The sequence below is a fragment of the Lactuca virosa genome, chromosome 3 (genome assembly GCF_052849685.1).
Source record: "Lactuca virosa cultivar CGN04683 chromosome 3, Lactuca_virosa_CGN04683_v6, whole genome shotgun sequence".
In the NCBI taxonomy this organism is placed as follows: Eukaryota; Viridiplantae; Streptophyta; class Magnoliopsida; order Asterales; family Asteraceae; genus Lactuca; species Lactuca virosa.
In genome coordinates, this window is record NC_136428.1 from 252,153,526 (window position 1) to 252,225,614 (window position 72,089).

The 72,089-nt window shown below is 37.3% G+C and overlaps 2 protein-coding genes and 1 long non-coding RNA gene across 12 annotated transcripts; 2 read left to right on the forward strand and 1 right to left on the reverse strand.

The window, feature by feature from the left end:
- The first annotated feature begins 25,490 nt into the window (after positions 1-25,490).
- LOC145167120 (FAD/NAD(P)-binding oxidoreductase family protein) lies at positions 25,491-34,851 on the forward strand. Of its 3 annotated transcripts, XR_013740917.1 has the most exons (18): positions 25,491-25,727; positions 25,896-26,021; positions 26,107-26,166; positions 26,286-26,399; positions 26,494-26,581; positions 26,682-26,827; positions 26,915-27,016; positions 27,110-27,181; positions 27,269-27,368; positions 27,453-27,535; positions 27,623-27,700; positions 27,773-27,871; positions 28,004-28,054; positions 28,137-28,193; positions 28,370-28,411; positions 28,672-28,796; positions 34,519-34,577; positions 34,691-34,851. XR_013740917.1 is itself a non-coding variant. In XM_079086215.1 (17 exons), the coding sequence occupies exons 1-16, from the start codon at positions 25,587-25,589 to the stop codon at positions 28,765-28,767; spliced, it is 1,455 nt and encodes a 484-aa protein (XP_078942341.1). In that variant the 5' UTR covers positions 25,491-25,586; the 3' UTR covers positions 28,768-28,796; positions 34,519-34,586. The 3 variants fall into 3 exon arrangements, 2 of the variants coding, with proteins under 2 accessions (XP_078942341.1, XP_078942340.1); XM_079086215.1 differs by lacking the exon at positions 34,691-34,851 and having other exon boundaries at positions 34,519-34,586; XM_079086214.1 differs by lacking the exons at positions 34,519-34,577; positions 34,691-34,851 and having other exon boundaries at positions 28,672-29,323.
- On the reverse strand, positions 32,532-35,649 carry LOC145167121 (uncharacterized). Of its 8 annotated transcripts, none has more exons than XR_013740920.1 (8): positions 35,510-35,644; positions 35,276-35,354; positions 35,115-35,194; positions 34,845-34,960; positions 34,289-34,333; positions 33,904-33,993; positions 33,638-33,751; positions 32,532-32,784 (listed from the first exon to the last, which is right to left on the reverse strand). It is a non-coding gene; the product is annotated as an uncharacterized LOC145167121 (long non-coding RNA). The 8 variants fall into 8 exon arrangements; XR_013740918.1 differs by having other exon boundaries at positions 32,532-33,514; XR_013740925.1 differs by adding an exon at positions 33,449-33,514 and having other exon boundaries at positions 34,845-35,194.
- Positions 35,650-40,909: 5,260 nt separating this feature from the next.
- LOC145164528 (uncharacterized) lies at positions 40,910-41,626 on the forward strand. The gene is made up of 2 exons (XM_079083240.1): positions 40,910-41,058; positions 41,173-41,626. The coding sequence occupies exons 1-2, from the start codon at positions 40,910-40,912 to the stop codon at positions 41,624-41,626; spliced, it is 603 nt and encodes a 200-aa protein (XP_078939366.1).
- The last annotated feature ends 30,463 nt before the right edge of the window (positions 41,627-72,089 follow it).

Here is a 72,089-nt window from a genome sequence, read left to right on the forward strand (position 1 = left end):
GAATAACTTCTCAAGTAAACTATAATAGGTATAGTTTAGAAACCAACTATAACTTTCATGAAGGAGAACTTAGTTATATCTATATTCTAAAAACTTGTACTTTTAGTAGAAAAGAAAGGTATATAGAAATCAAAACACGAGATACATCCTCATGACGCGGATTTCACCGTGGTCGAGTGGTAACCAGAGTCTCCTGGAGGGAGAGCGGGCATTGTGTGTATAGATATATACGGGACAGACCATCCCACATCCTGACTGCTAGCTACAGTCCCGGCCGACCAAGCCAAGGGGTGACAAATGTCATATTCATTTCGACGCCAGCAGGTCGTCGTGTTTACATCCGTCAATCAGTATGGTTACGAGTATCTTTACGATTACCTTATAATTCATGGCTTTAAGGTAATAAGTGTCATCACGGTACCTTCTAGATATAAAACCCCCATGACATATTTTCCTAGTTATACACTAGGCCACATTTTAAAAACCTTTACACTAACCTACCTAGGATTAAAAGGTCTCTTTAGACTCTCCGAGGCGTATTGTTCATTTAATACCGCCTGGAGTCTGTATTTCATTAATTTAGACTCTCTGAGGCGTATTATTCATTTAATACCGCCTGGAGTCTGCATTTCATTCATTTAGACTCTCCGAGGCGTATTGTTCATTCGATACCACCTGGAGTCTATACTTCATTCATTTAGACTTTTCGAGACGTATTGTTCATTCGATACCACCTGGAGTCTATACTTCATTCATTTAGACTTTTCGAGGCGTATTGTTCATTCGATACCACCTGGAGTCTATACTTCATTCATTTAGACTTTTCGAGGCGTATTGTTCATTCGATACCACCTAGAGTCTATGTTTATTTACTTTATAGCCAGCAGTGTCACTGCTGAGGTAAAATATTATTTTTCCTTATTACATTAAAATGTGGCATTCCCACATACTCATTAAGGTAAAAACTATATTTTGATAATGACAGTAACATTAAGGGAAAAATACTCTTTAAACACAAAACTGGAGGGTCTTGGTAGAAGACTACTTTTAATAGAAAATATAGGATTTTCTGGAAGGAATTCAAATACTTTGTAAACTCTTATCACCATCATCTAATGAGATTATTTTGAGGAAAAACATGTATTTATAACAATGTCATTAAAATACTTATGAACTCACCAACATTAAAATGCTGATACTCTCTTTCAAAATAACTTGTATTCTCAGGTCGTCAGTAGACAGGTACACTTCGGTAGCTTTTGTGAAGACAGCCTAGTACCAAGCTGCATCTTATGTTATTTTCCATATCTACTTTTGATGTTGTTGCTAAATGTAACCTATGTAAAATTATTACTATTAATGCAATGGTTGTTGTACTTTGATTACTATACTGCATATGTTGTGATACTTGACATGACGTCCTCCACCCCAGAACGTTTCCGCCGTTCCGGTTTTGGGGTGTGACAAAAAGCCACATCAGGATGTGTACAAGTCATAGCATACATAATCGAGCCAACAACGGAAGCATATGGTATTCGACTCATCTCAGCTATCTCAGCCTCTGTACTTGTACTCTGAGTCTTACTCAGTTTGGCATTGTGCTGGATCGGTAAATCCCCTTTCTTGGAATTCTGCATGTTGAACCTTTTCAACACCTTGTCCAAGTAGGTACTCTGACTAATTCCAATTAGTCTCTTACTCCTTTCTCTTAATATCCTTATCCCTAGGATATAGGCAGCTTCTCCAAGGTCCTTCATGGAGAAACACTTCCCAAGCCAGGACTTAACTCCTGCAAAGTTGGGATGTCATTTCCTATGAGTAGTATGTCATCCACATACAATACCAAAAAGCTAACTATACTCCCAGTAGCCCTAACATATACACAGGACTCATCCTCGCTCCTCGAAAAGCAAAACTCTTTGACTTTCTCATCGAAACAAAGATTCCATCTACGAGATGCTTGTTTCAATCCATAAATGGATTTCACAAGCTTACACACTCTATTAGGGTACTTCGTATCGACAAAACCCTCAGGCTGAGCCATGTAAACATCCTCAACCAACTTTTCATTAAGGAAAGCGGTTTTGACATCCATTTTCCATATTTCATAATCATGAAATGCAGCTATGGCCAGCAAAACCCTAATAGATTTAATCTTTGCTACTGGTGAGAAGGTCTCATCATAGTCAACTCATGTAGTTTGAGTAAAGCCCTTCGCAACCAGTCGCACCTTATAAGTGTGTACCTTTCCATCCATGCCAGTCTTCTTCTTGAAGATCCACTTGCATCCAACTGTCTTACAACCCGGTACATTGTCAACCAAGTTCCAAACTTGATTGTCATACATGGACTGTATCCCACTGTCCATAGCCTCCTTCCATTTAGTAGACTCGGGGCCTGTCATGGCTTCCCTGTAGTTATTAGGTTAATCCAAATCTATCAGTGTACTATCACTGATAAATGTATCACCTTTAGTAGTGATGTGAGAACCATAATAAAAATCAGGTGTGTTCCTAACTCTAGTGGAACGCCTTGGAGGTATAGACTCATCTATCGACTCAACAGGAGTTTCCTCCTCAGGTTGGTCGCTAGTGTTTGAGGTTCCTTCACCACCTGACTCTTGAAGCTCTTCAAGGTCAGTTTTCCTCCCACTGTTTCCTTGGCTTATAAATTCTCTCTCACGAAAGACTCCTCTCCTTGCTACAAAGACCACATTTTCACTAGGCCTGTAGAAGAGGTAACCAAAGGATCTTTGTGGGTAGACGATGAAAATACACCTTTCACTTCGGTGTTCAAGCTTGTCCAGAGATTCACGCCTCACGAAAGCCTTACAACCCCAAATCTTTATGTGGTCTAGATTGGGAACTTTCCTAGTCCACATCTCGTGAGGTGTTTTGGAAACCTTCTTAGTAAGGACTAGATTAAGGATATGGGCGGCAGTTGTCACACCCCGCTAAAGCAGTAACACGAGGCGTGGCAGCATAAAGGGTTTCATAGCAAAAGTTAAAATATAACACCAACCATAGTATTAAAAATCATTACAAAGTTACAATGGGTTTGAACAACTTTTAAAAGAATTACAATGTAAATTGAAATACAACACATGCGAATGCTCCTAAAAGTGATTTGTCCCTAAGTGCCACTTACTCGATGATTCCTGAAAAAGCATGTAAAAAGAGCGTCAACTATAAAAATAGTTGGTGAGTACTCACAGATAAAAAATAATATTTGTTTCATGAATCAAAATCAAAATTTTGATAAAAGTTTCCATAAATAAAAGTATATTGCTAAAATGAGCAATCAAGTTCGTTGCTACAAGGAGCAAACAATTTCATTGCTAAAACATGTATATAAGTTTCTAGTAATAAAAGTTCGTTGTTATAATGAGAAACAAGTTTATTGCTATAATGAGAAACAAAGTTCATTGCTATAATTAATAAACAAGTTTATTGCCATAATAAATAACAAGATTGTATGTACATGAGAAAACAATGAGTTCACAACCAAGCCTATGACTGATTCCCTATCAAGATCTATTCTTATCGTTCCATAGATTAATATGGTATCATGCACTCAAGCAATCGGGCGAGTGAGGAGTTGTCAATTCCTAATAGCGCTATCCATAATGACCATTGGCTCAAAGAGTTAATGGTTGGATTAAAGTGTAACGGAAGGGACTTAAGACCATAAGGCCTCATGTTTCAAGTTGCATAGACACACATAGCAATATATAGCAATCAAGTTTGATACAAATCAATTTAAATACAACAAACAATAAATAGTTTTTAGACATGCTTTTCCACCCCAAAATGTATATGGAGCCAAAATAGACCGAGCGTTCGGTTCATTTCGGTTCCCGAAAAATCCGGAACCGAAATAGACCGAGCGTTCGCTCTATTTCGCTTGTCTAATTTTTAGAGAGAGGTTTGAGGGTTCGGTACCGACTCTGCTTCCATCATTCCCAAACCTTGTAAAATTTTATTGAAGCTTGCTTCTGGTAAGGCTTTAGTGAATATGTCAGCCAGTTGATCAGAGGACCGAACGAAATGTACTTCCACGTTCCCATCTTCTACATGGTCCTTGATGAAATGGTATCTCAGTGCAATATGCTTTGTCTTTGAGTGTTGCACTGGATTGTGACATATTCTTATCGCACTTTCTGAGTCACAATAGAGAGGTATTTTCTTCATACTTAGCCCGTAGTCTCTTAGTTGGCTTTGTATCCATATCACTTGAGAGGTACATGATGCTGCAGCAATGTACTCAGCTTCGGCTGTTGAAAGAGACACACAGGTTTGCTTCTTGGACTGCCAGCTAACAAGTTTACCATCAAGGAATTGGCATCCACCAGTTGTGCTCTTTCGGTCCAGACCACATCCTCCAAGATCGGCATCAGAAAAGGCTTGAACAAAAAATCCAGATCTAGCAGGGTACCAAAGCCCGAGAGAAGAGGTTCGCTTCAGATAACGGAAAATATTTTTCACAACCACCATGTGAGGTTCTCTTGGATTTGCTTGAAACCTGGCACAATAGCAAACAGAAAACATAATGTCTGGCCTACTAGCCGTTAGATACATAAGAGACCCTATCATTTGACGATAGAGTGTTACGTCAACAGCCGGTTTTTCCAAAGATGGTGTTAACTTTGTGCCAAACGCCATAGGAACCTTCACTTTCGAATCTCCCGTGATACAGAAATTTTCCAGCAAGTTCTTCGTGTAGGCCTCCTGGTTGATAAAAATACCTTCTGGTCCTGTCTTATATTCAAACCAAGGAAAAAATTAATCGGACCCATTGCGCTCATTTCAAATTTAGTCTCCATCAACTTCCTGAATTCAGCCGTTAAGCTAGGATTCGTGGAGCCGAAGATGATGTCATCGACATAAATCTGAACTATCATTAGATGTTTGCCTTCTTTCTTTCGGAAGAAGGTTGGGTCAACCGAACCTTGCTTGAATTTCGACATTTTAAGAAAGCGAGTTAAAGTTTCATACCAGGCCCTCGGTGCTTGCTTCAGACCATATACAGCTTTATCTAACACATAGCAGTGATCAGGGTATTTCTCGTTCACGAACCCAGGTGGTTGCTCAACATACACCGTTTCTTCTATTTCTCCATTCAAGAAAGCACATTTCACATCCATTTGGAAAACCTCGAAGTTTTTATGAGCAGCATATGCCAGAAAGATTCTAACTGATTCCAACCTTGCTACAGGAGCAAAGGTCTCCTCATAATCTATCCCTTCTTCTTGGCAATATCCTTTCACCACCAACCGAGCCTTATTGCGTATAACGTTCCCTTCTTTGTCCAACTTATTCCTGAAGACCCATTTTAAGCCGACCACCGAAGCATCCTTTGGAGTGGGAATCAACCTCCAAACTCGATTACGTTCAAACTCATGGAGTTCATCTTGCATAGCTTGTACCCAATCAGCATGATCAAGTGCAACATTAACCGTCTTCGGTTCGACTTTGGAGACAAACAAATTAAACATACAGAATTCAACATTAGAGAATAATGCAGTTTGTTTCGCTTTCAATTGAGAACATGTTAGAACTCGATCAGATGATTCACCAATTATTTGTGCTTTGGGATGATCCTTTGTCCATTTCGTTAGAGGAGGGTAATTTTGTCACACCCCAAAACCGGAACGGCGGAATCGTTCGGGGGTGGAGGACGTCATGTACAGTATCACAACAATGAATAGTAGTAAACAAGCAACAACATCATCCATTGCATTAATAATATAATTTCATACAAGTGTGTTATGTCAAGTTATATAAACACCAAAAATAATATACATCAAAATAAAGATGAGTCTTGAACAAGCTCCATCTTCTCAAAAACCTGGCTTTGGTACCTGTCTACTGGTGACCTGAGAATACAAGTTATTTTGAAAGATTTTATCAGCTTTAAAGCTGGTGAGATCATAAGTATATTAGTGTCTGTGTTTGTATGAAAGCTTTTGTAAGATGTTTTGTAAAATGTACTGTGTATGTTTGTAAAATTTTTGCATTTGTTTGAACTCTCCTAGAAAACCCTATGTTTCCTACTAAAAGTAGCCTTCTACCAAGGCGTCTAATATCTGAGTGTGTGTCTCTTGTAAGAGTGTGTATTTTCCCCAAATTCGACTATCATTAACCAAAAATATAGTTTCTACATTCCCGTGCATCGTGTGAATGTTCACGAAGTGAATGTAATGGGAATAATATTATAGTACTGTAGTGTTGTATTAAGTAACTACTGTTGTACTAACTACCTTAAGCCAATTGTATATTTTAAGGTAACATGTGATCGGCATGTATCTTGCTACCGACTCAATAGTAAAACGACAATGTAAGATGCCGTAAAGATGACGTTTGGCACCCGTAGACTTGCAAGTCCCACTGTAGCGAGCAGCAAGGTGTAGGATAGTCAATCCAGTATAGATCTATACACAAACTCATACGCTCCCCAATTAAGGAGATTCTGATACAAAAACAGTCATGGCAGGTAGTGTCATGCCCTGTTTAATGGCTCACATAAATGAATTAATGTATATGTTAGGTATTTGTGTGCTAGCTGTATTGTGTGTTCTTTCTATGTCTAGCCTGTATGTTTGTTTCTCGTCATAGTGTATATTGTTTGTTTCTCATCACTCTGTATTATGTTTGTTTCTCATCACTCTGTTTTATGTTTGTTTCTCATCATAGTATGTATTGACTCATGTATGAACTGACTCATTGTATGTTTCATTGTTCTAGTAATAGTATCTTCCTAAACTACCCCTATGGTAGCTTACTATCAATGTATGAACATGTTTGTATACCCTTGCTACCCAAGGGCATGGAACTGAATGAAAGAAATAACCTTTTATATCTATATACATATACATAATATATAACTAGGATTCAAACGACCTTCGGTCAACTAACCTTGATACCCTAAGTCCACAACCAAACAAGGAACAGGAAGTAAGGTAGGCTAGCAGTCCTAAGTCCTTTCAATCCTACTTATATAACTATATCTATATAGATACACAGAATATAAGTTTAAAAGAGTTTAAGTAAAAGTATTTGATAAGTAAAAGAGTTTGTAAGACAGTTTGAGGTAAAACAGTTTGATAAACAGTTTGAAAAGTAAGAAAACCATTTGTTTGGTAGTTATTAATCACATGTGATTGATATAATAACTATAGTTGTTCAACTTGTATCCCCCCCCCCCCCCCATAAAAGCATTTAAAAACATTTAAAAGGTTAATTAAGGGGTATGAACTCACCTATAGTATGTAACTCGAATGAAAGATCGATATGAGATTGTTGGGGGTCAATTGGAGTCTTGAGCACAAACGAATCCTATTTAACATACAATTACACATATATGAATACATTCCGTGAATATAACCACTAAAAGTGTTAGGGACACGCCGTAGGGACATAAAAACACTTAGAATTAAGTGTTACAACCATATATGATTGTATATAAGGGTTATATGGCTACACAAGGGAGTGTATGGTCAAAATACACACTATATGTGTGTGAGGGTGTGCGGCCAGGGTGTGTGTGCGGCCAGTACACATGGTGTTCTTGGTGTTCTTGGTGTTCTTGGTGTTCTTGGTTAAAGATGTTACCTTTTATGAAGATCCACATAAAGGTTTGGATGATACTTGAGAGGATTTCGGGTCCTAGCTTTGAAGAAGTGGGAGAAGTGTTCAAAATGACTAAGTGTTGTATATATAGGGAGAGTGTGCGGTTTGGGATGGGAGTGCGGTTGGGTGTGTGCGGTTGGCTGGCCGCACACTTGAGTGTGCGGCCGCACACACCTAGTTTGGTGTGTTTGGCCCGTTTTTGCGATGCTACACACATTCTAACCCATCCTACGACACGTATCCTAATTATACTAAGCCTTAAGCACTCATATATACCCAAAACTTCATTATAAAATAGCAAAACGAGGCTAACTTTGATAAAAATGAAGAATGTAAGCTAGAAATTTCGGGTTGTCACATCATCCCCCCGTTAGAAGGAATTTCGTCCCGAAATTAGAATTTAAGCAAACAAGTAGTTACAAATAACTAAGTAAAAAGACGAGGGTATTTCAGTTTCATCTGATCCTCACGCTCCCAAGTGAATTCAAGTCCTCGCTTGGCGTTCCAGCGAACCTTCACTATCGGGATGCGGCTTTGTTTCGTTTGCTTGACCTCTCGGTCCATGATCTCTACTGGTTCTTCCATGAAGTTAAGGCTCTCGTTGATCTCGATCTCGTCGAGTGGGATTACAAGAGTCTCTTCGGACAGACACTTTTTCAAGTTCGAGACGTGGAAAGTAGAATGTACGTTACTGAGTTCGTTCGGTAAGTTAAGTTTGTAAGCTACAGGGCCGATTCTGGCAAGAATCTCGAAAGGCCCAATGTACCTTGGATTTAGCTTTCCACGCTTTCTGAAGCGTATTAAGCCCTTCCAGGGTGAGACCTTTAATAGAACACGGTCGCCCACCTGGAATTCCAACGGTTTTCTGCGTTTACAGCGTAGCTTTTCTGTCGGTCTCTGGAGGCTTTCAATCGTTCACGGATCTGAACGATCTTCTCCGTCGTTTCCCGAATGATCTCCGGACATGTGAGAGTGCTTTCAGGAACTCGTCCTTTAGCTAACTGGGTATCACCCACCTCAGCCCAGCACAGAGGGGATCTGCACTTTCGGCCATAGAGGGCCTCGAATGGAGCAGCCTTTATGCTTGTGTGATAAATGTTGTTGTAGGAAAATTCTACAAGGGGTAAATGAGTATCCCATGCCTTCCCAAAGTCGATCACACAGTCTCGCAGCATATCTTCCAAGGTTTGGATAGTCCTCTCACTTTGTCCGTCTGTCTGCGGATGGTAGGCTGTACTCATGTCTAGCCTAGTTCCTAAGGAACTCTGTAGCGACTGCCAGAACCTAGAAGTGAACCTACTATCTCTGTCCGAGATAATGGATATGGGAACACCGTGCAGTCGTACAATCTCCCTAATGTAAGTTCTTGTAAGCTTATCCATCTTGTCTGTTTCCTTGATAGGCAGGAAGTGTGCGGACTTGGTCAATCTGTCAACGATGACCCATATGGTATCAAGTACACCCGTTGTCTTGGGCAACTTGGTAATGAAATCCATAGTGATCCGCTCCCACTTCCATGCTGGTATCTCCGGCTGTTGTAGAAGACCGGAGGGTTTCTGGTATTCGACCTTGGCCTTTGCGCAAGTAAGGCATTTACTTACGAAGGTAGCAATCTCTGCTTTCATGTTAGGCCCCCAGTATAACTTTTTAAGATCCAGATACATCTTATCTGAACCTGGGTGGACTGAATAACGAGTGTTGTGTGCTTCGTTCATGACCAAGTCTCTGAAACCACCGAGTTTTGGGGTTTAGATCCGGTTCATGAGATAATAAGCTCCACCACCCTTAACCTCTAAGTTCTTATCCATCCCTCTCAGGGATTCACCCGCCACATTTTCAGGTTTCAAAGCGTCGAGCTGAGCCGCCTTAATTTGTGTGGACAAGTGTGAATGGATTGTCATAGTCAATGATTTGACATTACAACAAGAATATTCTTTCCGAATTAGGGCGTCATCTACTACATTGGCTTTACCCGGATGATAACGAATTTCGCATTCGTAATCACTGAGTAGCTCTACCCACCGTCGTTGTCTCATATTGAGCTCCTTCTATGTGTTGTAGGCTCTTGTGGTCTGTAAAGATTGTGCTCTTTGTACCATACAGGTAGTGTCTCCAGATCTTCAGAGCAAATACAACTGCTCCTAGTTCAAGATCGTGGGTAGTGTAGTTGACCTCATGTGTCTTCAGCTGTCTCGAGGCATAGGCGATGACCTTTCCTCGCTGCATTAGAACACATCCGAGTCCTTGATTCGATGCATCGCAATAGACAACGAAGTCTTCTATCCCTTCGGGAAGGGATAGTATTGGTGCAGTGCACAAGGCTCGTTTGAGCGTTTGGAATGCTCTCTCCTGCTTCTCTTCCCAGTCAAAGGCCACGCCCTTCTGGGTCAGTGTTGTCAGAGGCTTCACAATGCGGGAGAAGTTCTGAATGAACCTGCGATAGTAGCCAGCGAGGCCTAGAAATTGACGAATTTTTGTAGGCGTCTTCGGTGCTGACCAGTTCTCAATGGCTTTAATTTTTGAAGGGTCCACGTGTATTCCCTCCTTGCTAACCACGTGCCCTAAGAATTCGACTCGTCGGATCCAAGATTCGCATTTCGAGAACTTCGCATAAAGCTTCTCCGCGCGCAGGGTTTTTAAGACTTGTCGCAGATGTTGATTATGCTCCTCCTTACTTCGTGAGTAGATTAATATGTCATCGATGAAGACGATGACGAACTGATCCAAGTAAGGACGACACACCCTATTCATTAAGTCCGTGAATACAGCGGGCGCGTTTGTTAATCCGAACGGCATCACTACGAATTCGTAGTGCCCATAACGAGTTCGGAAGGCTGTCTTCGGAACATCCTCCCCTAGCACTCGTAGTTGGTGATATCCGGATCTTAAGTTGATTTTTGAAAAGAAATTCGCCCCTTGAAGTTGATCGAATAAATCGTCTATCCGAGGCAAAGGATAACGATTTTTGACGGTCAGTTTGTTGAGCTCCCTGTAGTCGATGCACATACGAAACGATCCGTCTTTCTTCTTGACGAACAAGACTGGAGCTCCCCAGGGTGAGAAGCTTGGTCTTATAAAGCCCTTGCTGAGCAGTTCGTTAAGTTGACAAGATAGTTCTTGCATCTCTGCAGGTGCTAGACGATAAGGCGATTTGGCTACGGGGGTAGCCCCTGGAACTAAGTCGATTCTGAACTCGACTTGTCGTTGCGGAGGTAATCCTGGTAGTTCTTCTGGAAAGATATCGAGAAAGTCGCGTACTATCAGAATGTTCTGAATAGGTTTCGTTTCTTGGCTCACATCGACCACATGCGCAAGGAATGTGCGACATTCCTTTCGCAAGAATTTCTGAGCTTGAATGCTCGAGATGATACGAAGGTTCGTGCCGGGTTTGTCGCCATATACTACTAGGGTTTCGCCAGACGAAAGATTAAGGCGTACAGCCTTTTCATAACACATGATGTCGGCACGATGAAGACTCAACCAATCCATACCGATGATGACGTCGAAACTTTTGATTGAGACCGGCATGAGATCGATCGAAAATGAATGGCTATCTAAAGTTAAGGTACACCCTATGAATATACAGCTAGTGCTCTCTGTCTTCCCATTAGCCATTTCTACTGTGAATGGTTTTGTGAGTGCTCATGATTTTTGCTTAAGTAAATGAGCAAATTTTTGGTTCACGAAGCTCCTCTCCGCTCCACTATCTAACAGAATGCATGCATAAGATTTATCGAGGAGAAACGTACCAGTGACCACCGTGGGGTCGGCAACCGCCTCCTCATGGCCTATAGCCAGAACTCTTCCTACTCCACCGGTATTCCCTGCCTTGGGGCAGTTTCTCTTGTAGTGGCCCACTTCGCCATAGTTGTAGCAAGTTTGGCCCACTCCAGTGCCGGGGACTTGGGTGATTGGCTTCGCCGGAGCCTTGCAGAAACGGGCAGTGTGCCCCTTCCTGTTGCAGTTCATACACTGCATCTCCCGGCAGGCACCGACATGATGGAAGTTGCATTTGTTACACAGGGGCAAACTTCCAGCATACTACTTGATTGGAACAGCAGCGGCAGGTGCTATTGCAGCATGAATTGCCACGACCTGCTGCTTTTTAGCAGCCTTCTTCTTCTTCTTGTCATCCCAGAATTTCCGCTTGGACTCAGTGGTTCTGGCGGGTTCTGAGATGGCTAGGGTGGTTGTTGCGGCCGGAGTACGGACCCCGTGGTCAATTAGCTGCTGTGCCAATCGCTTGGCACTATCAAATGTAGTGGGCGTGATGACAATACATTTCCCTGGTATGGTGGCATCAGCCCCCATATATATCTCTCGATCTTCTTTCCCTCCATATGGATCATGTTAGGACAGAGGGCCACCAGTTCACAGAACCTGGCGGTATACGAGATGATGTCGGAGCCCTTCATGGTCAGGCTCCATAGTTCCTCCTCCAGCTTTTGGATCTCGCCCCTCGGGCAGTACTCCTCAATCATGAGGTCTTTCATGGTATCCCAGCCCATAGCATTAGCCCTCACTAGAGATAGTGACTTGACATGGCTGTTCCACCATGTTAGGGCTTTTGATTCGAAGGTACAAGCGGCAAACTTCACCTTACTTCCCTCCGGGCACGAGCAGATTTCAAAGACTGACTCTGTCTTCTCGAACCATTGCGAGAGGACTGTGACAACCCGAAATTTCTAGCTTACATTCTTCATTTTTATCAAAGTTAGCCTCGTTTTGCTATTTTATAATGAAGTTTTGGGTCTATCTGAGTGCTTAAGGCTTAGTATAATCAGAATACGTGTCGTAGGATGGGTTAGCATGTGTGTAGCATCGCAAAAACGGGCCAAACACACCAAACTAGGTGTGTGCGGCCGCACACCCAAGTGTGCGGCCCAGCCAGCCGCACACACCCAACCGCACACCCATCCAGCCGCACACTCTCTCCTATATATACTACACTTGGTCATTTTGATCATTTACTCACACCTCTTCAAAGCTAGGACCCAAAATCCTCTCAAGTATCATCCAAATCTCCTTGTGGATCTTCATAAAAGGTAACATCTTCAACCAAGAACACCAAGAACACCAAGTGTGCTGGCCGCACACACCCCTGGCTGCACACACTGGCTGCACACACACCCTGGCCGCACACGCCTCCTGACCGCACACACTGGCCGCACACACACACCCTGGCCGTACACCCTGGCCGCACACACACATATAGTGTGTATTTGGGCCATACACTCCCTTGTGTAGCCATATAACCCTTATATACAATCATATATGGATGTAACACTTAATTCTAAGTGTTTTTATGTCCCTAAGGCGTGTCCCTAACACTTTTAGTTGTTATATTCGTGGGATGTATTCATATATGTGTAATTATATGTTAAATAGGAATCGTTTGTGCTCAAGACTCCATTTGACCACCAACAATCTTATATCGATCTTTCATTCGAATTACACACTACAAGTGAGTTCATACCCCCTTAATTAACCTTTTAAATGTTTTTTTTACTGCTTTTATGGGGGGGAATACAAGTTGAATTCAAACAAGTTATAGTATCAATCTCATGCGATTTATAACTTGCAACCAAAAAGGATTTTCTACATTGTTAACTGTTTTTGCCAACGAAACTGCTTTGAACTTTCATCAAACTCATTTTCATGTTAAATTGTATAAAACTATTTTCAAACTGCTTTTATTTCCAAATCATATCTACACTAATATAGTTATATAAGTAAGACTTGAAGGATCTAGGACTAATAGCTCACCTTACTTCCTGTTCTTGTTTGATTGTGGGCTTAGGGTATTATGTTATTAGTCCGAATATCGTTAAAATCTTAGTTATATATCATATATATTTGTGTTAGATATAAAAATCTTCATTTCAGTTCAGTACCCTTGTGTAACAAGGGTATGCAACCAACATTACTAATTAACTATAATAGGTATAGTTAAGGATTACTACCCATTACTACTATTGCCATGACAACGATCAGAGTCAGTTCAGTTGTGAGTCAATACATGCTATATACTATACAAAGAGAATACTACTTACTATACAAGAGAACACTCTATACATTATACCAGAAAGTACATTGTACAACATACAAGAGGAAATACTAAAATAGAATGTGACATACTATATATCGATACGACACTTCGTTGTACTATCACCGTGTAACCAGAATCTCCTGGAGGGAGAGCGGGCATTATGTGTATAGATCTATACGGGACAGACACTCCCACACCCTGACTGCTAGCTACAGTCCGAGCCGACTAGGCCCAGGGGTGACAAAATGTCACCATACTACGTGTGACCTGGAGGGTCATCAGTTATTCGATCGTCAATTAGCATGGTTACATACGAGTTCACATTCCGACCTTTAATTAATACATTAAGAATTAAGGGCAAAACAGACTCCCCGAGGTGTATTGTACATTTAATACTACCTGGAGTCTGCATTTTCATTTCATTGGCCGGCAGCGATGCTGCTGGGGTAAAACATTATTTTCCCTATTTCCTTACATAAACGGAGCCAAAAACTATATTCCATACCGATAGTTTCACTGGGAAAACCTTTACATTTTCAAAAGAGCAAACATGCAAACCACCGGGTCTTGGTAGAAGACTACTTTTACTGGAAAATATAGGATTTTCTAGGGAATATACTATCTTCAAAACTTCGAAATCGATTATTACATTATATTGTTGTAAACATCTTATACAAGCAATGACACTAAAATACTTATGAGCTCACCAGCTTTATGCTGATACTCGCTTTCAAAATAACTTGTATTCTCAGGTCATCAGTAGACAGGTACCGGAGCCAGGTTTTGAGAAGATGGAGTTGTTCAATACTTGTCTTCAATTTTTGATGTATATTGTTTTGGTGTCTTTATAAACTTGACAGAACACACTTGTATTACAATTATAATATTAATGCAATGGGTGTTGTTGCTTGTCTTTACTATTATGCATTGTTATGATACTGTACATGACGTCCTCCACCCCAGAACGTATTCCGCTGTTCTCGGTTTTGGGGTGTGACAAGGACGAGTACTCCGCCAGTCCCTTTGAAGGACTTGCCGTTGGTGAAGTCCTTGTAGGAGCACTCTCTCGAGCGCACAGGAGCTTCAACCTGAACAGACTGAACAGGGGTTCCTCCTCCTGTGGAACCCGAAGAATGATATTGAGCCATGGCTGTAGCCACAGCTGCAGCTACAGCAGCATTTAAGGATGCTGTGTCGATTTGAGGAGCAGGTGGAGTTGGTGCGGGAGGCTCGCGTCTTGTTGATTTACGTGGAGGCATCTTTGAACTATAAGTTTTAGAAAGATGAAACATTGATAAGAATTTGATAGGACTGATGAGAATGACTCATGGACTAACTCTCCATAGCCCAACAACACAAATGAATAGCACGATTGAATGATGATCTAGAACTAGTAGATGATAGCATTTGTATAAAAATTTCCAAGAGATTAGATATCTGTCAAAGATACTGGAATTACAGATGTAACCAATTCGGGAAAAATGACCTAGAAGTAGGTCTTACATCAACCAAGATGGAAACTTTTGACAGAACTACGACCTAATCAAGACCTAGCAGGTCTAAGATTTACAAAGATAGGAAAATTAGCCTAGAGTTTTTACACAACTAGATTATATCCAAAAAGAGAAGTCGATAAAACTCTATCGGCGACGAGAACTGCTAGAGTGAGTTCTTGACTCCAACAGAAGACGTTCTATGTCCCTTATACGCCTATCTGATCTTGCTTGCTGAGCTTGAAGTTCCCTGACTTCGGCTCGGGTTTCAGCAAGTTCCCTTTGAAGCATTGCATTGCTGACCTGAGCCCTTTCATGAGCGGACTCCAGCTGGCGAATGCGGACAGTGTTAACGCCAGAGTTGGCATCAACTTCCACTACTCGGTCGATAGCTGCTCGACCTTGCTCGGTGTTCCGAGCAATCCTACGAACCATAATGGGTAGGACCCTATCAGCTGAACCTCCCTCAGTGAGGTTGTAGAAGCTTCTGTCTCCATTGTAGGGCATAGGCTGCCCCTGTTCTTGACTCCATCTATTCAAGTTTGTGGCCCACAGAGGTGTGGGTCCTTGAAATGTTGGACGAGGGTTTGGTTTATGAACAGTTGGGGGTTGGTTATTGACTTCTGGCTCTGAGTCAGAACCATCAGAAAAGCCTTCAGCTTCATGATCATCCAAAGGAATTGGGTGATCATCTTCTGGTTCCTCTTCTAGCCATCCTGCATTGTCGTGGTTGGGGTAGTACGGGTCTCCGGGAAGATGGAAACCAACCATTTAATCTACACGAGAAAAGGGATAAGGAAATAATTAATAAACTATCTAACTAGATAATTATAAGATGATCTTTATCAGTTACTCCAACACTTTTTTAGAGCATACCAGTTATATGTATTCCAAAACATGATAGACCTTCGAATGGGTGATCCTAACTCTAAGCCCACAACCAAACAAGGAACAGGAAGTAAAGCAAAGATCACAGATTCTAAGTCTATGACATCCTAGTTACATATAACCTTGGCGTATCCCCTAACAGCTATTGACATACTAATAAAGACCTTTAGTTCTCAGATAAGTAATTATAGTAACACAAAATACTCCTATAGTATTTTAAGTTTAAATGTTCTGTTCTATTGTTCTTGTTGTAGAAGTGTTGGTAAGTTTTTAGACTTATTGCAACCTCACAGCCATACTTAGGCACATGCTAATCATTCCTCGGATAATGTAGTTGATCAGGCTACATCTTCCCAGGGTTGACCATATGTCTCTAAGTCTACTTGTGTTGTCCAACAATCGTAATACTTTTGTTCTGTCCTAGTGACACTGATTTTAGTATGAATGCAGGTATGTATACTTGGTTAAATATTTTATTATTTAAAAGTATAAACTCTTTATCAGAGTATTTTAATCCCACTTGTGTTTATAGTTCGTATATCTTTTATGGGTTGATACACTCGATTCACTATAAACAATGCTCTGATACCAATCTGTCACACCCCAAAACCGGAACGGCGGAATCGTTCGGAGGTGGAGGACGTCATGTACAGTATCACAACAATGAATAGTAGTAAACAAGAAACAACATCATCCATTGAATTAATAATATAATTTCATACAAGTGTGTTATGTCAAGTTATATAGACACCAAAAATAATATACATCAAAATAAAGATGAGTCTTGAACAAGCTCCATCTTCTCAAAAACCTGGCTCTGGTACCTGTCTACTGGCGACCTGAGAATACAAGTTATTTTGAAAGAGTTTATCAGCTTTAAAGCTGGTGAGATCATAAGTATATTAGTGTCTGTGTTTGTATGAAAGCTTTTGTAAGATGTTTTGTAAAATGTACTGTGTATGTTTGTAAAAGTTTTGCATTTGTTTGAACTCTCCTAGAAAACCCTATGTTTCCTACTAAAAGTAGCCTTCTACCAAGGCGTCTAGTATCTGAGTGTGTGTCTCTTGTAAGAGTGTGTATTTTCCCCAAATTCGACTATCATTAACCAAAAATATAGTTTCTACATTACCGTGCATTGTGTGAATGTTCACGAAGTGAATGTAATGGGAATAATATTATAGTACTGTAGTGTTGTATTAAGTAACTACTGCTGTACTAACTACCTTAAGCCACTTGTATATTTTAAGGTAACATGTGATCGGCCTGTATCTTGCTACCGACTCAATAGTAAAACGACAATGTAAGATGCCGTAAAGATGACGTTTGGCACCCGTAGACTTGCAAGTCCCACTGTAGCGAGCAGCAAGGTGTAGGATAGTCAATCCAGAATAGATCTATACACAAACTCATATGCTCCCCAATTAAGGAGATTCTGATACAAAAACAGTCATGGAAGGTAGTGCCATGCCCTGTTTAATGGCTCACATAAATGAATTAATGTATATGTTATGTATTTGTGTGCTAGCTGTATTGTGTGTTCTTTCTCTGTCTAGCCTGTATGTTTGTTTCTCGTCATAATGTCTATTGTTTGTTTCTCATCACTCTGTATTATGTTTGTTTCTCATCACTCTGTTTTATGTTTGTTTCTCATCATAGTATGTATTGACTCATGTATGAACTGACTCATTGTATGTTTTATTGTTCTAGTAATAGTATCTTCCTAAACTACCCCTATGGTAGCTTACTATCAATGTATGAACATGTTTGTATACCTTTGCTACCCAAGGGCATGGAACTGAATGAAAGAAATAACCTTTTATATCTATATACATATACATAATATATAACTAGGATTCAAACGACCTTCGGACAACTAACCTTGATACCCTAAGTCCACAACCAAACAAGGAACAGGAAGTAAGGTAGGCTAGCAGTCCTAAGTCCTTTCAATCCTACTTATATAACTATATCTATATAGATACATAGAATATAAGTTTAAAAGAGTTTAAGTAAAAGTATTTGATAAGTAAAAGAGTTTGTAAGACAGTTTGAGGTAAAACAGTTTGACAAACAGTTTGAAAAGTAAGAAAACCATTTGTTTGGTAGTTATTAATCACATGTGATTGATATAATAACTATAGTTGTTCAACTTGTATCCCCCCCCCCCATAAAAGCATTTAAAAACATTTAAAAGGTTAATTAAGGGGTATGAACTCACCTGTAGTGTGTAACTCGAATGAAAGATCGATATGAGATTGTTGGGGTTCAATTGGAGTCTTGAGCACAAACGAATCCTATTTAACATATAATTACACATATATGAATACATCCCACGAATATAACCACTAAAAGTGTTAGGGACACGCCTTAGGGACATAAAAACACTTAGAATTAAGTGTTACAACCATATATGATTGTATATAAGGGTTATATGGCTACACAAGGGAGTGTATGGTCAAAATACACACTATATGTGTGTGTGTGCGGCCAGGGTGTGTGGCCAGGGTGTGTGTGCGGCCAGTACACATGGTGTTCTTGGTGTTCTTGGTGTTCTTGGTTAAAGATGCTACCTTTTATGAAGATCCACAAGAAGGTTTGGATGATACTTGAGAGGATTTCGGGTCCTAGCTTTGAAGAAGTGGGAGAAGTGTTCAAAATGACTACGTGTTGTATATATAGGGAGAGTGTGCGGTTTGGGATGGGAGTGCGGTTGGGTGTGTGCGGCTGACTGGCCGCACACTTGAGTGTGCGGCCGCACACACCTAGTTTGGTGTGTTTGGCCCGTTTTTGCGATGCTACACACATTCTAACCCATCCTACGACACGTATCCTGATTATACTAAGCCTTAAGCACTCATATAGACCCAAAACTTCATTATAAAATAGCAAAACGAGGCTAACTTTGATAAAAATGAAGAATGTAAGCTAGAAATTTCGGGTTGTCACAAATTTGGGCCATAGGCTGGATCCAACTCTGCATTTACCTCTTCTTCAAGTTCTGATTGATCACCTTCGTCATTTGTATTCTCATTCTCCCCCTCAAATGGCGAAGCGTATCCCTTGTCAGGTTCAGAGTTTTCCTCCTCTGTTGGAGTTGGATTCTCCCCCTCGATTGGACTATCATTGGTTGGGGAGGTAGTTGGATTCTCCCCCTCGACTGGACTTTTATGAGTTAGAGCTGTAGTCGGATGTTCCCCCTCGAGAGACAGATCGGTTGTCTTAGGTGCAGATGAACCCTCCCCCTTGAACGTTGAGCTGTTGTTTTGAGGGTCAATTGAGGGTTGACCACCAGTCGGTTTAAGAGGTTCATTTTCCATTTCTTTTGCAGCTTCATCAATGATCTTTTTCAGATTGTCGATTTTGTTGTCTGCTGCTTTCGCCTCTGAGTGTGCAGCCTTCTTTGGTTCATCAAATAGCCTTATGTACTCTTCAAAAAGGTTGGAAATTGGAACCGAGACTTGTCCTGATTCAGGAAATATTTCCCCCAAGGCACTTTCGCTTCTTTGAACTTTCTTCATGTAGTTGTCATCAAAGGTTACGTAGTATGTTTCTTCAATATGTTTGGAGCGTTTGTTCAAAACTCTGTATGCCTTTGAAGTGAGTGAATAACCAAGAAAAATTCCCTCATCGGCTTTGACGTCAAACTTGTTTCGGTTCTCTTTGGAATTGAAAATGAAGCACCTTAAACCGAATACGTGGAAGAATTTAACGTTGGGCTTTCGATTGTTCAGAATCTCATACGGAGTGATGGAGAATCGTTTGTTAAGTAAGGATCGGTTCTGAGTATAGCACGCGGTTGCAACTGCATCAACCCAGAAGTATAGCGGAAGAGAAGCGAAGCTTAGCATGGTTCGGGCTACCTCACATAAAGAACGGTTTCGTCTTTCAACAATCCCATTCTGTTGTGGTGTATAGTGGGCCGAGAAGTTGTGAGAGATCCCCTTTTCAGCCAGAAAATCCTCAAAATCTTTATTCTTGAATTCAAGCCCATTGTCACTTCTGATATTCCTCACCAGCTTTCGCAGCTGCACTTCCACTTGCTTGATGAACGTCTTCAACTTGGGAGTTGTGTCTGATTTCTGTTTAAGAAAGAAAACCCAGGTGAAGCGTGAAAAATCATCTACTATGACAAGAATGAACTTACTACCACCGAAGCTTTCGATAGTCGAAGGTCCACATAAGTCAATATGCAGAAGTTCAAGAGCTTCAACAATCTTTGTATTGATACGTGTAGGATGGCTCTTTCTGCTTTGTTTTCCCATCTCACACGCTGCACATAGGTGTTCCTTATCAAACTTGAGAAGAGGAAGGCCTCGAACATGATCACCAAGCACCAACTTATTAATGTCTTTGAAGTTCAGGTGCGATAGGTGTCGATGCCACAACCAGCTTTCATTAGTGTTCGCCTTTGACAGCAGGCATATTGCTGGTTTTCCTCGAATTGGGTTGAGATTTAAAGGATACATCTCTCCCTTGCGTTCAGACTTCAATAAAACTCTTTTGGATTTCTTCTCAATTATTTATGATCCCTCATCATCGAATGAAACCTTCAAACCAGTTCCCACAACCAATTATGATACACTGATGAGGTTATGCTGCAACCCTTCCACATAAGCTACTTTTCGAATCGAGAAGTCTTCGTTGGTTATCATTCCATATCCTTTGATTATGCCATAAGAGTTATTTCCATACTTCACACATCCACCATCCTTAAGGGACCGAAACTCCCTCAGCTCTTCCCTCCTTCCTGTCATGTGACGCGAGCAGCCACTGTCTATGTACCATTCGTCATCGAACTTCTCGTCACTTATAACCTGCAAATTCAAGCAGATTTAGGAACCCAAAGTCTCTTGGGCCCTGGTGAGTCTTTTACAGAAAAAGGAATAGCAGTAGAAATATCAACCAAATAAGTTCTTTTTATTAGAGTGGTTTGGTCTTTTCTTTTGATGGTATACACCTTGATTTTGTTTTTATCTTATTTAAATTGTGGTGTATTAGATGGTGTGTTGTTAGATGGTTTTGGAATATTCTTGTGAATCCTAGGGTTAGCTGACTTTTTCTTATTATTGATATCAGAATCTGAATCAAGCTTTCCCTTTCCTTTGATGTCCTTCGCTGAATTCGGTTTTCTTTAGGAGTAGGAAGGACCGAAACTTGACTTTCGGTTGTTAGCCTTGGCGTTGTGACCGAAACTTGATGTTCGGTTCTGAGCTTTGGAATAGTAGGAGCTTGGACTGAAATTTTCTTTTCCTTTTGGCTTGTCCTTTTCTTTGACAATTGACTCTTTCTTGGAAGGAACGTAGTTAGGGTTTTGAGATTGCCAATACCGTTTTTGCTCGTTCAGATTTTTCATGTATCTCTGATTTCTTTGGCGTTTCTGTTCAGCTAAGTCCTTTTGAGATTTATAATATTGAAGCTTGATTTTGGCTTCTCCTTTTGAGTTTCGGTTGTCTTAGTAGGAACATTCGGTGTTTTCTTTGGTTCTTCAGGTATCTCTTTTGTTCCACTTGTGCTTGGTTTGTCAAAACTTGAGGGTTTGTTGATGGGTTCAGCAACATATCTACCTTTTACCCTCCATGAGGTTTGCTCCGATAAGCCGACGGTTTCGTCTGCGTTATCAATAGGGGCTGACTAGAAATAATCGTCGCACCCTTCAACATTGTCTGTGTCGACCAAGATTTTCAATTCAGCTGTTTGTTTTGCAGTGACCCCTGTAACAGCATATACCTGATTTGGCACAGTTTAAACCTTTTGATAAACCATTGCTTTCTCTTTGAGTTTATGTGGCTTGTCCTTTGACAGGCGAGCGTATTCAACCAAATTTTCAGATATGAGGGGTTTCTCATTCTCGGTTTCGCTCTTCATAAATTCAGAGCAATCAACCACATCTTCTACCGAGATTTCGCTCATCTCACTTTCCTCATCAAATTCAGACGTGTTTTCTATGTTCATTTTATGTTCTGAAATTAATTTGGTGTTAGACGAGTCAAATGATTGAATGGTCTCGGACTTAATTTTTAACCTATCATTTTCATCTAAAAGATTTTTGAGCATACACTTATGTTCCTTAGAGTCAATGAAGGTCTCTATGTTGTCTAGTCCGATTTTATAAGAGATGGATGTCTCTTCTGAGGACATTATGGATTCACATTCAGCGATGACCTCATCCTCCTTAAATTCAAGGAAGGGTAAGATCATCTTATGAATCTTTTTCCCTATTTCACAACTTAAGTGCAACTGAGCAATATTTGTATATAAACGTTTAGCAATTAAGCAAAAAACATTCCTTTGTTTCAAAAACTTTAAATTATCTCGTTGCAAATAAATAATTTCATCCCTAGCCCTATTTAACTCCGTCTCCTTCAACTCAATCCACATCCTTCTCTCCTCACTCTTTGAAGACACCCTGCTGAGTTGGTCAGTTAGGTTAGAGTTCGCTAAGCGAGTTTGCATGAGACTACCACTTAAGTTAGAAAATTTAAATTTTAATTCATTTAATTCTTCTTCATAATTTGTTACTGAACTTTAAGTGATTCAAGGATGGATTGTACCTTTTTGATTAGCCGATCACAGTCGTTGATCTTCTCACTCACGGGCTTGGCTGCAAAGCACTTGTCCTCAGTCAGGTTCGGCTCCTTACACTCACTTTCGGTTGGTCTGTCAGCTGTAACCATCAAACATTTTCCAGCCGAACCTGTATCCCTCGCCACATAAGCTCTTCCATGTGTGGGCTTTCTCACTTCTTCATCCTCATAATCGGTTGACCAGACTTCAACGCCACCGAACTCATCTTCATCCACATTTTCCTGCACAATCAAGGCATTCATTGAGCTGTTAGTTGCCTTCTTTTTCTTGATTTCTTCCAACTTTCGCATGTAATATGCCTCATCATCTTCACCATCTCTTTTCTCAGCCATCTTCCTCAGCATGCAATCTTTGGCAAAGTGGTTCTTTCCATGACAGTAATTGCAGTCGAATCCAGAGTCTCCTGCAAGCTTGCTTTCCTTCTTGTCGTCATCCTTTTGAGAAGTATTCTTCGTTTCTTTTTTTCACCTTCTCAGAATTGTAACTTCCTTGCCAGTTTCGGTTCTTATTGACATGGAACTTCTTTCGTGCAAACTTCTTTGGATTGGTGACCATCATAGCATATTCTTCGCTTGTAAGGTCACACTCAGACATATCTGACTCCTCCTCTTCTTCTGCAACACTTTTTCCTTTTGAGACAAGGGCCAACGATCCCACACCCGAAACTACCTTCGCCTCCTTGGTTACCACACTCTCATGGGATTTAAGTATGCCCACAAGTTTCGCTAGTGAGTAAGATTTAAATTGTTCGTGAGCTTTCACTGTTGAAACCACTGCCATCCATTCTGGTCTCAAACCATTCATGAAGGTTACTTTTTGCTCGATCAATTTTCTCTCTATACCATGCTTGATCATCTTGCTTAGGAGATGATTGAAGCGATCGAAGGTTTGTATCAGTTTCTCTTCAGGTTTCTGTTCGAAAACTCCAAATTCTGAGAGCAGCAAGGTTTGAATAGAGTGTTCTAGATCTTCATCGGTTGAGTAAAGTTCCTTCAACCTATCCCAGATTTCTTTAGTCGTCGTGCATGAACCAACTAACCGAAAAGTGTCAGATTGCAGTGCGAATATGATCATTCTCATGGCTTTCACATTACATATCAGCTTGTCTTTTTCATCCTGTGGCATCTTATCTACGTCCGCCACAAGCTTATTATATTCTTTTTGAGTCTTCACTGTCGTGTTCGTTCTAGAGTGAACAAACGGCCCAAGTGTGATTGCTTCCCATATGAGATAACCATTATCTTCAAATCCAACCACGTAATCTTCAAAGTGATGCGCCCATACTTCATAGTCTTGAGTGTAAAGAATGGGAACCCTTGTAGTGGATCCAATGTTGTTAGAGATGTTGATGAGATTAGTTTGAGAATCTTCGTGAGACATGGTGAGACTTTCCTTAGAACCGCTAGAATCAGACCTGTAAACTTGAGATTAGGGTTTTATCAAACACAAGAGTTACCGTCGACAGGAAGAAGACGGCTTCTTTATATTCGATAAAAGCGGAAACCCTAAAGAATTCTTAACACAGAAGGAATGTGTATTGATCACACAGTCTCCTGCTCTGATACCAATTGTTAGAACAAAGTTCTAGTAGGATCGATAGATTCTAAGCAGAAAAACAATTAAAGACGTAATGAAGAACACAAGAATGGTTTAACTGATGTCGAATGATTAAATTTTAACACCTTAGAAGAGCTCGATTAAGAACTTCGACTGTAGAGGTGTTTAGGGTTACAAAGAAATAATAACAATAATCACGACGGTATCTAAGGCATACATGCATGCACTATTTATAGCTTAACCCTACATAATAATCACGGATGGACAGCCCCATTCTGGATATACAATACTAAGCCCATGACGCAACATAACATACCCAACAATACTCATATGTACGCCCAACGTACTCGGCTGCCACCTTTCTCAATTAGGGGACTTATCCTGCCAAAACTTCAAACTGTCATAACTTCCTCGTTATATGTCCGTTTCCGATGATCCTCATATCCATGAAAAGGTGACGAGAAGCCCTACGCTTCTAGCAACTCGTCGCAGCCCCAAGGGTTCCTCATGCCCGGGTTGCAGCCCACAAACCCTAAATCACGGAAAATCCGGAACAGGATGTTACAGAACGAAACATGTTGAGATGGACTGTTTTTTTGTTCATGAAATAGTAGAGTCGTTGGAGATTGAACCTCTTCCCATTTCTTCCAATATGTAGATTGATGATCTCCTCACTAAAGGCTTAAGGGTTGAACAACTTCGTTTTTTTCTTGACAAGTTGGGCACTCGTAATCCTCATGCTCCAGCTCAAGGGGGAGTATTGGATTTAAAAGATCCTCTTATCGGTTCTAGATATAGATTGATACTATCATTTTTTATGTTCACTTATTTCTAGCTTTGATTTGTTATCCCTTGTATAAAAGGCTTTGCCTCTTTGGAATTCAGTAGATGAAATATTACGTACCATGAAATTTATCACAAAATTCGCCGGATTCAACTGTAATTTCTATTTTTATTATACTTTAGGAGGTACAACTTTATACATTAAACAACTTTCTGCAAATAGTTATTTTTGATTTTGAATATATTTGGACTCTTAAAATACAAATTATTGGTTTCCATATTGATTTAAACAAATACCCACGAGTATTTTAATTGTATAATTGTATTTGGTGCACAAGGCACGAGATTATGCCTAGTGATTTTATAGAGTTCGAAGAAAATTATTGCATCAACAACTCTTGGATATAGTTCAAAAAGGGCTATTTCGTTATTATTATATAGTTTAGGGTGTAATTACTATCTATTATGAAAAGTACAAGGGGACTTTATATCCTCCCGTTTAAAGAACATACTAAAATCCGTCGCTATTTGGGGAACGAGGGCGCCGGTGTACGAGCACGGCAATACACTCCGCAACTTATCTAAGAACACCGAAGAAACACCATGAACACCGTCATCTCTCGGTTCATCATTCACAGTCTACTACCTCAAAATGCTCCGAGCTTCACCAGGCTTCACGTCCACTTCATATCATCTCCTCCTCGTCGGAGATTCGGCACAGTTGCTGTTTCCCATTCTCCCGACGTAATTCCCCCCTTCTGCTGTTTAACATTCCCTATTTTCTTAAAATAAATAAAAATCAAACAAACTGTTACCAATTCGCATTGTTATTTCAGAGCAAAATCATTACCTCGATTCGTATCGTTTTTTAGTGAACTGATACCCAATTTCTGTGTATGATTGATGTAATAGGTTAGCGACGAGAGGATGGTGGTGGTTGGTGGTGGAGCTGCTGGAATATATGGAGCAATTAGGGCTAAGACTTTGGCTCCCAATCTTAACGTTATCGTGATTGAAAAAGCAAAGCCCTTGGCAAAGGTTTGTGCAATTGATTTCGTTACAATTTTCTGAACTTTCTTCTGGTTTTAGCATATAAACCGATGAACTTTTTCTCTTGTATAAGGTCAAAATATCAGGAGGTGGTCGTTGCAATGTCACAAATGGCCATTGTCCCGATAATAAGGTGAGTTTGATATACCCAAGTATTGCATATTTGATCCATTATCACCATGTCTGTGTGATTTCTGATCTCCTATCAAGTATATACATCATTCAAGTGATTGAAATTTAACATTTTTCTAGATTTTGGCAGAAAAATACCCAAGAGGTAGTAAAGAATTCAGAGGTTCATTCTTCAATGTTCATGGTCCAGGTGACACCATGTCCTGGTTTTCTGATCATGGTGTCAAATTAAAGGTAGGCATTGAAGCTTCTTAAGTTTAATGATATTATTATTAATCATTCATACAATGCATAGTTTCCAGACTAAATTTACAATCTTGTCCTTTAGATTGAGGAAGATGGAAGGGTCTTCCCTGTGACTGACAATTCATCTACAATAGTTGATTGCCTTTTAAATGAAGCAAGACAAAGAGGAGGTATAACTTTTTTGTTCTTATAACTATAATATTTCTATACTTTATGTTTATTTGTTGGTATTCATATATTAACATTTTCACATTTTGTCTGTTAAATTAGTTACACTGCAGACAGGAAAATCTGTCACATCAGCTTCTATTTCTCAAAGTGGAAAATTTACACTCAAAATTGAGAAACGTACAATTGATTATGTGGATTTTGTTGAAGCTGATTACTTATTAATAGCTAGTGGCAGCAGTCAACAGGTTTTTTTGTTAACACTTTTTGACATATTTATTATATCAAAATATGATGATTAAATTTTTTTCTAAGTCATGATTGTTTTGTTACAGGGTTATAATCTTGCTAATCAACTTGGACATTCTGTAATTAAACCAGTGCCAAGTTTATTTACATTCAAGATTGATGATATCCAGTTGACAGAGTTATCTGGGGTATAAATTATAGTTTATTATGATTATATTAAAAAAGTAAATACCATTTTTTTTATTTAAAGAGAGTGAGACTTTTAAACTTTTTTTTTTCAGATTACATTTCCAAAAGTGAAGGCAAGTTTAAAGCTTGAATCTTTGAAGAAGAACATTCCACAGCTTACCCAAGTAAGTTTTTCTCATGAATTTTATAAAAAACTTATAAATTTATAATACACAAATAAATAAAAATACATTGCTATTTCTTGCATTTAGGTTGGGCCAATGTTAGTCACACATTGGGGACTTAGTGGGCCCGTAATTCTTCGTTTATCTGCTTGGGGGGCTCGTGATCTCTTTGATTCCAATTATAAAGGCAAGTAACCAAATAACCAATTTCTTTATTCTTTATTTATTTATTTATTTTAATTCTATAACTTTACTTACTTTTCAATTTCAGGAACACTTCTTGTTGACTTTTCTCCCGATCTTTCAAACGAAGATATAAAGGCGTTACTATCTCAACACAAAAAACAATTTCCGGTATTTTTTATTCATAAATCTTTAAACTAAATTCAACATTTTTTTTAAAATTTGGTTTTATATTTTATGTTGGTATACATTTTGCAGAAACAAAAAGTAGGTGGTTCATATCCTCAAGAATTTGGGATCATGAAACGATTTTGGAAATATTTGTTGAATCGTGAGGTTTGTATGATTATTTTAATTCAAAAAATGCGAATTATATTACGAGAAATTCTTATAAATTTTTGTGTGTAGGGTATTGATGAAGATATATTATGGGCTTCCATTTCAAATAACTCATTGATGTCGATTGCTACTTTATTAAAGCAATGCTCTTTTATAGTGAAAGGAAAGGTACCATATAAGTCAAAATTGGTCAATTTTGTTTTTGTTTTTTTTGTTTTTTTTTTTTTTCAATTCAACAAGTTAATATTTTTGTCATAGTATTTGTTTTTGTAATCCTATTAAGTATTTGAATTAATTTAGGGCCAATTCAAGGATGAATTTGTTACAGCTGGAGGTGTTCCATTATCTGAGGTGCCTCTCTCTCTCTCACACACACACACACACACAAACACAGAGTCACAAGTTGTAACACAAATTGGTGATCTTAATGAAGATTTCACTGAAAACAATGGAGAGCAGGATTCAATCGCGTCTGTTCTTTGCTGGAGAGGTAATTAATGTTACTTCATGGATTTTTTTTTTTGGATCATCAATGTTCTTGAATTGTTCATTTTCCCAATTTTATATAAGAATTAGATATTCAAGTTTTAGATGAGAATAGATTTCATGTTCTAAAAATCTGTGATATTTATCTATTATGCAAATTCATTTAAGTCTCATGTGTAGGTGCTGAATGCTGATGGGATCACTGGAGGTTTTAATTTTCAGGTAAAACCTACAACTAGAAAACAAGCTTTCTAGTTTTATTTATTAATTACAAGGATGAGGGCATTTACGTCTTTTACATCGACAAGAGAATCGAGTGTGACTGTGCGGGTCCCACCTTTTTTGACATTAGTCTCTGTCCTGGTCCCGGTCTAATGCATGTCAAACACAGTCTGTCATGTCGTGTCATATCATGTCCTGTGTAATAAACAAATGTGCCTGAACTCTTTTTCACCGCAAATTCATTTTTTTTTTGGCTACAGAATGCTTGGTCAGGTGGGTATATAGCAGGAACAACCATAGGCCAGCTGGCGACCAGTGCCACATCAGCACCTACTTTGAAGCAACAAGCGGCATGAGGGTGTAAAACAATCCACATTTTTGACCTGTAAGTTGTATTGTTCTTAGCTTAGCTTTAAAACAGTTGCTAGATAACAGATAACAGATAACAGATATCAGATAACGTACCTTGGATGAAAATACCACAAAATTACTAAAAACTCCCTCGTGTGTACATGAAAGGAATATACAAGAAGTCGTGTGGCATGAAAATGGCACTTGTTTCTGTCACTTTAATTTCAACCACCCGAATTTATAATATCCAGTTCCAAGTGCCATCTTTCCTGCGACACGACCCCTTTATCTCCTATTTTTCTTCTTCTATTTTTATAACAAAACACACACACACACACAAATCATTCTCTCTCTCTCTCTCTCTCTCATTGTGGAGATCTATGGAAGAAGAGAGAGAGAGAGAGAGAGAGAGAGGTATATGTAGGGAGGTGATGAGAGTTGGCTTCTAATTTGTTTTGAATAATGATGAGCATATATGGTTGACTTTTGACTCGACTCTCCTTTTGTTTTCTTCTTGCATGCATTGACAGTTTTGTGTTAATTTATTTATTTATTTTGTTAGATCATCTTTCTCTTTCTTGATGTGAAATGTGGTATAAAAGGGTCAGTGAAGTTTTAAATCAAAATAAATTTGAGTAAATTAATTTGTTTCTTCAAATCATCGTCCTTTTTTTTTATGTGAAATGTGGTATAAAAGGGTCCCACTTGCATTAAACCATATAGTTGGTAACAAAATAAATCCGGTTAGGCCTATCGTGTCTTGGTCCTCAATGTTATGTTCAGTACCTAACAATATAAATTTGAGTAAATTACAAATTTGGTCCCTATTTTTTACGCAAAATTGCAAGTTCAGTCTTGATTTTGAAATTGTCTCGCTGTTGTCCTTAAGTTTGTACTTCATTGCGGAGGTGCTTGTGCTGTACTCAAAATTGCAAGTTTAGTCCAAGTTTTGAAGTCATTTCATATGTGGGACAATGTGAAAATTCGGATCGAAATTGTCATTTTTGTAAAACATAGGGACTAAATCTCTAAGTTAATGTGGTACGACTTTATGTGTTTTTATTTTTTATTTAAAATTAATTTTTTTTTTATAAATATTTGTTATAATTAGTTAATTTTATTACTGACGATGGTTATTAACGATTATATATTAAATACTTTGGCCTCCAAAAATAGTAGTAAGTGGTTTTTGTCTTGTTGTATATTTAATCTTAAATCGTTGTTTTCATAGTATTCTAATGAATTTCCTAATGATATTAGCTATTAGGTAATGGCAGTTAAATGATACATGTGTTTAGCACGTGATGTTCATTATCGTTGTTTTTCATTTTCTTAATATGATTACCTTTTATTTTATTTAATATGTTATAACAAATAAGGAGGACACACCCATGACCCAACCCACCCACCTTACACCACTCATTCCCTATTCCCCTTTGAAGAAGTGGTTAAAAAGTCTTGGAATGGTGTTCTTGATGGCGATGTGTGAGATAAAATGATTGTGTTTAAGAATAAAATTCAACTTTCTAAGCATAGCCTTAAAGTTTGGCATTCATATATGATTGTGTTCAACATTCTTTGACGCCACATGATTTCCATTCGTTAATAATCTTAACGTTAGATACACTTGCGGTCTTGCTAACTTGGTGTTTGGGTCTAAATGGCGTGAGTAGATTAACCATGGCGTCTATGTTACTGAATGGAAGTCATTCAGAAGAATTTCTTCTTAAAAGGAATGACCCTCTTTCTTATTTATTATTTGCATATTCCTTTGCAACATGCCTATGATAATGGGTCCGAAGCTCATGTAGGGTCAAATGGTTTGGTTATCACTCATTTTTTTAAGTTGATGATGTCATATTATTGTATGAATGGCCGGAAATAAATGTAAACAATATCACTCGCATCCTTCGTGTTTTCTATTTAGCATCATGTTTGAAAATAGATTTACATAAATAAATACTATATTTATACTAATGACATCAGTCGCAGTCATGTCAAACACAATACAAGATTTTTTGTTCTGTATAACAAACATACAAATGTGCATGTACAGTTTTTTTTTGCCGCATATTCATTTATTTCCTACTTTGAAGCAACAAGCCATGTGGCATCGAAGTATCCATTTTTTGTTATCTTTAAGTTGTATCGTTCTTTGTTCATCTATAAAGTAAATGCTAGAAAAAAATAACTGATAACAAAAAACTCAACATACCACATATGGAAGTGCCCCAACCCCCCCCCCCCCCCCCCTCCGGTGTGCATTGTGTACATGAAAGGAGTAAGAAAGAGGTCGTGTTGCATGAAAATGGCACTTATTGTTGTCACAAATTTCAACCATCTAAAATTGTGCATGCAGTTCCAAGTGCCATCTTTCCTGCGACACGAACCCTTTAACTCCTATTTTTCTTCTTGCATTTATATAAACATTCACACACGAACCATTCTCTCTCTCTCTCTCTCTCTCTCTCTCTCTCATTATGGAGATCTATGGAAGGAGGGAGAGAGTGGGGAGGTATATATAGGAAGGTGATGAGATTTGGCTTCTAATTTGTTTTAAATAATGAAGAGCATATATGGTTGACTTTTGACTCGGTTCTCCTTTAGTTTTCTTCTTGCATACATAGACATCTGACCATATTGTGATGAAAACGTGAAGCGAAATGATTGGCATCAACTTGTGTTAATATTTTTGTTGTTTCTTCAAATCCTCTTTATTTTATTGATGTGAGATGTCTCCCTAGAATCAAAGATTCGCAAGGAACATACGAAAGGGTCCATGTAGTCGAGCTAGTGGCCTTTTAATCAAAGCACCACTTGCAATAAACGATATAATTCATTTCCGGCTTAGTTTTAACTATAATCTATGGATATGGATAATAATTGGGTGGGTATAATGTTATTGGTATTTCTTTTTTCTATTGATATCCATATAAGTTTGTGCTTTGCTTAACTTGCAAATTTAACTTAAAAGTTTCGATTTTAGTCGATCCGTATGCTTTCAAATTCTTCAACCTCAATCTAACTTTAAGTGTTTGTTGTTCTTTCAAATTCTTCAACCTCAATCTAACTTTAAGTGTTTGTTGTTAGAACTGTTATGCATCAACAATGTATAGTTTAATGAAAAAATGTATAATTTAATGAAAAAGTTGAATGAACTTGAATGTATAGTTGACATTCAATGGATTAAACTTATTTGTAGTGAAAAATGCTACATTGACGTTCAATAGATATAGAGTTAAATGATTATTGAACTTTCAGTTAATTTATCATGTTGTGCATATCCGTTAAAAGTATGAGATTTTAGTGTTTTTTATGCATCTTCTTCGTCTTAATATGTGTACAAGAAATGCTCAAAGAAACTCTAAATCGTTACACATGATGCTTTATAAATTGAAATCCTTACCATTTTGGATCAGGATCTAAGCGATTGAAACTATTTGGATTTATATTACTAATATTAAAACGGCTAAAATGACGTAAAAGTGGAACAAGTTCGCAGGGCTAGTTTTGTAATTTTACTTGCTCGTAAAAGGTAAATTGAGAAAAAAAAGAACAAAGAAGAAAAATAAAAACATATTGGGTCATTATTGGGCTTTAATACTCAATCGTCATGGCAAGTTAATGGCCTAATCTAGAAGTATGTCGTATCACTTATGTCATAAATGATAAACCTGATATAATTTAATAGAAAACTAGAGGGGAATCATGCGCGCCGTTGACGCTGTGTTTTGTTTTTTTTTTCCTTATTTCAAGCTGTACCAAATGGTAGAACATAACGGTCGATTCTTTTCATATTAAAAAAAAAAAGAATATTTAATTGTGATAAAAAAGAAAAATGGAAATATGGAATCTCCATGAATAGGATCAAACCTTATTCCATGGTATTTACATTGCTATTTAGTGTATTTTACTCTAGAAAAGAACCAAAAAAGTAAAAATGTTTTGAGATGATTTACCATTTGTTGCAAGCCACGACCAAAAGAAACAATATCTACAGAACCTTCCGTGCTAGGTGTAGTCTGTGGAAAAACGATGCATAATCAAAATATTAGAACCGACCATCAAGATAAACTAAAAGTAATAAAAATCTTATTCTTTATTGGTGGAAGGATCCCATTCGACGGAATTGGAATCTGAGATTCCATTCCATGGTTGAATTGTTTGAAAAAAGTCAAAAATTATCATGTAGTAGAACATGTCTAGCATAAGCAATGAGTAAACGTCTTAAAAGAATTTCTTCCATTATCAGCCAACGCAGGATGGCCTGGAAATGTTGGAGGCAAATCCTGCTTATGAAATAGTACATATGAATTAGGAATTAGGGGTGGCAATAAAAATAATGTTTATTATAATCTAAGAAGTCAAGTTAATTTATAGTGACAACATCGACACATCCCAAATCTATCCAACAAATCCCTTTCACGGATCACACACAGCACAACATACCAAGCACACATTAATTATTTTAACATGATAAAACGTAACATGCTAATATGGTTAATTTGGAAAATTAACAATGAAACCTGATATATAACGTGTCAAAACGGATAATATGGAAAAATATCTTTTTATTTTGTGGTTTGATGGGAAAAAAATATACTTTTAGCTGTCAAACCACAAGATTTCCCAAAATATAATGGTATTTTCTGTAATTTAGCCTAAAATTAATAAAAAAAAAAATACATGGTCATTTGAAACACCTCCAACTCTAGATAAACCAAGAAGAACATGAGATTTGATCTTTTTGACCTGAAAAATACCATAAATTTGTCATCCCCATTTCTAAAGTATATAAATTTTTTAAAAGTGTTTCGTTTCCATATAATTAGTTAAATAAACACAATTATTCCAAAAATTGATATATTACTATACCACTTCAAGAAGATCAGATCCCTCATGGAGTCCTAAACTTTGAAGCTGTCCAATATCTTTAGCAAATGGTGCAACTGTTGAGTCAATACAACCTCTGTCCTTTGTGATCAAACCCTGCATCAAAACAAATTTAAAACTCGATATCCATAATAGCAACGTACTTACGTTTCTCCTTCTTATGTTCTATTCAAATTATTAATCGACTGAAAACAATAGAAAACAAATAAGATGGCAAGTTGGAGGAGGCCATTTGCATAAAATCATACTTCTTTGTCAAATAGGAAAAAAATAAATTTTTGCTTCTGCGCCTGCCATCATTGTAACCGCCTGATAGACCACTTTATGAACACCAAGCCCTGCACTCAAAAGCATACAGCAAGTAGGTTAACATGAATCATAATTTCTGCAAATTACCAACTAATAAAATGAGAGAATGTATGAAAAAAAAGGCAATTTGAATAAAAAAAATAAAATGAAACCATACATTCCACACTACATGAAAAGTAGAATGTTTCAACAAAAACATCAAAAAAAGAAACTATGTTCCAACATGAAGTAAAATTTTTTATTATAAAAATATATTTAAAAACGCAGAAAACATAAACAGAAAACATTTTTTATAAAAAAAGGTGACAACTTTCCTATACATACCCCGTGTTTTTCTTTTCTGTCTATCTTCATAAGATCCGTCAGGTTCTGTAACATGTACAACAGAGTTAACATAAGGTACAACTCGCCAACAATTAAAATATTGTAGAAAAGTAATTTAACCAACAATAGCTCATTTAAATTGGTAAAAAATAATTATAATATATATATATATTAGTTTTTATAACCTGATCATTGATATTTGGTATGTGATTTGTTATTTTTTTAACCAGCCTTGAAAGTGGTCCTTCAACTCTCACACAGTCTTAAAGTACACTGAGCTGGCACCAAGGTGAAATTTCCATGTTTTGTATTATTAAAAAATAAAACTTTTCTTGTAAGTTGGTTTCATACAAATATTAAAAGTTGTTTTTTGCAACTTAAACACGACTCCATCATTTTCAGAAGATATTGTTGGTCGCGTTGAGACAGGAGTAGAAAATGAGGAAGACGTAAAGCCATTGGAGGAGAGGTCCTTTTGGGTTAAATATGTGGGTAATCTTTTTTTTTTTAGCATATGAAGTCCGTGCAAGCGATGATAGAGTAGAAGTAATCTTACCAGTTCTTTGAAGCATTTCATCAAGCAATTGATGTGCGTCATCAAATAAGCCAAATATCAACAACAAAAGTAATCCAACCCCTCTTTCAATGAGTACCTTTTTAATCCACCAAAATCTGAAAATAGAAATACATTTAAGATGATATTCAATTTTACTAAGAAAAACATTTCTTGTTATCAATTGATAACATCATAACAAACAACTGGATTCACTGTCATTATAAATGAAAGAAGACATGATTTTAGAAAGAAAGGGTAGAATTGAAAAACTTATTCTTCCACAACATCCCCTCGCACTTGAACTACTTCAACCAACTCCTTAGGTGGTGTAATCTTTGTAAGAAGAACTTCTGTAAACACAAATTAGATCGTTAAAATGAAACAAAGACATAAAAATGGGTTTTTTTTTGTTGTCAGAATATGGCGATTACCTGTTTATACTCTCTGAATATTTCATCTTTGTTTTCCCATAATCTTTCCCTTTTAGGTCTGGTACTGCAGGTTATTAACCTATTTAAATTGTTACTTCTACTTTCACTGCCTTTATTGTGAGTACAGAATGTTGATGATTAGAAGCAAGGAACAAATTTCTTCAATCGATCATACTATACCTTCAATAAATGAAAAAGAAGAGTTTAGAATAGAAAAAAGACGGATGAATTTACCTTGTATCAGTCGAATGATGGTGAAAGCGGTGGAGGCACATGGGTGTTGTCTTCATGGTTCCTCTTGCAGAAGAAGGGAAGCGAGAACCCCCTGGTTCGCTTTATGTTGCCCACTCTGGATTTCCTTCAACCAAAAACCCTCTTTACCTCTTTTCAACGGACCAGGTGGGCAATATTTGTCCAAATCAAGCGTGTGACACCGACGTTTGCTGTCTGCGTCGTTGGTAGGGTTGCTTCTCGGCGTGGAGACGATGGTTCGATTCTGCCGAGAATAACCAAGGTTGAGAGAAGAGTAACCAAGATTGAGAGAAGAGTGAGAAAGTAATTGGATGAGATAGGCGGTGGCAAATAAATAAACTGCAAAAAATAGTATTCGTCCAAAGGGCGGCAAACGATAAGAAGCGAAGATAAGGACGACAAAACATATGAAGTTGGTGCTGCAGAAAGGAAAGCAAAACCTCAATGTCAAAATAACGAAAACTTAAACTTCCGTCAGTCCGTGGCCATGAAAGAGAAAAAAAGTTATTGTTTCTCAACTTTTTAACGATTAATAGTATATACAATTGTCAAAATATTATGTATATTCCTTTCTTATTAGTTATTAACCATAAAATCAATAATTTTTTTAAATGTAAAAAACAAAAGAAACACAATTATTTCCAGAAAACATAAAAAAAAACCCAGTAGTTGTAATATTACAACAAAATGATATTACGTTGTTAGAAATACAATAAAATTATAATAAAATATTATTATTTTCTGTTCAAAAAATTCATCACATAATAGTTAAGGAGCTATTACTTTTTTCTTAGATTGTGTTTGGTGTGTTATGAACTTATGGTTAGCTAATAAAATAGTTTATTTTTCGAGTTTTTTTAAGTTGTTATGGCAAATCAAAAAGTAGCTAGTTTTTTTTTTCCGAATATATCCTTAATTAAGGGTTATTTCCATAAAAAACCTTATATAACCCAATTTTTATCCATTACTTCTTATTTCAGACCCCAACCCCAAAAGGTCACCAAAAGATAAACTAAGTTTTTTTTTTTTTTTTCAAAATTAACCTAATTTTAACCTATTCCTTATTATTTCATTAATGTAGTCGGTTACCATATGTCCCTAAGCTAAAGGTATTTTCCTATTGAACCGGTTTTGACTATTTTTACATGAAGTTCACAGAGATTACACTTAGAACCATGTACTTCGTAGAGACCCATATTATATAGCCTTGTGAATATTCACCAGATTCCTCATTCGTACGGCTGAACATCACTGCGTATGTTGCATTCTCATTCATCTGCCTGAAACTAATCTTTGTTGGGATTAACACTAACATAAACTTCTTTTGGTGCAACAACTTTAGCAACACATGATGTATATGGTTCTCTAACATTTGTTACTGTCCTTGTAAATGTTTGAGATGATCCAAGTCTAACATGAAATGAAGGATAATTTAACTGGCCTTCTGGTATGCTAGATTTTGTTGAACATTTAATCGGCCCATGTCACTAAATGAAACATGATCTGGTAGAATTCTGCCATCTAATACTCGAATGATTGTAATTTTCCCAAAGTTTGAATCCTTCCAAAAACCAAACTCCTGATGCAATCTCAAGAATGTTGGTGTATGAGTCGTCTGAAGCTTTAAAATTCTTTCTTGGACAAAATTGCAAATATGGTCCTGTGGTTTGTTAATTTCTATGGGTAAGGTCCAAAAAAAAGTTTATTACCAAAAAAAGTCCCTATTTGATGGTTTTATTGCGGTTTTGGTCCCAACCTCGTTAAGTTTAACAGCATGGCTGTTAACTTTTGGCAAATGATGGATTTACCACTGGAACCATTTCTGCAGTTTTATATTTTTACCAAACTACAAGACCAATTATGCAATTTTTCTTTTTCATTTTATTGAATTATTATATATTAATTATTTTAATTACTTTTTTCTTTTTAGCTTTTTTCTTATTGTATTATTTTTTTATTGGATTATTATATATTAATAAATATTATTTTTAATATATTATATTTATGTATTAATAAATGTTATTTTTTTAATTATTTTTTTTGAATTTCTTCTTTATTGCATTAATTCTTTTTTATTGAATTATTATATATTAATAAATATTATTTTTAACATATAATATTTATCTATTAATAAGTGTTACTTTTTTAGATAATTAAATTCATTTAATTATTTTTTTTTTAAATTTTTTTATTTCGTTAATTCTTTTGATTGGATTATTATATACTAATAAATATTATTTTTAATATATTATATTTATATATTAATAAATATTAATTTTTATCATTATTTTTTTTTAATTGACTTTTTTTAATTTCTTCTTTATTGTATTAATTCTTTTTTATTGGATTATTATATATTAACAAATATTATTTTTAGTATATAATATTTATCTATTAGTAAGTGTTACTTTATTGGATTATTAATTTCATTTAATTATTATTTTTTAATTTTTTTATTGCATTAGTTCTTTTTATTGGATTATTAATTTAAATTTATTATTTTTATTTATAATAAATAATATTTATTTAATTGTTTTTATTTTATTTTAATTTCTTTCTTTATTGTTTTAAATAAAAATACCAAACACTCCGGGTCAGCTCCTTCATTCGTTGCATTTTTCCACCTTGCGTCGTCGTATCATCTCGCTGGAAATCATCGATCATCGACTACAGTCACCTATTCTCGATGAAAACTACACCCTTTGACTACCCACACAATGTGAAATAAACCCCAGAAAGCATACTTCCTCCAGCCGACCATTCATTACAGATATCACCATCGAATGTGCCAATGTTAGATCGAGGGTTTTCAAACCACCTTAGCCACTACAGGTGGTGAAAAAGTTGTAGAACTCGTTATTGGGTACTCGTTCGGCCGACCGCCGAGTAGCGAATACTCAGATTTGGTAATTCATGTAGAAATATTTTTAGCGAAATTATATATGTCAAAATCATAAGTTTATTGAAATAAATAACAAATTTAGATATATATGAATACACAAAAACTAAAATACGCACGATGATTTCACTTCGTGAATAATTACTGAACTTATATATTTATATATATAGTAATAGGGTTGGAGACGGCCCGATAGTGGTTTGTTGTGACTGAGTGATGGTGGTGGTGTTGTCCAAAATATGTTATCCTCCAAATATTTAAAATAAATTAGAGAATGTGGGGTGGTTATGATTTTTTGGTATTTTTATTTGAAACAATAAAGAAAGAAATTAAAAAATATTAAAACAATTAAAAAATATTATTTATTATAAATAAAAATAATAAATTTAAATTAATAATCCAATAAAAAGAACTAATGCAATAAAAAAATTAAAAAAAAAATAATTAAATAAAATTAATAACCCAATAAAGTAACACTTACTAACAGATAAATATTATATGCTAAAAATAATATTCGTTACTATATAATAATCCAATAAAAAAGAATTAATGCAATAAAGAAGAAATTAAAAAAAAATCAATTAAAAAAATTAATATTAAAAAATGTAATATTTATTAATATATAAATATAATATATTAAAAATAATATTTATTAATATATAATAATCCAATCAAAACAATTAATGAAATAAAAAAATTAATTAAATGAATTTAATAATCCAATAAAGTAACACTTATTAATAGATAAATATAATATTATATGTTAAAAATAATATTTATTAATATATAATAATCCAACAAAAAAGAATTAATGCAATAAAGAAGAAATTCAAAAAAAAATTAATTAAAAAAAAAGTAATATTTATTAATATATAAATATAATATATTAAAAATAATATTTATTAATATATAATAATCCAATAAAAAAATAATACAATAAAAAAAAAAGATTCAATTATTAATAATTCAATAAAATGAAAAATAAAAATTACATAATTGGTCCTTGTAGTTTGGTAAAAAGATAAAACAGCAGAAATAGTCCCAGGGGTAAATCCATCATTTGCCAAAGTTAACAGCCATGCTATTAAACTTAACGAAGTAGGGACCAAAAAACCACAACAAAACCATCAATTAGGGACATTTTTTGCTAATAAACTTTTTTTTGGACCTTACCCACAGAAATTGACAAACCACAGGGACCATTTTTGCAATTTTGTCTTCTTTCTTTAGGAGTTGATACAAACCCATCTTTTTTTCTCATCGCTTATATATATATATATATATATATATATATATATATATATATATATATATATATATATATATATATATATATATATATATATATATATATATATCAACGAGTCTTGCTGCAAAACCACTGACAACATTTTGATATGAGTAAAGTAATGGTTCTTCTTTCTCTAAGGATGCGAGACGAAAATGAAGAAATGATCGATGATATATGCTTTGTTGATCTTCATCACTCAGTGTGGATAGAGAAGCTTCAGGTTTCTTTACATGGACAATGTAAGTTTTCAAGACACTAACACTTGTCTTTTCAGAGTCGCTGCCTTGAGCAATAGCATTATCGCAAGAGATAATGTAAAGAGTAAGATCGAAATTAGGAGTGGGTTGATTGACATTTCTAACATGTATTTACAAATCATGGAGAAGACAAAAGGAGGTTTAGACTTTGCTATGGTTTTGATAGAACTTGGTTTAGATGTACGTAGACCCAAAAAGAGTTTGAACAATGAGTATTAATGCGCCTAAAAGGGTATACTATTGCCACATGAAAAATTGCAAAAATGGTCCCTTTGATATGCATTTTTTTGGGATTTTAGTCCAAACAATGACTTTTTTGGCTTCGTGGTCATTTTGGACTTTTGTATGTGAAAATGGTCTCTCCGAAAATTGAAATGACTAAATTGCCCTCTTGATATATTTTTTTTATGTTTTTTTCTATTTAATTTAATGTTTTATTAATAATAAAATTGGGCCCACACCCCTCTCTCTCTCACACTCTCTCTCTATCTCTCTCTCTCTCTCTATTAGAGTACCCGGTATGGGCCTCAACGAGAAGAGACGAGGCTGAGGTGGCAAGGCGCAACGTCGTCTTAACGGGGGGAACACCGCCCCCCCCCCCAACTCGTTGCAGCTCGTCGCGGTGGATTTCGTGGCCGTTACCACCGGGTGAAACGAGAAAAAATTTGACCGTTGGCGTATTAAACCTTTGACTTAATTAAAAAAAATTAAAATTATTTATTCTTTTCCTATATAAATACCTATTATCTAAACAATTTTTTACACATACCTTCTCTTTTTCTCTCTATATAACCTCAATTATCTTCAAAAAAATTATGGATCCTTTCGACTCGTCCGATGATTCCGATGACGATATATTCTTCAGGATGATGTATCATTATTACACTAACGACCTGCTACAACCAGACCCAGCCCCGCTGCTAATGAGACGTGCGATGTTAAACAGAAATCGCGAGGAAGGACACGAGCATCTATACCGCGATTACTTTGCGGATAATTGTGTATACGGGGCGAAGGACTTCAAAAGAAGATTTCGTTTGAGTAGGGATGTGTTTTTACGAATCGTCAACGCCTTGGAAAGCTGGTATCGCTTCTTTACTATACTTTTATACAAAATAAATAAAAATGTACTACATGTTTCTTTTTAAATTTACAACATATGCAATATATTTTTAAATTGTAGTTAATTTATGTTTAGGTATGAATTTTTTCAATTAAGATATGATGCTAGAGGTAGACGAGGGTTTACAACGTTGCAGAAATGTGTTGCGGCCATTCGTTTGATGGCTATGAGGGAGTCACCCGACACCATGGACGACTATATGAGAATGTCCGAAAGAATCGCAAGGGAGAGTTTGTATACATTGTCAAGGGGTGTTGTTGAAACATTTGGAGACGTGTATTTGCGGAAACCTTCATTGCATGATTTGCAAGAATTGTATGCGGCGCATGAAGAACGCCATGGGTTTGCCGGAATGATCGGAAGCATTGATTGCACACACCGGAAATGGAAAAATTGTCTGGTAGCATGGAAAGGGCAATATGCAAGTGGTCATCACGGATCACCTTCGTTGGTTTTAGAGGTTGTTGCTTCTCAAGATTTATGGATTTGGCATGCATTTTTGGGGTTGCGGGTTCCAACAACGACGTGAACGTTCTTGATCACTCGCCAATATTAGACGATCTTTTGAATGGAAAGGCCCCGGATGCTCCTTTCACGGTGAATGGAAACGAATACAAATATGGGTATTACCTTACAGATGGAATATATCCTCAGTATTCCACATTCGTGAAGGCATTCCGCCACCCGGTTGAAGAATGAGACATATTTTTTAAAAGAAGACAAGAAGGAGCACGTAAGGATGTGGAACGTGCTTTTGGAGTGCTGAAGGCGAAGTGGCATATAGTCGAACATGCAACACGACCATTGGATTTAGAAACTCTACGATATATCATGTATGCATGTATCATAATACATAACATGGTAGTAGAAGATAAAGGGCGAAATATTGCACACTATATCTCAACGGACCCCAGACACGTTCAGTTTCAACCAGGAACAACAGAGTATTTGCATCGCGTTGTTGACATTCAGGACGCAAATAAACACAGACAACTTCGAGAAGACTTGGCGGATTATATCTTCTATGGTAACAATAACGATAACGAATAGCGTCGTATTTTTTTTTATTTTTTGAATTTGGATGTTATTATTATTTTTTTTGAATTTGGATGTTATGTGTAATTTAATTTCTATGTTAATTTTAATCTTTAAAAATTATTATATGTTATTTATAATTTTTAAACATTATGTTTTATTTATTATGTTATATTTAAAAAATATTTGTCTAAATTAAAAAAAAAGAAATTCGAAAAAAAATAAAAAATAAATTATAAAATGGAAAAAAGTTGGTGTTATAACAAGATACAACATGGTGACCATTTCCCCACTTGGTGTTATAACACCATTGATGATGTGACATGTGATGTGGCACGAAAATGGTGTTACATCTAGTTGCCCACACCTAATGGTCTTAGAAACCTGCAACTAAAATCGATGAAGCTTCTTTCTTGTGCATCTGATTTCCCATTTAACACTCTAACACAAATATAATTTGATCAATTAAGTTTTCCTCAGTAACTGAATTTCCCAATCAGATCTTAAAGCAAGCTTTGTTCTTTGTCATCTTCATTATCCATGTATCTCAACATAACAACCAACAAATTCATGGCTTATAATCAAGAGTTCTTGATAAACCATAACTCTTAATCTGTCATTGCTTTCCAACCTAACTGGGCTTCAAACAGTGACAATTGATTACAAACCATATGTTCCTGATTTAGGTTACACGAATTCATGGGTTATATATCCAAATACATAATTTTATTCCTCATAAGCCATTGATGGATAATGTTGGAGAACTTGTTCGACATTCTGAAATAACCGTCCATGAAGATGGACTCATGTCATTGACTGGAACTAAGAAAGAGATGAAGGACATACGTTCGATTCTTGTTGAGTTTTACTTGTCAAAGAACTCGAATAACTGGAGAAGAACGATGCTCTTGAAACTCCAACCCTTTCCAACACAAGGAGGAAGGCTTTGGCAACTTCATCTTGTCGGAATGTTAACAATCAACTGAATGATATCCACTGTCTTCTTCTTGAAGTCAAACCCTTATACCTAAATTACACAAACAAAATCTCTTCCCCCTTTGATTCCTCATAGAATCTCTCTTTGTGTTCTAATCAAGAGTTCTTAATAAACTCTTAACTCTTAATCGCACATCCCAGAATAAGATTAAGATAAGAAAACCTGATAATTTCTCGTGTTGTTAGAGTTATTGACAAACACTCTTCTTAAATCTACACCGACGAAGAAGAAACCCTGTAAATTGAGATTAAATCTCTTACGTGTTTATTTTAATCCAGAAAACTTCATTTTCCCACACCGCCAAAGGTCTTGTTAAACCCCTCCGTCGCCCCTTTCCGGTAGAAACCACGACTCTACCTAATCTGTTCACATAGTGAAGAAATCTTCAAAAAATTGTTACAGAACCTTGATCCAAGAATGATTGCAAGTATGTTTTCCAAAGCAAAATAGGAAGGATGGATAAAGAAGATGAATTGGGTGATTTGTATTGTCTGTTAAACCCCTCCGTCGCCCCTTTCCGGTAGAAACCACGACTCTACCTAATCTGTTCACATAGTGAAGAAATCTTCAAAAAATTGTTACAGAACCTTGATCCAAGAATGATTGCAAGTATGTTTTCCAATGCAAAATAGGAAGGATGGATAAAGAAGATGAATTGGGTGATTTGTATTGTCTGCGTCTAGGAGAGAGAGAGAGAGAGAGAGAGAGAGAGAGAGAGAGGTATGTGGGCCCTTATTTTTATTTTTTATATATAAATACTTTTAGGAAAAAAAGAAAAATAGAAAATAATTATAATAAGGGAAATTTAGTCTTTTCAGTTTACCGAAGGACCAAAATCACAAGCAAACTACCTCAAAAAGAGCACCAATCCAAAAAAGTCATGATTTGGAATAAAATCCCACAAAAATGCAAACCATAGGGACCATTTTTGCAATTTTGTCTTGCCACATGTTAAGACATGTATAACCTAATACTACAAGAATCTTGAACGACATAACATATTATGGTTTTAGTTTATTTGAAAAACATTTTCTATAACATTTTCCATCTGGTCATTATCATTTCAATATCTCATTACAAAAATTCATAGTACTTTTTTGATCGTTATAGCCAAATCCGGTCCACACAAAATCTACTTTTTTTTAAGAAAAATTAAATTGCTTCCTACTTTTTATGCCTACAAATATTCCTAACCACTAACATTATTACAAGTGTCACCATTCTATATTTTTTTAACAATCTCATTAAGAGTATATTAGGAATATATCAAATCAAATTAAATTTAATAGTGAAATGATGACACGTGTCATAATGTTAGTGGGTAGGAATATTTGTAGGCATAAAAAGTAGGAGGCAATTTAATTTCTCTTTTTTTAAACCTTTTTAAAAAAGAAAAACAAATCCGATGTATGTATACCTTTAACATTGGGATATATGGTAAATAGAGAACTTCATCCTCCCAATAGGAAAATACTTTTATCATTGAGACATATCGTAACCGACTCCATTAATGAAATAAAAAGGAATAGGTTATAGTAGGTTTATTGGAAAAAAAATGTTTTAGGTCTAAACCGGAAATAAAAAATATAGGGTATTTTATGAATAGGGACCATTTTTGCAATTTTGTCTTGCCACATGTTAAGACATGTATAACCTAATACTACAAGAATCTTGAACGACATAACATATTATGGTTTTAGTTTGTTTGAAAAACATTTTCTACAACATTTTCCATCTGGTCATTATCATTTCAATATCTCATTACAAAAATTCCTAGTACTTTTTTGATCGTCATAGCCAAATCCGGTCCACATAAAATCTACTTTTTTTTAAGAAAAATTAAATTGCTTCCTACTTTTTATGTCTACAAATATTTCTAACCACTAACATTATTACAAGTGTCACCATTCTATATTTTTTTTAACAATCTCATTAAGAGTATATTAGGAATATATCAAATCAAATTAAATTTAATAGTGAAATGATAACACGTGTCATAATGTTAGTGGGTAGGAATATTTGTAGGCATAAAAAATAGGAGGCAATTTAATTTCTCTTTTTTTAAACCTTTTTAAAAAAGAAAAACAAAACCGATGTATGTATACCTTTAACATTGGGATATATGGTAAATAGAGAACTTCATCCTCCCAATAGGAAAATACTTTTATCATTGAGACATATCGTAACCGACTCCATTAATGAAATAAAAATGAATAGGTTATAGTAGGTTTATTGGAAAAAAAATGTTTTAGGTCTAAACCGAAAATAAAAAATATAGGGTATTTTATGAATAGGGACCATTTTTGCAATTTTGTCTTGCCACATGTTAAGACATGTATAACCTAATACTACAAGAATCTTGAACGACATAACATATTATGGTTTTAGTTTGTTTGAAAAACATTTTCTACAACATTTTCCATCTGGTCATTATCATTTCAATATCTCATTACAAAAATTCATAGTACTTTTTTGATCGTCATAGCCAAATCCGGTCCACATAAAATCTACTTTTTTTTAAGAAAAATTAAATTGCTTCCTACTTTTTATGTCTACAAATATTTCTAACCACTAACATTATTACAAGTGTCACCATTCTATATTTTTTTTAACAATCTCATTAAGAGTATATTAGGAATATATCAAATCAAATTAAATTTAATAGTGAAATGATGACACGTGTCATAATGTCAGTGGGTAGGAATATTTGTAGGCATAAAAAGTAGGATGCAATTTAATTTCTTTTTTTTAAACCTTTTTAAAAAAGAAAAACAAAACCGATGTATGTATACCTTTAACATTGGGATATATGGTAAATAGAGAACTTCATCCTCCCAATAGGAAAATACTTTTATCATTGAGACATATCATAACCGACTCCATTAATGAAATAAAAAGGAATAGGTTATAGCAGGTTTATTGGAAAAAAATGTTTTAGGTCTAAACCGGAAATAAAAAATATAGGGTATTTTATGAAAAAAAACTCAGTTTACATGTTGGTGAGTTGGGTCTGAAATAACAAGTAATTGGGTATGAAATAACAAGTAATGGATAAAAGTTAGGCAGACTGTGTAGTTGGATACTACGGGAGGTTTGGGCCAACACTAAGTGAACTGATTCCTACAACGGTACCCGAGCGATGAAACCCAATCACACTTGAGAGTGGCCGGCAGACGTGAGATCACACAACTTTCGTGATAAGAGTGTACACTTAAAAGAAGAGCTCCACGCGAGCCCATCCATTTGCTTTCTCCCTACTACAGATGTTCTTCATTGTATGCATGTTCCATTGGGGCTGCGACTGACCATCCCTCCTTACTCACCTAAAGGAGTTGTCCTAGCTGTGGTTTATGGTTCCATTGTCATCGGATGAAAAAGTCATGAGATAATAGCAAGATTAATTCTGACCATGTTGACTAACGGTGATCAGGTTCTGTGATTCTATCCATTCTTTTTATTTTCTTAGGATACTTCATCTCGAGTTCATTTTAGTCTTGTCTTACTTGAGGACAAGTAAGGTTTAAGCTTGGGGTGATTTGATAGTTTCATTTTATTTACTTCTTTTTATAGTTTATTTTAGCACATTGCATCTCATTTTAGTTAATCTTCATGCATATTTTCTCTTTTTATTATTTTTCTCCTTTACCGGGTGCTTTCCAGTCTTTTGAGCTTATTTGCAGGATTTATCGAAGACTATGTGTCATTGGAGGTATGGAAGGAGTGCGGGACTTTTGGAGGCTTACGGTTTGCTTGTGGACTTGAAGTGGTGTGATTGGGCATGTTGTCAACATAATCAAAGGAGCAAGTTGGGCTTAATTTTAGATGAAGAATGATGATGATGTGAAGAGAATTTTGAGCTATAGAAGATCAAGGAAGCAATGACCCATCTTGGGAGAGTCAAGAAGACACAATTGGGCTATCAAGAACCTTTACATGTGGGCTGGACCAAGAAATAAAGGAGCAAAAACTAGAAGGCCAATCAAATGGGCCAAATGGCCCAGAATCCACGCGGTCCGCGTGGATTTACAAATGGTCCGCGTGGATCGCACTGTGGAGAATCCAGATTTTTGACTTTTTGACTCTATTTTGGGAAGGTTGGTGGAATGCTTTTGGGGGACTTTTGGATCCGATTTTTGACCACTTTTACTGGAGTTTTGAAGCAAGAAGGAGGGAAAACACTTGAAGAACACACACAATTCTCTCTCAAGGAGGTTTTGGAAGATTTGAAGATTTTTTTGAAGATTAGTGTAATTTCTTTCCATCTTGCAACTAGAACAATGTTTGGTACCACTAAACTATATTGTCTTTCTTTTACTTTGGCCATGCTTGGCTAAACTTTCATTTGGTTGATTAGGGTTTAATCCCATGGATGATTGGTTGTTTTGAAGACTATTATTATCTTGTGTTGAAATTTATGGAAATGTTTTCTAGTTAAACATCTTGTTGTGTTTATTTATCTTTGATCATGAGCTTAGATGAATGAATGCTTATTTTTGTTGACTAATTTCTTGGTTAAGTAATGGACTTTCAAATTAGTAAGCAACAAATGGTTTATATGTTTGTTTTCATTTCATTTAGACCATGGAAATGTTTCCTCCATAATGATAATGTAAGCATTTGATTATCTTTTAGACTTGGTAACTCTTACAACTTAAAGATAATTGATTTTCACAAGATTTTATGCTTCATTGATTTTGTGACTTCAATTAAGGAAATGTGTTAAGAGCTCCTATAGCCATTTTAATATCTAAGAAGAGTTGAGGCAATTTGTGCTTATGAATTGCTATAGCCAAGTTAAACCAATTCACAAGTGTTATTCTATTTAGTCTAATGATAAGTCAACCATGTCATCCATGTGGTGTACCCAAAATCAACCAATTTCACTTCATTGAATTTAATCAAATCTTTTACTTGTTTACTTGTCATATTTACATTCTAGTTAGTTTTAATTTTGTCAAGCAATCAAAAAGAACTAACCCCCCCCCATTTTTATTTTATTGTCATTTTACAAGTACTTTTGCAAAGAGATTTTCCATAGAGTTATAAATTGAACCAATCTCCGTGGATCGACCCCTTTACCACTATACACTATTTTAGTGTAAAAGATTTAGGGTTATTTATTTTTGTTGGCCTCGACAACCACCAGAATCCGATGAAGATAAACACTTATTACTTTAGTATACATAGGTGGGTGGGGTGCAGTGTACCCATTATTTATATTTAATTATTTAAATAATAGGACAATGCAAAAGAAATGTAAAAAATAAAATAAAAGGGCAAAATAGTCCTTTCAACATTTTTAGGACCAATCCATAGAAAATTCATGATTTTGGACATTCCATACAAATTGGAAACTTATTAGGACCCTATCCACAGTTTTTACGAAACCACAAAGACCAATTTTGCAGTTTAGTCTTTATTTTAATGAATATTAACTAAACTAACACATATGAATAAAAGAAAAAATTGCAAAAATTATCCCTATTCCAAAACGTTTTGGGCTAGCATCATTGTTCCAAAATAAGATTTTTTTTTGCGGTTTTGGTCCTTGATAATTGTGAAAGTACTATTGTTCCCTAATCATTTTATTTTTCTATTTCTTTTATTTACTTATTTATTTTTAGAATTAAAAAAAACAAAAAAGAAAGTAAAGCTTCCACCTAATAACCCCAACCAATGTAAACCCTTTATCTTCAACACACATAAACTTCTCATTCTTCCATATTCCGTCGGATACTACCGAAAATCACCACCATTCTCGCCGGAAACCAGCGCCAACATCTAGAACCACCACCACAAAGCTAGGGACATCGACATAGGATCTGGAATGTCGAAAAATCTTCGTCACCTTCTCGGTTTATTTTCTCCACCGGAAACCATCTCTACAACCACCATTTTCAACAGAAACCATCACCAACATTGCCATTCTTGTTAACCAGTCACCACCACCACAGTTCAACGTTGCCTCCACTTCTTTCACCTTTCTCCTTATCTGGCAAGCCATTAGTAATTAGGTTTTTTAACAGATCATCTAGCGTCTTCGTCCTTCTCATTTTACGAAACCCAAGCTCTACCACCTATCTGTAACATCTCGATAATAAGGTACTTCTAATTTTGGACTCTATAATTTTATTATATTGCATTTTGGTTCTAAGTGTAAGAAAGAGTGAAAAAGGGGCCCATAGTGGCATTTTGGTAAAAGATTGGGAATTGGATGAGTACGTCGTGCGTACGCTAAGCGTACTAAGGCGCACTAAGGCGCACCTTAGTACGCTCAACGTTCACTTCGGACGCAGGGTGTACGTGGAAAGCATGCAAACCCTAATTTTAGGGTTTTGGCTCATATTTAAGTAACCTTATGGACTCATATCCTCCTCTTATCCAGCCTCCCTTTGTGATTTTGACCATCAAGCAAACCAAGAGCAAGAGAGAGTTAATTTTGGGCCTTTAAGTGAGTTTTGGAGTGGTTTTGAAGAAAAAAGAAGGTGGTGAGAAACTCTTGGAGTTGAGTGCACTTTGGATTTGGGATTTCTACTTAGTTTGCAACACCTTGAAGGTATAAAGCTTGCACCTTTACTACTCCATCTTGTAAATCTATATTTTGCTCTTTTAAGTCACTTTTTGGTCCCAAAATGATGATTCATGAACATAGCACGTTCTTGACCCTTTAAGCTGTCCTTTCAGACCCTTGGAAGGGTTTTGAGTCATAAAAATGGGTTACAAATGGTTGGTTTTGCTCCATGCATCATTTAGAAGGTCTTAATGGATTAAGAAGTTGTGTTAAGCACTTAATGGACATGCAAAGTCATAAAGTTGGAAACTTTATGACTCTTGAGGGTATTTTGGCCATTGGATTAGATATTCTGTTATGTGATAGTATGTTATTGTGCTGTAGTGATCTGTTAGATCGGTATCCTGGTAGATTGGATGATGTTATGCTTAGTGATCTGTAGACCTGCTTGACTGTTTGTAGATTGATTATATGTTTATCTCTTATATATGCAAATATTTGGTTGGTGGTTGAGGCTTTACTTCTTTGTGCGTAAGCCAATAGGCCGAGGGTATTCCATCCCGAGGATGACAGGACCCGTTGTATATTGGCATTCCAACCCGATGGTTGATTGGGCCTAGGGTATTCCAACCCGATGGTTGACTGGACCTATAATACATTGGAATTCCAACCTAATGGTTGATTGGGCCTGGGATATTCCAACCCGATGGTTGATTGGAACCGACATGCTGTCATTGTATGTGTAATCTGTTTATGTGTTGGTACTTTGGGGGAACTCACTAAGCGTTGGCTTACAGTTTTGGGTTATGTTTCAGGTACTTCGGATGACCGCAGGAAGGAGAAGGTGTGACCTTACACATCCTCTTGTTTATGACTTATGATTTTGGGAGACTCTGATGTTTGAAAAGAAAAATGTTTTGAAAACTATGATTTGTAAACAATTTATGAATTGGGTCGATTTTTAAAAGCTTAAATTTCTTGTGATTTTTAAGGGTGTTACAAGTTGGTATCAGAGCCTTGGTTTGAGTGAATTGGAGGAACAATCGTATGAATCCAGTCTCAAACTAAGGAAAAAGGTTTTAAAAATGATTTTCAAATTGTTTTCAAAATAATCAAAGAGGGTGCAATGTGTACGATCAGCTAGAGGCAGTAAGTAGACCCCAAATTACGACACAGTTAGTTGATATTGTGATATGTTAGAACAACATGCTAGTGATAGGCTAGGAATCTTCAAAAATTGCATGATATAATTGTTGGATTAGGTGTCTAAGCCCATAACTATAATTGGTATGTACTTGACCCGATAATAGCATGGTCCATTTGGGTTGTAACACTCTGGAACAATTTGATAGGATGGATATTTGAGGAAGAGGTTATTGTGATTTATTAATGTATTATAAGTATAATATATTAATTGAGAAATCACATTATTTAATTAGTATTGATCAAGAATTAATTTGGTATTAATTTAGTGATCAAAAGAAACTGATTAAAGTTACAGGGACTGATTAGGTAAATCAATAATACTTCTAGTTGGACTCATGAATCATGTTGATTAGAGTTGGACTAAACCTATGTGAGAGTACAAGAAGGTTTAGCCCCAAAAGGCCTAAGAAATATGAAGAGTCATTAGGGTTTGCATGGTTGTAATCCTAAGCTATAAAAGAAGTCCCTAACACCCTAAAAATGGCCCCCCATGCATACTAGAATTGTAGCTAGCCGATTTTGATCTCCCAAACCTCTCACTCAAGTCCATTCTCTTGTTCTTGGTTTATTATAAGACATTTGAGGCATCACACTTGAGATGCTAGGCTCCTAAAGGTCAAAGATAAGCAAGTTACTACACAAGGTAATCTTCTAATTGTTTTTTATGATTCAAATGTTACCTTGCATGCTAGTTTAGGCTTCATGCTTTGGAAAAACAATGTTGCATGTATAATTAGAGAAAACTTAGATCCAAAGCATTAGGGTTGTATGTGCACCATAGGAATTGTCTGATTACATGATGCCTGATTACATGATGCCTGATAGCCTAGGGTTCTTCCTTATATGAAATTGACATCATTACTGTAGTTGCTTAATGTATGCATCATAGTTGTACATAACTAAGATTTTATAGCCTGAGAATGTCTGATTTAGGCTTATTTCCTATTCTTGTTTGATGAAGGGATTAGGGTAGAATAAGGTATTCAACTGTCTATAGGATCCAGTGTTATGTATGATTTGCATACACGAGTGCTGCAGGGTTGGTGGAATTTTCATGGATGCGTTGTGTGGTCTCAACCAGCATGTTTCGTAATGTTTAGCATTCCTCTAGGAAGTGAGGATAGAGTGTATGCATATGTAGTGAGTATGGTTAGGGTTGTTGTGATGATCCTCTGAGACAAATACAGGTAGGTGTGGAAGGTAGTATGGGCCCGTACTATTGGAAGCACAGGACCCGTATGAGTAGCAAGAAAGTCACAAACCCTAGAGCTTTGTTGGTAGTTGGTTCCCCTGGTATGATATGCGTTTTATCTGATATCTCCCTAGTTTATTTTCAGTATGACGATGACGAGACGATTTGAGACAAGATCCGGGTCAGGATCGGGAGCTGGTGGCCAGGTTAGGCCAGCTTTGACTGAGGAGCGAGTTAGGGAGATCATGCAGGAGGAGGTTGTTTCCTTCTTCAGTGTGCAGTTACCAGAGATGTTTGGGTCTATTAAGACCACTATGGTGGAGTATTTTGACGAGCGTTATGATGCACTATTTGAGGCTGCTGCTGCTATAGCCACCGCAACCATTGCTGCTGCCGGGATTGGTGCTAGGAGAGCCTTCTAGTATCGGGACTTCGACAATATGAAGCCCCCGACATTTGATGGATTTCAGGATTCGATTATAGGCATAAGGTGGCTGTCTGACATCGAGGGATGTTTCTTCACTTGCTCTTGCCCGGCTGACGAGAAGGTCTGGTACGCTCTGAACCTTCTTCGGTTCGAAGCAAAGGATTGGTGGATACTTGTTACTAGATCATATTATCCTGAGAAGAGGACTTCCGTGACTTGGGAGCAGTTATCAGAGATGTTCCGTTCTAGATATGTTCCGTTGGTGGAGTGTGAGAGGTTGGCCTAGGAGTACTTGGATTTGAGACAGGGGATTGAGTCGGTGACGGAGATCACCAAGATGTTTATGAAGAATGATGTGTTTTGTCCTGAGTTTGCTACTTTTAAACAAGCTCAGATGACCTGTTACTTGAGCATGCCCAAGATGGACATCAACAAGTTTGTATCCACTCACCGCTATGGTTCATTATTGGAGTTACAAGAGGCCGCTAGGCGGCGGGAGATTGGGAAGGAGCTCCAAACGAGGGAGCAGAGACCGGCCCCGACCCAGTCGCAGCCTACGCCAAAGCGATTCAGGCAGCTGATACTAGATCTAAGAGTCATAGGGATCACACTTGTGGGTAGTGCGGCAAGGTTCATGATGGAGCTTTTTGATCTTCTTCGGGATGCCACAAATGTGGCAAGCAGGGCCACAAGCAGGCTCCAGTATCCAACATCTGGATTTGTTATCATTCTGATCAGGTGGGCCATCTAAAGTCCTAATGCCTCGTGCTTGTTGCTAGGCCGACGCAGGCTCCAACGCCGACTACTCTGAGGATCATAGATGAGAGTCAGGTTAGGGCGGACCCCCGAGGGCTCGAGGTCGCGCTTTCTAGCTCACAGCAGAGGAGGCCAGGTCGGTACCAGAAGTCGTGGCCGATATGTTTCTATTTATTATTCTGTTGATTATGTATTATGTATGCTCATGTTTATGCTCCTAATAGGTACATTCTTTGTAAACTCTTTGCCTGCTCGTGTGTTATTTGACTCGGGCGCGAGTCGGTCCTTTGTATCTTGATCATTCAGTAGGGAGTTCAATATGCCTATTGGGGAGTTAGAGTGTCCGTTGCGGGTTTTCTATCGCCAATTAACACGGGGTTTATGCATCTGCAGTGTATTAGAGTTCTATATTGGAGATCTTCGGGGTGCCTTATCCGATTGATCTGATCCTTATCCCCATGGGGGATGTACGCGTGATAGTGGGCATGGATTGGCTGAGCAATGTAACACCTCGAAATTTTTATCTTATACAGTCTTCCAAATTCAATCACAGTCAGACCCAAGTGTGGCCGTGAACCCAAACGTATATATAGATTTCCCTTCATTCTCTCTCATTTTTCACACTTCCACCTCAAGAAAATCCGATTCTCTCTCAAAGTTCATCAAGTCTTACACCCTAATCTTCAAAGATGTAAGTATTCCTTCAATTGAATTGTTGATACATGGCTTTATCTACTGAAGATCCATGTTTTCATCCATGAAATCTTCTATTTTGGTTAGATCTTAATCCATCTCACCAAGAACACCAAGAACACACACTTGTTCTTGAGCCTTGAATTCCTTTGAAGACCCTAAAAAACGTGAGTATTCCTTCTATCATCTAGTAAGACATGTTAAACACTTGATTCAAAGCCTTAAAACATCATTTGACTCAAGTTTATCAAGGGTGTACGTCCGTACACACCTGGTGTGGCCGCACACACCTGAAAACCCTCCCAAAATGATAGTTTTGTCCATTCTCTTGTTGTACAGTTGTCACACTAGTTTCCCCAAAGGATCAAACACCCATTTTTGCACACTTCATCCATGAGTGTACGACCGTACACTCCCTGGCCGTACACCCATGGTCGTACACTCCATGGTTAGGCCATATACACCCCTTAAGTGAATCACATGTGATTCTAACACTTAGTCCAAGTGATTCCTAGTCCCTAAGATGGTTTCTTAGCATAGTTAGTTGTATAAACACTAATTATATTCATATATGTGTCATTATATGCTATTAGGATCCGTTTGTGCTCAAGACTTCACTTGACACTTAGCATCGTACACCGATCTTACATTTGAATAACTTACTACAGGTGAGTTCATACCCCCGTATTTTCATAGTTTTTACTGTTTTAAGGGGGGGGGGGGGGGAATACAAGTCTAACACAAAGATTTTGTGTTATAAACAAATGGTTTCAAACATCTTATCAAAATGGATTTCAATTATCATCAAATCAAATGGTTTTCAATGATTGTATCAAAATGACATCAAGTCACCAAAATGAGTTTCAAAATATCAAACTTCTTTTAAATGTTTTTATAAAATTATATTTCTCCCAAAAATCATACTAGTATACATATATTTATATAAATAAGATTTAAAAGGCTTAGGACTGATAACCCACTTTGGTTCCTTTTCCTTGTTTGGATGTGGGATTACAAGTATCGGTTATTTGTCCGAGTGTCATTTAAATTTTACTTATATATATTTGTATATGTATACAAGTATAATAGTTAGTTCATTAAGTTCAATTACCCATTGTAACATGTTGAGCAAGGGGTTACATTCAAGAATACTCAGTATCAATTCAGAAAGTACATATAAATTATAATAGGTATAATTTATGATTAACAGAACATTAATTCACAACTCAAGTATACTAGAGTACATTGTTTTACAAGAACAAAGGTTTAATTCAAAACTATTCAAGGGTATACATTCTTTCAGATACATGTTAAGAATACTAATTCAAGAACATACTATCAATCATTTATTTCAGAATGATTGGGTTTTCATAACTATTATACATGTAACGTTTATATGCTTTTATGAGACAAGTAGTTCAGGTTGTTTAATTCATTTTAAACAACATAGTTAAAGTCCTGACATTATAACCAAAATCTCCAGCGGGGGATCGAAACAATGTGTCTATAGATCTATATTGGGATTGACAACCCCGCACTCGGACTGCTAGCTACAGTCAGGCATACACGCCTGTTAGTGACAAATTGTTATCAACAGCTTTCAGCGCATTCATAGCGTTGGGTCAGGCCATCTAGTCAGTATGGTTATAATAACTCATATAAAGATATTAACAATACGTTAGTGTATAATTAACTAAACTTAAGTACATTTCCAAAGTACTAGTTTACAAGATACAGTTTACAGTATTACATTACAGTTTACAATAACAATTGATTAAATCAGACATACTCTCAGATACAAGTTTACAAAAGGATACAAATACAGAACATTGGTTTACAAATAGAACAGTTTTATGTAACAAAAACTACTTTTCACATACAACAGAAAATATAGGATTTTATGGAACAGTTTACATATTCAAGAAACAGAAAACATTCTTTCAAACATAAATACTTATGGACTCACTCAACTTTATGTTGATACTCTCTTTTCAAATTACTTGTATTCTCAGGGAACCAGTAGACAGGTACACCCCGAGCTTTTGAGAAGGTGGAGCTATTTATGTCTTGTCTTCTTATTTTGTACAACTATTTAGTTTCAGTATACAATGATGAAACACATGTAAATATTTATACTTTTTAAATACAGTGGTTGTTTGTACTATGATTACTATAATGCATGTATTGTGATACTACAAATGAAGTCCTCCACCCCCGGATGTTTACGCCGTCTGGTTTGGGGGTGTGACAAGCAGGTTTGGTGCCATGAATGATTGTGAGGGCCAGCGAGTGGTAGTACGAACCCCAAGTGGGGGAGAAGTGGTTATCTATGGAGAGGGAAGTAGGGTTGGTTCAGGGTTTTTTTTGGAAGCCAGGGCTCGACAGTATATTCAGCACGGGTGTGCGGATTATCTGGCTTATGTGGTTGATACTCGGGTTGGGGACCAGACTTCAGTTTCATAGGTACCGATTGTCAGGGAGTTTGCTGATGTTTTCCCGGAGGAGTTACTCGGTGTGCCTCCTAAGAGGCAGGTTGAGTTCAGGATTGATCTTGTGATAGGTGCGGCCCCAATTGCCAAGGCTCCGTACCGCTTGGCACCACTTGAGATGCACGAGTTGTCATTTCAGCTTCAGGAGCTGCTAGGAAAGCAGTTCATCAGACCAAGCAGTTCTGCGTAGGGAGCGTCGATACTGTTCGTCAAGATGTAGGATGGTTCACACCGGATATGCATTGATTACCGGGAGTTGAACAAGTTAACGGTGAAGAACCGTTATCCCTTTCTACAGATTGATGACCTCTTTGATCGGTTGCAGGTTGAATCTTGGTTCTACAAGATAGATCTGAGGTCTGGGTATCATCAGGTGAGAGTGAGAGAGGAGGACGTGGATAAGAACGTGTTTCGGACTCGTTATGGGCATTACGAGTTCGTGATGATGCCATTTGGGCTCATCAGCGGCTGATGGTAGAGAAGTGTGAGAACCTAGGAAGGGCCTAGGGAAATACCTTTGTCAGATGAGTACGCTGATAGAGGAGAGTATTCGCTGGAGAGCGACCATGTGTAACGGGATTGGTGATCGAGAAGGTTGAGCAGCTACTTAGGAAACCTGGGATGATCCGTGTGGAAAGTATGGGTAGATGTGGCAGGTAGTATGGGCCCGTACTACTAAAAGCAGAGGAACCATACTCGAAACACAGAGAGTTCCAGAGGTTCTAAATAGCATGATGGCGGGGGGGGGGGGGGGGGAGATAACATGGTTCGGGTACCATGATTCGTAGCAGAGTGTGTTTACATCTTTACCAGTTATCTGACGAGGGGTGTTCAGACTGAGAATGGATATGGTAAACTGTGGAGCCAGAGGGCAATGTTGGTTGAGCTTCGATAGAGTGTACCTTGCGAGGAAAGTTGAGTTATATCCCAAGAAGTTTGACTGGTGAGCTGCCAGTGGGAGTCGCAGGACATGAGGAGAAGTGGAGATGATACACTGTAGAGGATTGCGGTCTAGGTTGAGTGATCGGCCTATGGTTGAGATGTCACTTTCTGTGACGAGAATTACACTATTTCTGTTTTCCGTGTGAAGCAAAGGAGATGTCGAGTTTCTGGTTTCAGAGTTTGGAGGTAAACCCTGTGGGGTAGCATTTAGTTGAGATATTTTCACCAGAGTATGTGTGGTAGGTCTGCTGCGAGGTATTCATATATCGTGAGAGAGTCACCAGAGAGTATGTGTGGTAAGTCTGCTGCGAGGTATTCATATATCATGAGAGAGTCACCAGAGGGAAATGAGATGGACGAGGACAAGGATATGCCTTAGATGAGTCTAGCAAGGCACATTTTTGCAGCAATTCCAGATAATCAAGAGGAGTATATCGGGGCGGCGACCCTCGTTGTTTACATTGTATATCGACTGTGAGAGTGAGGTATCTTGCTCTATGATAACTCACACGATGGCATGGTGGCTGAGGAATCAGAGATGAGGTGCGTGTGTAATAGTTCATTACTCTCAGGTTGAGAGCCGTAACTAATTCGGGACGGTCGAGATGTTCGGTGATGTGTCAGTATGAGATTTTGGGTGATTAGAGGCAGTCACATTGGGAGGATTTCGAGGTTTTCATCTGAGATATGGGATACTTGGAGCTATTTGGTCATTATCTGGAAGATCATCGAGTGCTGCATGGTATGTTCCGTGAGTCGGGAATGGTACATCCGGTGAGCTAGTGTGTAGTGTGGTTGTTTGGTAGGTCAAGGGACGATGTTTCGAACCCTAAGTGGGGGAGAACTGGGTATTCTGCGGAGAGAATCCTCAATCTGATGTGGCACATAAGTTTGGGTAATAAGGATCTGCAGTCCGAGTATATGAGACGGGAGTCATGTGATAGTCAAGGAAAGTACAGAGCAAGAGGATGCATGTTGCATAGGCTCAGGGGAGAATGAGTGTCTTCACGGCAGGTGGCTGTTAGACAAGAATCTGATTGTGGTCCGTGTTCTTCGGGTTTTCCAACGTTGGAGTTTCGAAATAGTCGGGTTGCTGAGGTCGAGTTTCAATTTATGAGAGATTGATAGTTCGACGTATGGATTGTTATCTGTACTACGTGTAGGGCAACAGTGGAGTTGTCAATCAACTACAGAGTCGGTATGAGTAGTTTCACATAGTTTTGATCAGTAGAGGATGGGGTTTCGGATTTTCGTCCACGTGTTCTCAGTAATTGACGATTCTTCCGTGCTTCAATTGTGAGTTGGAGTATTTCGAGGTTACAAAATGTGCGAGTGGAAGACCAGTGGTTATAGCTAGAAATTGTGAGATTCTGAGATGGTGTATCGCGGTATCCGAGTATAACGCCGTGAGTGGAAGATCAGTAGTTGAGGCAAAACATCGTGAGATTATGTGATGGTGTACCGAGGTATCCGAGTATGATGCCTTGAATTTTTGGATTATTTTGAGACCCGAGTTTGTGAGATGGAAAGTGGAGTATCGAGTCACTATTGTTCCAGTGGGAACTCATCAGCTAATTGTCATCGGATGGGATCGTCCAAGAATGTGAATTGTATCAACGGAAAGTGCTTTGTTGCGGCGATTGTCGTCAGAAGCAGTGATGCTTAATCTGTGTGGGTGTGTGTACCTGTCCATGATGAGCGCGGAGCATGAGTTTAGTGAGCATATTATAGTGATGGCGTTATGATGAGATTGTGGGGTAAGAGAGTGGAAGGATCTAAGTGGGAGTAATCACTTAGGAGTATCAGGGAAAAACCATGGGGTGAGCCCATGGTGAGTGAGAGAGTATCGTAAGCCTGCGGGGAGCCGTAGCATTCACGAGTCAGTGAGAGAGTACCGTAAGCCTGTGGGGAGCCGTAACATTCACGAATTCAGTACGAGAGAGTGTCATAATACTACGGGGAGCCATAGCATTCACGAGGCAGTACGAGAGGGTATCGTAATACTACAGGGAGCTGTAGCATTAACGAGTCAGCTAGGGAGTGTTGTGGGACTGCGGGGAGCCGTAGTATCTACTAGTCGGTGAGAGAGTGTTGTAAGACTGCAAAGGGCCGTAGCCTTCACTAGTCAGTGAGAGAGAGAAAGTGTGTTGTGGGACTGCGGGGAGCTGTGGCATCCACTAGTCAGCGTGTGACATACAGGTGTTCTTAGGCTTGGGGTAGCTTTGTCATTGGAGACTTTGGGAGTCTGGTGGCCGGACCAGGTGTGAGACTGGGGTCTCAGTGATGGTCGGAAACCGTTACGACCCAAATTAGGGAAGGGGTTGATGCAAATCGGAATTATTAAGGGTATGAGGCACGCGCAGATTCTCAAATCTCGAGACATGAGTTAAGTATCGAGTTGATATTTCGAATTTACAGATGGATTTCATTTGAGTGGTTATGGTTTCTATATGGTGTTTTACACCTGTGTATGGGTCGGTTCATTGGCGTGGGGAGGAACACACCTGTGTATGGGTCCGTTGGATGGAACGACGGTGGATTGCCGAAGGTGGTAAGGGTAGCCTGTAGCGGTAACACGGTTGGGTCGGGATTCGACCATGTATCCGGGTTTGGTGTTGGGCATTGGAAGATGGCTGGAGTTATGTTCGCAGGTATCAGCGGATAGTTTCGGTCGGGCATGGTCATTCAGTTCGGGGCTGAAGCTGAATCGTCCTGGGGTTGTGTTGGGACGATTCAGTTTGATGGGAGGTCAGGCCTTGTGTAGGGTTTCAGTTTTCTTGATGAGGTCGTTGTATGTTTTGAGTTTCCAAGATGTGCCTTGGACCCCAAGAGTATGTGCAAGGGAGTTGGATCGATCAATTATGAACCTTGGATTTGGGGTTTTGAGATTGTGATGAGTTGCTCAAAGCGTAGGGCTTCTCGTCACCCCTCTGAACAGAGAATAATGTAGGGGAGCACCGAGATAGTGCTCAAGACAACAGAGCAGGTCCAACAGGTCAGACAGAGGTTACTGACGGCCCAAAATCACTAGAAGAGTTACGCAGATCGGCGACGATCCGAGCTTGAGTTCGAGGTTGGAGATTTTTTCCTCCTGAAGGTATCCCCATGGAAAGGGGTGATCAAATTCAGGAAGCGGGGAAAGTTGGGTCCTAGATATGTCGGTCCTTTCAGAGTGACTGCCAGACTGGGGAAGGCGGCCTATCGGTTGGAACTACCTACAAAGTTGAGCCAGATTCATAACACCTTCCACGTGTCCCAGTTGAGGAAGTGTGTAGCCGATGAGACGGTGGTTGTACCCTCAGAGAATATCCAGGTTGATGCAAGCCTGAACTATATTGAAAGACCGACAACGATCTTGGATAGAAAAGTTAAGACCTTGAGGAACAAGGAGGTGTGACTGGTCAAGATGCAGTGGGAGCACTGCAGGGGATCCGAGTGGACTTGGGAGCCGGAGTCCGAGATGCGCGAGCAGTACCCAGAGTTGTTTCCGGAGCATGACTTCGACGACGAAGTCTGATTCTAGTGGGGGAGAATTGTAACATCCCGAATTCCAGGTATAATATTTATATATTTATATTGTTGGGTTGACTGAGTGACTCGTCGAGTTGTATGCCCAAATCGTCGAGTAGAGTCGAATTGGCCACGTGGGTTTAATGACCAACTCGCCGAGTCAGAGAGCCAACTCGCCGAGTTGGCGCTGTGTGAGGAGACCCTAAATCTTCAGGGTTGGGCCCTATTTAAAGGACCTTAAGCCCTTATTTCCGCCTCACCAGCCACCCTACTCCCCTGTGTGAAACCCTAATCCCCTGTATTGAGCTAAGAGAGAGAGAGAGAGAGAGAGAGAGAGAGAGAGAGAGAGAGAAAGATAGATAGATAGAGAGAGAGAGAGAGATAGAGATAGAGAGCTAATCCTTGGGCATTTTGGCGCACTTTGTGAAGAAGAAGAAAAGAGTATCAAGAAAGGAACGAGAAGAGGCTGTGGGATCTGGTGCTATTTCATCTAGAGCTTCTGTTGAAGGTAAAAAGTCTCTACCTTGCTCACTAGTATGATTAGATTTCATTTTATGGTGTTTTGGGGCTTATTCCATCTTCTTGAGGCCTTGAGTGTACCAAGTGATTGAGACTTCAGATCTGGACCATGAGAGGTCCCTAGAGTCCAAAGGTTCCAACTTTATCCAGCTAATAGAAGATCCTTCATGATTAAGACCCTAAATGAGAGTTGTTTTGGCATTTCAAGCCCTAAGTGCCATGCATGGACGTAAAGCTTGCAACTTTACGTAGTATATCAGCCTTGGGAGGCTAGATCTAGAGTTTGGGGTTGTAAATCTGCCTTAAAACGTCTGAATGAGAAAAGGGTCTAGAGGGACTCGGCGAGTCGATGAACTGACTCGATGAGTCAGCTAGGGTTTTCCCCTGATGAGTCTGGACATGAGTAACTCGGCGAGTTGATGAGACAACTCGACGAGTTGAGATGGGTTTTCACGACTTTTCTGAAGGAACAAGGGGACTCGATGAGTCACAGAGATGTACTCGACGATTCAGGTCAACATGGACTGTTGAATTGAGTGTTGACTTTAGTTAACTTTAGGATTTGGTCAAGACAGAGATTATTGAGACCATGGAGGGGTAGAATGGTCTTTTACCCATTCCAAGAGTTAGAGGGAGAGAATAGCCTTTGGTTATTTAGAGTTGTGAATAGAGTGTTAATTAGAGATAATTATCATATGTGTTAGGCGGAGGCTAGATCGGTGATATGTGTAGGAGATTCATTTGCTTGCTTACGAGGTGAGTCTTCTCACTATACTTACCTAGAGTGGTAACCTTTGTGTGACCGGAGGGTCTTATGTGCTTATATTAAGTATTGTGATATCCTGCATTATTTCTTTGTGATTTATGTTGTGTATTATTATGAGTTTACCGAGTTAGGACCGGAGGGTCCACCCGAGTTGTGGGACTGGAGGGTCCCACTGAGACACATTGACCGGAGGGTCTTATTTGAGATATAGCCATGAGAGGCTAACGAGTTATGTGTGGTATTTTGGGGAACTCACTAAGCTTCGTGCTTACCGTGTTATATGATATGTGTTTCAGGTACTTCTCAGGATCGTGGGAAGGCGCCGGCTTGATTGTACACACACTTGAGATGGAGTTTATGTTTTGTGGATCCTGGATGTTATCAAACGATTTATGAAATTTGTGTTTTGACAATTTGACACTTGTGGTTTTTGGAATGTGATATTGAGAATTATGTGTTTTAGAAATGAAAATTTTGTTTGAAAATTTACGGTGTTACAGCTAACAAACGTCAGGAACGGATTTGAAAGAAGACAAAGTTGAGGCTTTTCGATGATCATGTTGATGTCTAATTAATACATGTTCTTGATGCGATCTGATTTGATTAGACATTCTTTGCGGTCATCTTTCATAACGTAGCTACGTTTTTTTTGTAGAATTCAACTCTTTGGTTTGCATCAGTAAGTTGAGCTACACTAATTAGGTTGTGCTTAAGATTAGCCACATATGCCAAATTGGAGATAGAGAAATTGCCATTGGTCAGGACGCCATAACCTCGAATTTTTGAATTTGAATTGTTGCCATATGTCACGTAACCAGCGTGAGGAGCGAGCTTTAGATCACATAGAAAGTATTTCTGCACAATCATGTGCATGGAACAAGCACTATCAATATACCATCTTGTATCTTGTTCTGAAGCACAAAGTCCCTGCAAAATCAATGAGTTTTGGAGTTTTTAGGCTTCGAGTTACTCTTAGGGAGTTTTGCATGGGCTTTAGACTTGGATTGTGACTTTTGAGAAACTGGCATCTCGGAGAGCTTATTCCGAGATTCTTTGGGAAATAAGTAGAATGTCAAGGTCTTTTCATTTATCTAAAGATTGTATTAAACCAAAGGTTGTTTAGAAACTGCGTTTCTCGTACCAACAATTTTTCGAGATGTTGTAAGAATCATTTTGTTGACAGATGTTAGAGATTTGTTTTCAGCCTTTTTTACTTTCCACTCAAACTTTTGTTTTGGATCTTTAGAGGATTTTTGAACAATAGTGTTCTTAGCAAACTGTTCTTTGCTTGCTGCTTTCGAAGGCACATTTGGTTTCAGAAATTGTTTTGGTTTGAAAATTGTGCCATCGGATTTAGCAATAAACACAGAAGAAACTATTCGAGGAGAATCAATTTTTACAGAAAGAGTCTCAATAGTGACCTTTTTCAGATTATTATCGAGAGATTTGTTTCGAGCAACCGAACTAGGATAATTAGATGGCCTCTTAAGATTCTTAATAGGCATAAAGGTATTGTGGCTCCTAGTGGCTGGACTAACTACTCGAGACACTTTATTTTCGGACTTCTCAATGAATCTGGAATCTTGCCTAGACCTAATTTCTTTCTTAAGGGCATTCTTAGCTTCGGTTTTACGGTGAACAAGGTCTTTCTTATTCAACCAAGGTTTCTTCCGAGAGTCAGATGATGACTTGGATGTTTGTCCAGACGATGGATTGTTGAACTTAGGCTTAATTGGAAATAGAGTTGGTTTCAAAATCACATCGGAGTTGGAGATGCAAGAGTCAGATGAATCGTCACATACAATTTTTTCATCTACATCACTATCAAATGACCCCCAAATGAAGTTGGATTTTTCAGGGTCATGTCCAGTTGTCTCGGGAATTATTTCCTCAACAACATAATTGTTTGGAGGACCAGAGTTTGGAATCTGAACTCCAGTACAGTTGATGTCAGGAATGAATCCGAAGATTGATTCAGGTCCAGGGATATTAGAGGTGGAAGAGCCGTGGAATCAGGGCATTTAACAATGATAAGTTGGAACTCAAGAATAAGAAATTAGAACAGGTCCGAAGTCTCAAGTTGTATCCGAATGACTATTGTTCAGAATGTCTCTCATAAACGTTAGATTTTGAAGTTCCTTCAAGGGATGAGCAACAGGTTTCGGAAACTCACTTCCGAGGCCTTGTTCTTTAGACCATGGGTGACAAAAATTATGTTATCCTTCCGTTTTCTTCATGAATATCAATAGAGTAATGCAAATCATCAATTTTGGCATTAAGACGTTTGTTATTAGAAATTAAGATATTCCTTTCACAAAAAAATTCATTTCACAATTTTCTTTTAAAATGATACATTCATCTTTAGACATTACAATCTCTCTCTCTCTTTCTCTCTCTCTCTCTCTCAAGTGATTCTATCTTAAGCTTGTGATCATCAAAGCGTAATCTAATACGTGTCAGTTCAGTATCCAACTTCTCACCAACTTCTATTGTAGAGCCTTAGGCTCTATGAATAACTGTTATACTTATTGGATCTGGGTTAGATATGGTTCACAAAGATAAGCCAAAATTATTGTCAGTGATCATGGATTTTACCTGCTGCATGATGCTTCTGTCGGGTGGATCATTTGTTACCATGTAGTAAAAGTTTGGCTTAACATCGTCATGATCTTCTTTTGAACCTGAAGACCAGTATCCTTCATCACACTCAATCGATTGTCTTGCCATAAGATACATGTTCCTTCTAGATCTCACTTCATCCTTATCTCTAGAAGACTAGTACCTATCAACATTTATTGACACTGTGGTAACCAAAGCTTTTTCACTTTCTACCAGCTCTTGGGCTCTGCGATAATAGTATGAAGAATATTTTACCTTCGGTTTTTTAGAATTTTCAGCCAAACAGTCTTTAGAAAAATGGTTACCGAGACCACATTTATGACAAACTATATTGGGTATGACTGATTTCGGAATTTCTTGGGATTCCGAGGAGTGATTTGGGATGTTGGGTCGGTATGCAGGTGGGTTTTCTAAAGGTTTAGGAAATGGTTGAGGATTATTTTGATGAAGGGCTTGAAATCGGTTCTGATAAGGTTTATGATTGGGATTTCATGGACGTTTGTACTTCATGTAAAATACTATGAATTACTATTGAAAACGGAGTTCAGACTCAGCTGGATTGAGATCAAGATTTTCTTCAAATGAAATGTTTGGAACAGGTGGAGTAGGTGGGGTAGGAATTGTTGGTTGAACAGGCGAAATAGGTGTCATGGTTCCAAAAGGATCTGACACAGATGGGCTCAGAATTAGGGGTTAACACAACTAACCAAGGCAAGAGGACCTCTTAACAGTTCTCTTAACATTTGATCAACGTTAGATTTATGGCCTTGTAGTTTGTCAAATAGTTGATAAAGCTTCAATTTCTTTAGAGATCTGTTACTCTAAAGACATGACTTGACGTTCCCCCAGACTTTGTTGAGGCTATTGATAAACTTCAGATTGTACTCGAGAGGAGTTCTGACTACACCATTTGCAGTCATATTATTCACAACATTTTTGTACATATTCGAAGCAGAGGCTACAAATTCACCGGGATTTATGGTGAATGTATCAAAATCGTTGACAACAGAAGTCATACGCTTATCATTCATGTTCTTGGACCCTTAGAACAAGCCCTGAAGAGTGTCCCAGATCTCTTTGGTAGATTTGCACAACTTAATGTGCTCAAAAAGAGAAGGATTAACACCAAACACCATATCTGAAAAAGCAATGGTCTGCATGGAGCTTTTCAATGTTTGATGCAGTAAGAGGTGTTGGACGTTGTTCTACTTGGCCCATGAGAGTAGCAGCAACATCTCTCACCATTTGTCTTACTGGAACATGAGGACCATCTTTCATAGATCACCATATTTCTTCACCTTTTTCCTTACCAAGTAAAAATCTTTCCCTCCTAACTTTCCATTGATCATACTCTTCAGCAATTAGCAATGGGACACGAGAAGGGCAAACCACACTATTTTCTATTTGCATCAAATAAATTTGTTGTGTTTGATGATTAGGAGCAGCCATTGAAGTTTAAGTATTGATAGAATTTAAGGAACGAAAGATTCTATAACGAAAATGTCAACAAAAGAATTAAGTTAAATGACTTGAACAACAACAAGTAAATAATATCTTATTTGATTAAGCACTGAAGAACAGTTCCTTACAAGAGTTCAGAAGTATTCAATAAAATTCCCCTAAGAACAACATGCTTATTCTACAAACAAGTCCTCTATATATAGGGCGTGAAAAGAGAACTTGAAAGGATACATAAATTCCAAAAACAACATACTAACTTCAGAATGAAACAAAGACTAATACAATTAAGAAAACTACAACATTGACACAACAACTTCTGAAGCCTAACAATCTCCCCCTTTGTGTCAATTTGCAGCAGTTGTAGTCTTCTTCTTCCTTCTGTTGAACTTCGAAAACTTTTAGAATAATATTCAAAATAGTCATTATGATAGAGATGTACCACTTAATCATATCAGAAATGCACTTCGTATCATCAGCTAGATTTGACTTGTTCGCTTCTGCTCTCGCTACGATTTGATTCAGAGTTGCTATAGAATACAAATGCTTATCTCTCAAAAACAACATATGAGTCTTGATCACTTTTTCCTATTGTTCCTTGTAAGCAGTACTCCATTTTTCTTTATTGATTGTTCCAGCCTAAATATTTTCAATATTATCAGGTGATCAAAAGGCTTCGAAATCGGTTTTATTTTTAGCACCGTTGCAATCAACATCCATCTTTGATCAATTGCTTCAGATGTTGATAAATTGGATCATACTTCTCCACATCCTTTCCAACAATATTGAACATCAAAATCCAATCATAAGGGATTAGAAATAGAAAGACAGGCAGAGTAAACTCATGAATGATTTGATTTTTTCTTCTGCAAGCTTTGAAGTGTATATTCAGAAACCCATCAGCCTTCTTAGGAAGCCCAACCTTGAGTCCTAAAATCCTCTTCAGAATCCAGGATTCATACTGTGGCTTAGAAAACTTAAGATAATATGAAAATAGTTTCTTATTTGTTGTACCATTTGATAGAGGAATATTTTCTATATTTAAAAAGCATCATAATAGAAAAACTCTAGGAGTGATCGGAAAATCGAAGTGAAACACAACATCATTGTTAGTATCAAAGGATATCTTCGGTTCTATCCAAAACAAACTCATATAATCAATTGCTTCATTTTGCATCCGATCAAGCGTCCATTCAGGAAATAACACTTTCTTGCTTGCAAGAATTTGTTCAGCATTCTTAAGCTCAGTATCTTCCGCATCGAATTTTGCTTTTAATGAATTAAGCTCATCTACCTCCTTGTCTTTTTTCTCTTTCTCAACCCTTTCCTTCTCAGTTATCTGATGATTTATTTCAGAAACCTCCTTAGTAACAATATTTACATTTCATTTTCTTGATCCAAAAGTTACATTAACCTTTTGACCAGTCATAACTTCCTTCATATCCTTCATCATTTCAGAAAGCTTCTTCTTTTCAAGCACAAACCTATCAGAAACATCTGTTTTATCCATGAAACCTATTTGATAAGGATATTTAATATTCACATTTGGTTCTCCCCCTTGTTTCACAGAATCCCTGCTTCTCGGAACACTTTGAAAATTATTAAGCTTTTCCATGATCGGTTTCAGCTTGCCATCAGTTATTTGACCATGTAATCAACAAATGGAGCATCCCTTGATTCAACAATTATTAACAACCATTTGCTGATTTCTAAATTTATTCCTTGAACCAGATTCATCTCTTCTTGAACTTTTGCAAGATTAATAGAAGCATTCTTAAGTTCCTCTATCAAAACTTTCACTTTCTAAGTTTGTAAAGCAAATTCATACATAATTTTGTTATCAGCAGCAAGATCATTCAGCATGCAAAGAATCGTATTTGAAATGGACGTATGAGATATGAATTATCCTTCTAAATTTCAAACATTAAAGTGAACAAAGTTTCTTTCTCTGATTGTAATGAAATACGAAAGCCTTCGATTACTTTGTTCACATCAGCAACACTCTTCTCCGAAGATGTTCTAAAATCCTTCATAAACTCCTGTACTTCGGTCACAAGCTTTTCAAATTTCTCAGTTGCTTCAGAAATTTGCTTGCAGAATTTGCAACCATCTTCCTTGTTTTTTCATGAACTTTTCCATTTTCAAACTTTAACAACTCAATTGTAGCCAAATGAGCTGACAGAAGATTTTTCCATTTGGATGTGGAAAAATTATTTGTATGAAGAAAGATTGAATCAAGTTTCTGATTCAACTCTTTGAACTAACCCTTCATCATCAGAGCATCATCATCATCACTATCAACTTTCACAGTAAATGATGGAAGAACAAAATCATCAATAGGATCTGGATCATCCCCAAAAATTACATCTCATCAATAATTGAAGATGGAATGTTCCCACATACACCAATTTTGACATTTGATTCCACATTAGATGTGTTATTAGGGATGCTTGAAGATCTATTCTCCTCCTTATCGGATTCAAAAATAGAACCTTCTAGTGGATTCTCAGTGGTGGTTGTTGTAGGAGTCATAATGGATTCAGTAAATATTGGAGTGGAGAAAAATATTGAAATATGAGGTTGAGAAGAATTTACTGAAGTGAATGTTAGTAAAGGTGAAATGGATGAAATCGGAGTTGATGTGGTCATTGGTGAAGTAGATGAAGGAAAAAGAGGTGGTGGTGGAGTTTGAGATAAATTCAGAAATGACTCAATATTCTCAAATATATCCGACTCAGGTGGAATTGATGAAGATGGTGGAGTAGATACCTGCGAAAATGCCTTTGTTGTAGAAGGTTCCGAAACAATTGGAATCTCAATATTATTAGCAGTATCATCTTCATCATCTGTGATCACATCTTCTCCTTGAACATCACTAAATGTTCACTCATCAAAATCTTCTTTAAACACTGGTGGTGGTGACTTTGGATTTTTCACCATCTTTTTGAGTTTCTTAGAAACATCCACAACAACACTTGTAGCTCCTTTGGCTTTCCTTTTTCCTCCACGCTTCGGTAAATCACCAACTTCAATAATCTTCTTCAATTTAATAGGAAGTTCTCGAACACCAGATACAAGCAATTTGCGATAAGCCCTAATAATTGCATTATTCAAAGGACCTTCTCCATCATCACTTCAAGAATCAATCCAACAAAATCAAAATTCCTCGAATCAGTAGTATCAAACATGGTTGTCTGCATATCAGAATTTCTGCCATCAACGAATCCGTCATCTCCAGAACTTTGTAGTGAAGAACAGCTCTCTTAACCACTATAGACTAAAATCGAGCACAATAAATTTCCATGTGTCGAGTAGTAGAATTAACACTCTGAGCAAACTGAAGCCATATAACTGTATCAAAATCAATCTTGTTCTAGTGAAAAGCCCATAAATTAGTGTGTAAAAGAGTTTACTTGCACTATCAGAGCCTCAAACCCACTCCGAAAAACTTTTGAACAAAATGGTAAACAAACCATTCCGAATTGGTGGAAAAAATGATTTTCTTAAGTTTAAGAGCAACGAAATTTCATAATTATACCCCATCTGGAAAAACATTTCAATCATTTTTGTGTCTTGAATCGATTCTGGATCAACCGACTCAATAGATACTTGGAGCCCTAGAAATTGACAAAAATGTGTTTTCGAGATTGAAGTTTTGTGCCCAACAACTTCAAAATTGATAATCTCCACTGGTTTGTTGTAAATTGTAGTAGAATAGGCCTTTGAGAGATGAATAAGAGGAACTTCTTCATGCATCGTCAGAACCTTCATCAATGGCGAATAACGTAGACATTCGATTAAGGGCTTGATCAGTGTATTGTATTTCGAAGCATCGAGATCAGCAATAAGGTTTTGATTTGCTTTGATGTTAAACATAATAGTTGAAGTAGACTTATTAACAAAAGAAATATGCTCAGATGAAGCCATGATTGTGGAGTAAGATGATGAACAGTAGAAAAAAAATTCGAAAAACGCTGGAAATTTAGTTGAACTGGTAGAAAATAAATCGTTATAGCTTCCTTTTAATCAAATATGATGAGTGGAGAGAGAAAATTACCACTTCACATGCCTTTCATGTCTCAATTAGAACCAATAATTGAATGACAGCTCAACATTTCCCTGTAACCATCAAGCGTCGTTTGAGTTTTTAAAGAATGTGTCAGAGAATACAAAAGGATGCACCATCATTTAAATTATCTTTATTTGAACATGTTCGTTTCGGTTTTCTTCATTTAGGAATCATTGATCTACCCTTTAGATTTGCATAGGACAAAATAGTTTCCATTGGAATTATAATCAAGATTCATCTTCAGAATTGTAACACCATTCAGAATAGAATCCAGAGTTTGTAAAATCACGAAGATTTTAGTGAAAGAGTGTGCCAAAGAAAAAGAATTAAGAAATTAAAATAATGTAGCGTTTGTGATATCAAAATTATTTGATATGAAAAACAGTATGATCCCGGGCAACGATCTCTTCCTTCTTAGTCAAGAAAGACTCAAAAGTGCTTGTGTGGTTTCCCGTTGAACTACGATCGCCAATTTGTTAAGAAATTGCAAAATGCTTCTTTGAATAACTCTCTTGGGTAGGCTTGTTTCCATCTGTAGATGCATCTTAATATAAGAGCATAAATACAAATGCGAAACCTTCATTGATCAATGTGATCCGAATAAAAAAAATTAAACTTGGCTCATAGGATGTAACACCGAGATTAACCAAAGAAAGATCTCAAATTTTTAAATATAAACGCTGGATCTATTTGGAAGAAATGATCTAGATTATGACAAATACATATAGCACTTTTGGAGTCACAAGACAATTGAATCTTTTTCATGCTAATCCCATAATATCATAACTGATTTTGTATCCAGATTATTTGAGAAGTACACGAAGCAGCAACAATATACTCAGCTTCAGTCGTTGATAAGGAAACACAAGTTTATTTCATAGATTGCCAGCTTACAAGTTTTCCGTCAAGAAATTGACATTCAACAGTAGTACTTTTCTGATCAAGACCACATCCACCTAAATCAGCATCAGAATATGACTGCACAAAGAATCCTAAATTAGATGCATACCATAAACCAAGTGAAGTTATCATCTTGAGATATCTAAATATATTCTTCAATGCATCATATGTGGTTCCCTTGGATTTGCTTGAAACCTAGCACAATAACATACATCAAACATTATATCAGGCCGACTAGAAGTTAGATACAATAAATAACCTATGATCTGACGATATAAAGTAATATCTACTGCCGGTTTGTCAAGTGAAGGAGTAAGCTTCGTTCTGGACGCCATTGGAACTTTGATTTTTGAATCACCATTCATACCGAATTTGGCTACTATAGTCTTCGTAAAAGCTTCTTCGTTAATTTATATTCATTCCCTACTCTGTCTTCTATTCAATCAAAGGAAAAAATTAATTCGACTCATAGAACTTGTGACATCCCCAAATTTCTCGGCCAGAAAAGACCGATTTAGTTTATGCTTTTAAAATAAAATCAGAGTAATCTTTTTAAAAGATGTTGCAGAATTTGTCCCCAAAACAAAACATGATAAAAATTTATCAAAACGTTTCTTAAAGAAATATATATTTTCATTATATATCAAAATCTCGGGAAGTCCTGTTCCGATACAGACCAAAAGCATAAAAAATACATTATAAGCCTTACAACATATATTTACATCTACTGGCCTATAATCCAAAAATCCCTCGTCATCATCCAACTATGCTCTGGGTCCACTACCTGTAATATAAAAAGCTGAGTGCGTCAGCCTTGGGATCCTGGTGAGCATATAGGGTTTTCAACCCATAAATAATAATAAATTTATTAAATTCATCAACCAAAAATAAATTTATTAATTT

What these genes read in the sequence shown, in the direction of transcription:
- LOC145167120 (XM_079086215.1), top strand. Translation starts at nt 25,587, where the DNA reads ATGAACACCGTCATCTCTCGGTTCATCATTCACAGTCTACTACCTCAA. An exon ending in AGTTGACAGAGTTATCTGGG is followed by an intron (nt 27,017 to 27,109) that starts GTATAAATTATA and finishes TTTTTTTTTCAG; the next exon opens with ATTACATTTCCAAAAGTGAA. An exon ending in GTCTGTTCTTTGCTGGAGAG is followed by an intron (nt 28,194 to 28,369) that starts GTAATTAATGTT and finishes TCTCATGTGTAG; the next exon opens with GTGCTGAATGCTGATGGGAT.
- LOC145164528 (XM_079083240.1), top strand. Translation starts at nt 40,910, where the DNA reads ATGTTAAACAGAAATCGCGAGGAAGGACACGAGCATCTATACCGCGAT. An exon ending in GTCAACGCCTTGGAAAGCTG is followed by an intron (nt 41,059 to 41,172) that starts GTATCGCTTCTT and finishes ATTTATGTTTAG; the next exon opens with GTATGAATTTTTTCAATTAA.